Source organism: Bidens hawaiensis, unplaced genomic scaffold (genome assembly GCF_021521415.1).
Source record: "Bidens hawaiensis isolate Kalapana, Puna unplaced genomic scaffold, B.hawaiensis_p1.1 tig00007857_1, whole genome shotgun sequence".
Classification (NCBI taxonomy): Eukaryota; Viridiplantae; Streptophyta; class Magnoliopsida; order Asterales; family Asteraceae; genus Bidens; species Bidens hawaiensis.
The window spans coordinates 374,705-446,793 of record NW_027491544.1 but is presented as its reverse complement, the minus strand read 5'-3'; the positions used below and the strand labels follow the sequence as shown (position 1 = coordinate 446,793).

The 72,089-nt window shown below is 36.8% G+C and overlaps 4 protein-coding genes across 4 annotated transcripts in view; 2 read left to right on the top strand and 2 right to left on the bottom strand.

Moving 5' to 3' along the window:
- LOC143636275 (uncharacterized) overlaps window positions 1-1,803 on the top strand; it is a 2,010-nt gene extending 207 nt beyond the window's left edge. The window contains exons 2-7 of the mRNA XM_077103915.1: window positions 1-23; window positions 121-215; window positions 309-397; window positions 471-504; window positions 585-698; window positions 1,222-1,803. The exon at window positions 1-23 is cut by the window's left edge and continues 103 nt beyond it. Coding sequence (XP_076960030.1) covers window positions 1-23; window positions 121-215; window positions 309-397; window positions 471-504; window positions 585-698; window positions 1,222-1,803 — 937 coding nt within the window. The remainder of the gene's footprint in view (window positions 24-120; window positions 216-308; window positions 398-470; window positions 505-584; window positions 699-1,221) is intronic.
- Window positions 1,804-11,127: 9,324 nt separating this feature from the next.
- On the top strand, window positions 11,128-12,027 carry LOC143636273 (uncharacterized). The gene is made up of 2 exons (XM_077103914.1): window positions 11,128-11,705; window positions 11,868-12,027. Exons 1-2 carry the CDS (start codon window positions 11,128-11,130, stop codon window positions 12,025-12,027), a joined length of 738 nt encoding a protein of 245 aa, XP_076960029.1.
- A 31,747-nt stretch (window positions 12,028-43,774) lies between these two features.
- Window positions 43,775-48,809, bottom strand: LOC143636260 (protein high chlorophyll fluorescent 107-like). The gene is made up of 8 exons (XM_077103906.1): window positions 48,279-48,809; window positions 46,946-47,089; window positions 46,554-46,859; window positions 45,880-45,939; window positions 45,560-45,805; window positions 45,369-45,479; window positions 44,245-44,421; window positions 43,775-44,173 (listed from the first exon to the last, which is right to left on the bottom strand). Exons 1-8 carry the CDS (start codon window positions 48,807-48,809, stop codon window positions 43,859-43,861), a joined length of 1,890 nt encoding a protein of 629 aa, XP_076960021.1. The 3' UTR covers window positions 43,775-43,858.
- Window positions 48,810-64,363: 15,554 nt separating this feature from the next.
- LOC143636271 (uncharacterized) lies at window positions 64,364-64,883 on the bottom strand. Its single transcript, XM_077103913.1, has 2 exons — window positions 64,524-64,883; window positions 64,364-64,420 (listed from the first exon to the last, which is right to left on the bottom strand). Exons 1-2 carry the CDS (start codon window positions 64,881-64,883, stop codon window positions 64,364-64,366), a joined length of 417 nt encoding a protein of 138 aa, XP_076960028.1.
- Window positions 64,884-72,089: the final 7,206 nt, after the last annotated feature.

Below are 72,089 nucleotides of genomic sequence, written 5' to 3'. Positions count from 1 at the left end.
TCACCCACCTCAAAAACCACCCAGTCAGTCAGTCACTCTTTATATTTATTATTTTTATGTATTTGTTTCTTAATAATGTGTATTATTATTATTTTCTGATATTGATATTATTGCTTACAGGTGGTTCTCTGTTTCTTTTTAACAAAAGGGTTCTTCGTTTTTTCCTTAAAGATGGCCATACCTGGCACACCAAGAATGTCGGTGAACGTCTAAAGGTTCGCTTTTTTCGTTCCGCTTTTGGTGAAAATTTATATAATAATATTAATAATAATAATGCAGTGATCTTATGAGAAAGGATATGTGGGTAGGTTGGAAATGTTGAAGCTTTAAATTGTTACTATGCACATGGTGAGGACAATCCGAATTTCCAGAGGCGCACTTACTGGACGTTAGATTCGTAAGTACGTTTTTTTATTGGAATGTCTTATTACAGCTGACAGATCATTAATCAGTTGATTTGTTGGTGGCAGGGCTATGGAGCATATTGTTCTTGTTCATTACAGAGTATGTATGTCTTGCTATTATATATGCTAAATCAAACTTATTATTATTTCAAATATGTATGTAAGTAATTCTTTAAACAGGAAGTGCAGCCGGAACGAGAGCACCATTCTGCATCCACATTGTTTGATCAAGAGCAGAAGTTTAGTATTCGGGAAATATCACCTCGCTGGGGCTATACAACTAAGCCTACAAAGGTAAATAAATCTAGGGGTGTGCATGGTTCGGTTTGGTTAATAGCCTCAACCAAATTATCCAATCGATTTTTGTTAATCTGTTCGGTTTATTCAGTTCGGTTCGGTTAATAACCAAAATCAAATTTGGGCTAAAATTATTTACTTGAAATACATGAAATAGATGCCTAAATACATGAAATCAATGTATAAAATACATGAAATCGAGATATAAATACATGAAATGATGATATAAACATATAAAAATGGTGATATATATATATATATATGTATATGTATATATGTATATATAAAATGGTGGTATAAAACATGAAATACATAAAAAGGTGAGATAAAATCCAAAAATATGTGAAAATATCAATGGACGGTTCGGTTAACCGAGGATAGAAAAAATAATCGAGAACAGCTTTTCGGTTAATTCGGTTCGTCGGTTTTCGGTTCGGTTAATGCTCACCACTAAATAAATCCATTCACTTCACTTGTTTTATATAATAATTACTGTGTTGAATATTGGTAATTATTGCAGGTACTGATAATTGGGACATTTACATGCGATCCGTCAAATAGCGAATGGATTTGCAAGTTCGGAGACACTCAAGTCCCTGTTGAGATCATTCAAGAGGGAGTAATCTGCTGCTACGCGCCACCTCATCCATCCGGAAACGTTACTCTTTCTATCACATCCAGCAGCCGACAGGCTTGTAGTCAGTTTGAGTTTCATGACAAACCACCCGATGGTGAGTTATCAAAATCAGAAAAAGATAGTGAAGAAGAACGGTTAAGGATAGTGGAAGAAGAGCTTAAGAAAGTGAGAAGGCAGAATGTAATAACACACTACCTTCTTTCGTTCCTGATCGTTCTGACCGCCACTTGGCAGATATCAGAGGTTTCAATCATTTTAAAACTGAAAGATGGTGTCACTCACCCATTTCGATCCATCGGTGGCCTGCTTAAGAGTGTGATAAGACGCCCCCGTTTACCAAATGGTAATGATTTTAATGATGAAATGAATACAATAACTGGTAACCTCATTGAGTCCTCACCCGTTCACAATCTCAAAATTCCAAAACTTCAGCTGCCCAATTTCGACTTGGGTTTAGGCGATTAACTCACCCGATGGCCAAATGCTTCTTCATGTTTCGGATGAAATTGTTAATAAGTAGTTTAAAAGACCCTTGTCCTGTTTGCTCCGTTTAAATTCAAACAGTTTCAACGGTTTGTCGATCGTTGAAGCTGCTTTTTTTGGTTCGGTCCGGTTAGTAAGTTGAAGCTGGTCCTGTAACTTATGTTATTTGTATTTCTTTTTTATTTTTTTATTGTTGAATATCTAGTTAAGTATTGTAATAATGAATCATCTATCATTTTAAAGATTTTCAAACTAGTGGTTTAAAATGATAGAAAATTCAGGTTAAACTATCATCCCTCACACTGAAAGAAAGCGAACTTCAGGAAAATTGACGAAAAACACAAAAGAAGTAGCCTCGATCGATCATACAGTGAGGAAGCAGCTTGTTTGCTGATTACTGTCTATGAAGACACGCTAATGGTGTTCGTCAATGATCGTCGATGCTTGTATGTATTCCGATTAATCAGCTTTGTTTGCTGATGTGAGAGTGGAGCCAAGGATTTGGCTTTCATACCAACTCAATGCACAACAGAATGCTTGAATGTGATTGTATTAATCGTATATTGAATAGGTTTTACAAAGGGTATATATAAACGTAGATATTTACATAAGCTACCCTGTATTATGGCTAAATTTTTAATATGATATAATATTCAGAAAGCTCGTGGCTCGTTCAAAATTGGCTAGTTTATAAATGACTTGAGTCAAGGTGGCTCCTTTTGTAAACAAGCTGAGCTCAATCACAGGCAAGCTTGGCTTTGTGCGCTCATTAAACATCCCTAACATTTACCCACATATAGCTATCATAATTCTTTATGGGCGGAGTGACACATACACCACTAATATACAAGTCATACTAGTCGTATGACTTTTTCACTACACCATACGAACGTTATGACCCTATGCTGCTTGTATAATATGGCGAAAATGTTCATATTGACCCATATAAGATAGGGGAATGCATTAAACTGAAAAAACCAAACGAAACAAAAACCAACGGTATGGTTTTATGTTTTTGTAAAAACCGAATAAAGTCAACCGACTTTATAGATTTTTATTTTTTTTAATTCTAAATATTTTATAAGAATTTAATAAATACATAACTCGTAAATTTTGTCTAAATATATAAGAACCAATTATTTATTAACTAATAAAATAAATGATTTTGATGACAATTATTTTTCGACCTAAAATTTTAAGCTTAAATGACAAAATTGAAATAAAACTGAACCAAACCAAAAACCAGAAAATGAATGGTTTTCAAAAGTTAACCAAAGCTTCGTTTTTGGTTCGGTTTTAGCCAATGATCAACCCAAGCCAAACTGAAAAGTTATGCGGACACTATAACCTTATCAGGCATGTGAAGAGTTTAAGATTTTGAGGTCAAATGTCTGCAGTATACGGATCACATCTGTAGAAGAATATGTGGACCAAATGCCTGTAGTATGTAATAAGAAGCCTGATTGTTCTTTAAGTTCTACAGAATGCTAAAATAAATTAAAATTTAAATAAACCAATTTTTTTAAACTTAAAAGAGTTTTTCGACATTGAAATTTAAATAATAGTTATACAACACTGAAATAATAACCACAAACAATTATGCACAAAGTTTTGGAAAAGACAATGAAACTATTTTCAATGATGTAGCCTTTGCTTCGATGTCCCTAAACCCGAAGTAAAAAAAATGGTATAAGTTTTTGTTTATATGTAGATGCTACAAAAAATTAGCAAATAAAAAATTCGAAGGCTGTAAATTTCACTTACAGTCAACGTTGAAGTTTGGAAGAGACGGTAGGCGGCGGCGGAGAGCAGCGGAGATGAGAGGTAGTGAAGCAAGGTACAATAGGTTTATGCATCGAGTGTTGGATTTCGATCAGTGAAGTAGGGGCACTGGAGGGGTGACAGCCGGTGGAGGAGCGATTGGTGGTGGTTAAGGTTGAGAGTCTGTGAAGGATCACGATAGTTTATGGGGTTAGAGAGATGTTAAAATAGGTAAAAAGATTATGAGATGTTGGTAATTTCCATCTTATTAGGCCCGTCACGTGTAGGTGGCCGGGTTAGACCTATTGGGCCTATGGAATTCATTAATGATGTAATGAGTTTATGGGTTTACAATTGGGCTTTTATATTTCGGCTTTACTTGTTGGACAAATTAGGTTATCCCTATAAATACATAGCCATGTTAGGGTTATTGTATGGTGAGAGGGATTATTGTATTCGAGTTTTGAGCTAGTTTCTTGAGTATAATAATACGTAAGGTTTAACCTAAATATTGTATGCTCGTTTATGTTTCCATTATCAATTCTGAATTGGTATCAGAGCCATCTATCAATAAGATCGAGATCGGAATACGGTGATTGTGTGAAGGAGTGCCGTTGGATCAATCAAGAAGACCGATTAAGAAGATTGTGATTGGTTTGTTAAGGTAAAAAAATCGTGGAGTGAGCTTATCGGACCGTCACTGTTCACCAATTAAAAGACATCTCTTTCCAACATCGAATTAATATTAATTTGAGTTCTAAAGTTTCAAACCTTTATCATCGGTCAAAGGTTTGGAAGCTTTCTTTCAAATTTATTATTATATTAAACAATTGGGGTGCAATTGTTGCTGTGCAACTATATAATTATTCCAACAAGATTAAATCTTGAATAAGCCAAACAAGTTTGTGTAGGAAACCGTTCGCGTATAAAAATAAAACGTTTTTAATAAAATGATTACAATAAAAGGAATCAAACTTATCTAGGAAAGCAAGTAAATTACAATACGAATTACACCGGAAAAATCAAAATTACAATACAATTGAAATAAAATAATGCAAGAAAGGTGTAGAAGAAGAATGGTGTCGTGGTCTTTGTGGCCGAGGATCGTGTTTTACACGGGGCCCTTAAAACAAATTCCGGGTCTCTCCCCGTTTTGTTTCCCAGGGTATAACGGCCGAAGCAATATGTACTGCCGGGGAGGGCTCTAGCACCCGAATAGTACCTTAAAGAAAATGATGAAGATGATCAAGAATGTTGAAATTCTTTAGGGAGAAAGTTGGAGAAAACACAAAAGAGAATGTGTTATTTGGTGTGTCTTCAACCAAGGAGCTCCCTTGGTATTTATACTAGTAGAAACTTGAAACCATTCAACCATCATTAAAGGAAAAAGTGAAACACTCCAATCAATATTAACCAATGCATTTAAGTTTTGACCAAAACTAAATGGCATGTTGAATGGTCTTGACTAAATCAAAGGTGTTTCAACTAATCATATAAAATAAAAGAATTCACAATTAAAATATATTTTATTTACACAAAATTTTCCAACAATCTCCCACATGTGAAAATAAAACTCATTCATTTCCACACATTTCCCAACAATCCCCCACATGTGAAAACAAAACTCATTCATTTTCACATTGAGATCAATCCATACATGCAAGTTTCTTAGATTCAATTCAGCGGTTGAGCATTGCAGGATAGGTAGGTGTTACCCTTTGAACCTTCCTTTGTGAAGCATACTTAGTCTCCTAGCGGTGTGTAGACATGATGTCTTTGAACATACCCCCATTTATGTAGACGACAATACACTTCACACAACACTCTCCCTGGTCTGGTCAACCCCTCACTGTCATGTCCTATTATGGTCCTGGAACACTAGCCTGGTTCTGCAAGAGCTCTAGGATTTTTTCCCCAAAATCCATTCGAACCGACCCTAGTTCTCTCTCACATAGGTGATTCTCGCTCGAATCATTAAAAGCAATAGGTTTGTTGATTTCCACAAATAATTAACCTTTATTATGCTTATCCTAAAAATTGTCACTACTTATCATAGGAATAGACTAGGACATATTTAAACACCCTTATAGTTTAAGGGGTATATATTATAAAATATACTAGCATATATATCAGCTTGCCCCCATAGTGACCACCCTTAGATATATAAATTAGTTGTCCTGTTGAACCTAGATCTTGGGATCTCCAGTCAACTAGGTTAGGTTACCTCCATATATCTTTTTTCATTGGCTTTAGTCTCATTCCACAACTTGATCTCTCATCAACCCTTGGGTTGCTGGATCCATAGACATTATCTTTGACTTCGTAAAGTCAACAACGATAATTTGTAATTGAGATAAGTTGTTTTAACGTGTTATTGACTCACAAGTCATTCTTGCCATTTATCATTCCTAAGACTATAACTCATAATCTCCACCTGGATCTAGTTACATCGTTTAGTCTTTAGAATTACATGAAACGCTCTTCAAGGCTCAACACGTTTCCATCATGCCTTTGGTAAACTATATCAGAAATCTACCAAGATTCTGAATGTTACCAATTGGCATCCAAGTCTAATATTCTAGATAGACTTGTTACGACCTTGTCTACTCCACTTGGTCACATGTTTGCAATCTTTAATTGGATTACCAACATCCTTATTGCCAAACATTCCACATTCTTATCAAATTGCATGTTACCCCCACATTTAGGTCTTATTGGATAAACTTATCCAATCACTAAGAGGGGTAATGAAAGGTTCTCCCTTTCACGCGAGGATTAAGAAAGCATTCTCAAAGACCATTTCAACATACCATAATGAGTTGTTTCTTAAATGGCTCATCCCCTGCATTGCTTTCACTTTGATCCAGTTTAGGCAAATATGCCTTAGTGTGAGCTTCCCACATTTACTAGCGTATGAGTTCTCCTCATGATCTAGTTATCCCGTTTTGACTTAATGAAGTTATACTAATGGTTTAGCCCATATAAGAATTCCTTCTTGTGTGTACCCATATTATGAATGCTTTCTAAGTTAATTTAATCTCCACGGAGCATATAAATTAACAAGTACTAGTCTAGCATGCTTTAGACTACAATACATTAGCATGAGAATAGAAGATGCATCATTCTGATTCTTCACAGCCTCAAGAGATACCGCACTATCTCTCGTCAACATTCATATCTTGGTTTAGACAAATTAATGAGACTTTATTCATCATCCCAACACCTTGGTATTAGGAAAGTCTCAAAAGTTAAAGTACGTTACGCAAACATACTTAACTTCATTAGTCAAATTAAAATATATACTTTTGTTCTCCAAAAGCTTTACCATTTACTCATAAGAACTTCAAACATGAGTCTTAAAACGAGTTAGTTTGGTGAACACATTCAACATAATGAATGTTACTCGTATAAGATCACTAAAGTTTGAAATATAGTCAAGTATATTGACTATCAAACAAGACAATTGCATGTGCCTAAAGTGATGTATACATTTCCATTGTTTGTTTCGTTGAAACCATGCATTGGGATACTCTCCCAAAGTGCAGGATAAATCCTCCACATAGTTCAAACAAAATTGATGGTGGTAGACGCAACTACAAATCCATCGTTATTGTAAGTCTCCTATAATAAATCACACACGGTTTATTAAAGTCATTTACAATAATAACATATATTTCTTTCATATGGTATAATTCGCAAATGTGAATCTTCATAATGTTGATACTCTAAACATATCTTGTATCCATGCTAATACACTCATCATATGGTGTGTGATGTTTCATCCTTGACATTTAATCATGGTGACAACTCACAAATTGTCTTTGTGCAAATATCTTCTTTCACTATTCGTTATACTATAAACATTTAATTAATTTCTATGTATGGGCTATCCGAAGATATTGAACCCAAACAATATTTGAAAGTAAATCAATAAACTGCTATAGTTCAACGAGTATCCATCTCTAGTAAGCTTACTAGAAAATATTATACCCTTTTGAGACGTTTGGGAACATATAAATTAACTCTCAAAATTAGGATACTTAATATAGATAACCCAGTTCTACATTTTCCTATTGATGTCCAACGACCATCAATAAGTATCATGCTTGTCTTAGCAGGAAGATAGTTCTTAATTTTGAATCATTTGTCATAACAGAATATATGTTTCAAATGATAAGAACTATCCACGAACACCCAATGTCCACATGATTTCGTGCATCTCCGGAATCGTTCCCATTATGTCTTCAAGTGATGCAATTAGGCTCCCCCGTACAAGAGCTCTACGCAATCACAATATCGCTCATTTGAGGTTCTCCCTCAGTGTTACTCCCACATTGAACAACTATTAACTACACGCACGTAGTGACATTTGAACAATTTAATTTGTTCACAACAACATCAAGTTGTTTAAAACCGTTCTAACACCTTTGGGTTAATAAAAATTATTATGTAACGCGCTCGTTATAATATTTATGCAACTTCTAATCTACTCGTTAGAATATTAACCGATTTGACAAAACCATTTTTTAAGACCCTTTGGTTTATACAATAAACCGCGTCTAACACGCTCGTTAGAAAATTAAACGATTTAAACAAAACGTATTGAAGCCTTTAAATCGTTTCTAACACGCTCATTAAAAAAAAAATAAACGTTCATACAAAACGTTTTTATAATTTTGGTTTTACAAAATCAAACCCTTCTAACATGCTCGTTAGAATATTAACCGATTTCTTATACAAATATAATTGTTTCTAACACGCTCGTTAGAGAATATAAATGCTTAGACAAAACGATTTTCAAGGCCTTTGGTTTATCAAATAAACTGTTTCTAACACGGTCGTTAGAAAATAAGATGTCTTGTACAAATATAATCGTTTCCAACACGCTCGTTAGAAAATATAATATATTTAGACAAAACCATTTCTAGGCGTTCGATTTATAAAATAAACCACCTCTAACCCACTCGTTAGAAAGTTAAACGCTTAGATAAAACGTTTCTAAACTTTGGTTAATTAGCCATTTCTAATATGCTCATTAGAAAATTAACGTTTAGATATCAACGTTTTAAAACTTTAGTTTATAATAAACTGTTTCTAACATGCTCGTTAGAAAAGTTAAATATTTAGACAAATATTTTAAGGCTTCGATTTATAAAATAATACGTGTTGGGACCAGGATCTTTGATCCTCGAAAATCAAGTATCGTTGGCAACTGTTAGCAGGACTAAGGATCCTCAACAGTCAATTTCAGTTATATTCTAATCTATTTCTTGTAGATAAAACACGTGCTTACTGGAAATTCTTATTGTTGCGGACGAGATATTTTACCTGGTCTTCCCCTCTCGTCCAAGCTCTTGAACGGTCAAGTTGAAGAAGTAAACGAACGTGGCCGAACTTATAGCTTAGTTAGTTACTAGCCGTTATACTTACTTGTATATATACATTGGGTGATATCTGATTAACACAACACTTTTTGCAATGAGAAGTTCATAGCAAACACTTGTATTCACAATCAGCTATCATTCCACCATTTGTAATCTCTTCAAGTTCAATATAATTGGTAGTGATAGTTTTCACTACCCGAGGTTTTTGTGCCGGCGGGATACTAGTTACAAAGGGCTTTTCCTCGTATAAATCTCTGTGTTCATCGTTTATAACTGTTATTTTGATAGCATTAATTCACACTAGCACCAATCCTCACATACGAATTTGGTTCATTGATCCTTAGCCCGATTTTTAACCAAAACAATTTGGTGCCCACCGTGGGGCTGTTGGTGCTTTAATCACAAAAAATCCTTACCTTTATTCAAACCCTAATACCAATCACTAAATGGCCTGTCAAGGAAACGCTGTTCCCACAACTGCTGCTTCAAGTGTCCCGGCTCAAGTGACTTTGCCACCGCTACTTGGCTCTACAAAGCTACAAAAGCCTATAATTATTGCTTAGAAGAAGGAGACTGCTGTTTTCTCCGGACCAAAATCCACCACTGTCTCCCAAACGGTAACTGCTAACAATGACTTTTCTGTTTTGTGTTCACAGATGAAGAGTTATATGGAGCAGCAAAACAAGACCAACCAGAGGATCCTCAATGAGATCGAGGAAATTAGGAGAACTAAGAAGACTTCTGAAGATGCAAGCTCCATCATGCCAAAAATGCTTGACTTTGGCACTCTGGATTTCCCGGGACAAAGGTATCCAGCATCCTCTTACCCTCAACAAGGATCCTCGGACCTCTTCCAGAAGAAATACTCTGACCAATACTCACAAGGATCATCTATCCTTAAACAAGGATCATTAGGTCAACCCTTGAGATCCTCCAATCACCATTTGTGAGGATCCTCGGCCTTCCAATCTGGACCCTCAGGATTTTACCAAGGATCCTCCACCCACCAACTTCAAGGATCCTCAATCTTTCAACCAGGATCCTTGGGCTTCCAAACAGAATCCATCATCCATCAGCATCCAGAATCCTACTATCCTTATGGAAATGAACCTCTGAAGGAACCCCGATCCAGGCCATCGGAGATCCATGAAGGCGACTTCATACCCATGCAAACTACTACTCCTGCCGGACCAACTATTGATGCTGAAACGACGTACCCCCGGCGCAGCTATGGAGCGAGATCTTTTGTTCACACAAGAGGTAACATTTATGATAATCTATCTTTTGGCACTAATCATAGTGGTATGCAGGATACCGGGATCAACCAAACCGTAGCCCGTGAGCTACAAAAGCTCAAGGATATGATTTCAAGTGTACATGGAGTCATCAAACCTATTCCCGAATTACCAGCAGGAAGCCACAACATATCCAGGTTCGCTCTACCAATTTGTGATGCTGAGATACCAAAGTGCTTCACTGCCCCTAGTATGAAACTATATGATGGATCCACGGATCCTGAGGAACACGTGGCCTTATATCGAGAAAGAATGGAAATTAATCCAATCCCAGATATATTAAGAGAAGCTTGCTTCTGTAAAGGCTTTGGCTCAACCCTCACTGGATCCGCCCTTAAATGGCTGCTAAGTCTTCCTCCTTACTCTATTACTTCCTTTTTCTCATTTAATCAATCTATTTAATAGTCAATTTTCATGCAGTAGATCTTTCAAAAAATTAACTAGTGATTTGTATAAAGTTGTCCAACCTTGTGGGGAACCTCTTAGGCGGTTGCTTACTAGGTTTGGAAGGGAGGTTTTTGAAATTCCAAACTTGGATGTCCCGATAGCTGTTGAGGCATTTAAGATGGGGTTACAAAAAGACTCCCCGTTTAATCAAGATCTTGTGATGACGCCCTATAGGAATTTAGATGGAGTCCAAAAACAGAGCCATAAGATTTATCAGATTGGAAGTGGATCAAAGAATGCAAGATCAACTGAGCACTTCAGTAAAAAATGAGTCTCAAGACAAGAAGCAAGGATCCTACTTCAGGAACAACAACTCTAAGCCATACAATAAACCAAATGGCCAGAAGATCAATGCTGTAGAAGAGGAGGAGGACGATGAAGATTGTCCAAGAATATCTGATTATTGCTTCTCCGTAGATATGGGAGGAGTAATGCTTGCTGTTAGGAACTTGGGCGACAAAGCAAGATGGACAAGAAAAATTGAGAAGGCACCACCCCCCAAAGACAAATCGAAATGGTGTGCCTTTCATGAAGACTTCGGCCATATAACAGAGGATTGCATAGCCTTGAGAAAGGAGATAAGCTACCTCCTCAGCAAGGGTCACCTTAAGGAGCTGTTCGGAAGAAAAAAGCCCAGGAAACAGGATCCTGAACCAGTTCCGGAAAGGGCTGCTCCACCTCCCCCAGATGCTCAAGTTATCAACATGATCTTTGGAGGGTCCGATATATGCGGAACTTCCTATTCGTCTGCAAAGAAGTACACCAAAGAATGTAAACTAGAGAATGGTGAAAGGCCAATCAAGACTTCTACAACAGCCGAGCAAAGAATTATCTCCTTCGATGAGGATGATCGAGTCAATGTACAGGATCCTCATCATGGCGGTTTAGTCACTACTTTGTTTATTTCTAACCATTATGTACGCAGGATACTCATTGATGGAGGAAGTTCAGTTAACATCATCCAACTAGAAGTACTTCGAAGGATGAATATCCCAGAGTCGGAAATTATCTCACGATCCTTGGTTCTTGTAGGATTCAGTGGGGAAACGAAGAATACATTGGGGGACATCAAACTACCCATATATATAAAGGGAGTAAATTCTATTCAAAAATTTTGTGTTATTGATTCTTTGTCTTGCTGTAATGTTATTCTTGGCAGGCCATGGATACACGAAATGAAGGCAGTCCCCTCCACTTACCATCAATGCGTAAAGCTACCTACCCCGTGGGGAATAGCGAATATTGAAAGTGATCAGCAAGACGCTAAGGATTGCTACACTTCCTCAATGAAGTCTACAAAAAAGTTTAGGGAAGCATAGGAATTACATAAAATGAGAAGAAATGTCATGGAGACTAGGGAACAAGACTCTAAGGAAGTGGTCTTGCACCCAGAGGATCCTGACGGCAAAGTCCTAATAGGTGTTGAAATACAAGAGTCCATTGAGAAGGATCTAGTATCCTTCTTACAACGAAGAAAGTCAACCTTCGCGTGGAAGCATGAAGATATGACAGGTATTTCTAAAGATGTTATAACCCATAAACTTAGAATTGATTCTTCTTTCAGGCCCATTCACCAGAAAAGAAGGAAATTTGCCCCAGAAAGAAATGCGATCTTCCAAGAGGAGGTACAGAAACTACTAAAGGCAGGTATGACTAGAGAAGTAAAATATCAAAAATGGTTAGCCAATGTGGTTGTAGTTCAAAAGAAAAACGGAAAGTAGAGGGTATGTGTCGATTTTACTGACTTAAATGAGGCATGTCCCAAGGATCCTTTCCCTCTTCCCCACATTGACTCCATGGTGGATGCTACTGCAGGGCATGAAATGTTGACCTTTATGGATGCTTCCTCAGGATTTCAACAAATCCAGATGGAACCATCTGATCAAGAGGATACAGCGTTTATAACCCCTACGGGCATATATTGTTATATTGCTATGCCGTTTGGTCTTAGAAATGCAGGTGCTACATATCAAAGATTAGTCAATATGATGTTCGAGGAACAGTTGGGAGATACCATGGAAGTCTACATCTATGACATGGTGGTGAAATCAAAGAAGGCGGAGGATCACCATAAGGATCTAGAAGTAGCATTTGACTTCCTCGACAAATACAACATGAAGCTAAACCCTGCTAAATGTGTATTTGGTGTCAAAGTCGGAAAATTCCTAGGATATTTGGTAACCAAAATGGCGATAGAGGCGAGTCCAGAGCAAATCCAAGCCATCTTAAACCTCAAGTCTCCAACAAACGTCAAAGAGGTACAAAGATTAACAGGAAGGGTGGCAGCACTTAACAGGTTCATATCGAAATCCACAGAAAGATGTAAAGATTTTTATGACATCCTGAGGAAAAACAAGAAATTCAAGTGGACGGAGAAACATGAAGCTGCTCTCGCCGCTCTGAAGGACTACTTATCCTCAGCCCCCGCTTTGATGAAGCCCGTAGATGGAGAATCATTGATCCTCTATCTAGCCGTCTCCCTCACTGCCTTAAGTGCGGTCTTGGTGAAAAATCACGAAGGTAATCAACATCCCTTTTACTATGTAAGTAAAAGTATCCTCGATGCCGAGTCCAGGTACCCTCACCTAGAAAAACTTATTCTTGCTCTAATTATGGCTTCAACTAAGTTAAGACATTATTTTGAAACTCTTACTATTATTGTAAAAACTAATTATCCCATAAAGAATGTCCTTAGAAAACCGGAAATGTCGGGTAGAATGGCCAAATGGGCTGTAAAATTAAGTGCATATGATATTCAATATGAGCCTAGAAATGCGATTAAGTCACAGGCACTAGCAGACTTTGTGGCTGATTTCAATAGTGATATAGAGGAACAAGCCAATCTCGAAGTTCAACAGCTTGAAGAAACCAGGGATCCTTGGACACTTTTCACTGATGGAGCTTCAAATGTTAAAGGAACAGGATTAAGAATACTACTAAAATCGCCACAGGGGGACATAATACCCCATTCCATAGCTTGTGAATTCCAGGCCACTAACAATGAAGAAGAATACGTGGTACTTATTGCAATTATACAACTAGCCAGATGTATGAGAATCAGGTATCTTCAGATTTTTGCAGATTCATTATTAATTGCTAATCACTTTAATGGCTCATATGCAGTCAAAGGTGAGAAATTAATTAAATATTTAGATATAGTAAAGGATCTCGCAAGATCCTTCGATTATTTTACAATTACGCAAGTACCAAGGGAAGAAAATGCTAGGGCTGATTCCTTAGCAAACCTGGCTTCAGTTTTGAAGCTCCCAGAGAACATAAAAATCCCTATCATCCACGTTCTATCTCCTGCAATTGAGGAATGCCAAGCAATGGAAATAGATGGGAGTCAACACACTGATCCTAAGGATCATTCTCTTAATCATTCATCCTGGATCCTTCTGATAATTAAGTATATTCAAGATGGAGAAACCCCGAAAGAAGAGAACCCCAAAGCTTTTAAGGCCAAGGTATCACAATATACTATTGTACATAATATGCTATATAAGAGATCCTTTCCAGGTCCATATTTAAGTTGCATTGAAGGATTCGAGATCCAAGAAGTGCTGAAGGATTTTCATGAAGGAGATTGTGGCAACCATACAGGGGGCAGAGCATTATTCTCCAGGATTCTAAGAACCGGATACTTCTGGCCTACTATTAAAAAGGATGCTATGGGAATACTCCAGGAAGTGTGATGCTTGTTAGAGGCATAGCAACATTCTACACCAACCGGTAGAACCCTTATATCCTATTGTATCTTCGTGGCCATTCATGAAATGGGGAATGGACATAGTAGGTAAACTCCCTACAACTCCAGGAGGAAAATTCTTCATGTTAGCAATGACAGACTATTTCTCTAAATGGATCGAAGCTGAGGCTTTCCCTCAAGTTAGGGAAAAGAAAGTTGCCATGTTCTCTAAATCATCAACAATCTGAAGAAAAAGCTTGGAACGAAGAAAGGAAAATGGGCTGAAGAACTACCCTATGTGCTTTGGGCAGATAGGACTACTCCAAAGAACGCCACAGGACAGACGCCATTCTCACTAGTCTTTGGAGCTTAGGCAGTGATCCCCACAGAAATGGTGTATCCAACAGCCAGAACAAGCATCCGTGATCCTCAGAGAAATGACGAGAATCTTGCCTAAGATCTAGATACTGTGGAAGAGCTTAGAGATCAAGCGAGATTCAGGATGGCCTCCTACCAACAAAAGATGGCTGGAGCATACAACAAGAATATCAGAATTAGAAGATTTGAAGTTGGAGATTTAGTTCTTGAAAGGCGTTCCAAAATACAACTAATCCCGCTGACGGGAAGTTAGCACCCAAATGGGAGGGTCCTTATTTAATTGAAGCCGAAGCTGGAAAGGGGGCATATCGTTTGATAAATATGGAAGGTGACATGCTCCCAAGGGCTTGGAATGCAATTCATCTAAAAAGTATTTTTATTTATCAGGATCCTGGATCCTAGTCAATTACTTCGGCCCGATGCTTGATAAAATTTTACTTTATGTTTATATCTATAAATTATGTTAGATTCTTGTTTTGTCAATTATGTCAAGTTGCAAAAGTGTCGAGCAATAGGGCCCTCAAGTGGAAAAAACGGGTTGGCCAACTCTCTCCTAAGTTTAATCGGCCTTGTCGCCAGGTTTATAAGGTCTTCACCTTATCTCCCAAATTAGGGTTTCCACACCCTCGCCTAGAGCGCACAATTATTCGGGTATAATTGGAGGCTGTGGGACCAGTGCACTATACGTGGCTGACAATTTCATGGCTAAAAATTATATCTTGGATCCTATGAATTAAATGGTAGACGTACCATATACACAAGTTAAGGTCAACGCCGGGTTAGGCTCGTTACCGCGTTCAATTGGACCAACTCCAAGGATCGGCTCGTCGCTCGCATTTAATTGGGCTTGTCCCCACGTTTAATTGGGTTTGTCCCCACGTTTCATTGGGCTTGTCCCCACGTTTAATTGGGCTTGTCCCCACGTTTAATTGGGCTAGTCCCCAAGATAGTTGTATTTAAATCCAACTTTTCTAACTACTACGTTTTCTTTTGCTTATTTGTTCTATCAGGTAAACAATACAGGAAGAAAGTCCCAAGTATAAAGGATCCTCTATCCTAGTAACACAGATGATAAAGCAAAAGCCAAAACCGTTATATTATTATATGCAAGATAAAAAGGTGATCCGGGCTTCACCAGCAAAACATGGACCATCCACCCGGATCAAACTACATCAAAGTTCATGCAAAAATTTAAAAGACAAAGGCAGTTAAGGCTTCATCCCCATAAAGCAAAGGATCCCTCCACCCTAACCACCTTTGATAATTGTCTTAAGGATCACAGATCCTAAGGATTACCACTACCGTTGTCCATACAAACCATCAACAAAAACCATTTAAATTTCATAAAAAATGGGCTCCGGCCTTGTCTTCATATCCATCATCGCCCATTACGCCAGCTACTCCTTAGCACCATCACCATCACCTTCACCAGCCTCCTTGACCTCCAATGCATCATCCTTGACCCCGCTCGTCCCAGCATCCTCTATCCTCTTCTCGGCTCCTGCTTCCTCGCTCTCTTCACCGAAGCCAGCCAATGCCTTCTCCCACATAGCCACATTCCAATTGGACCTGTCGAAGTTACGATCCTCAGCCTCTGCAACCATCTTGATCCTGGCTGTGAGCACCACCTTACCAGCCCACACCTTGGCTTGCTCCATGACCTCAATCACTTGCTCTTGAGCTCAGATATCCGCGAGAGCCAGCTTGTTCTCCAAAGCCTCCTTCTCTGCCTGAAGTGCTGCATTGAGCTTGTCTTTCAGGTTGATGCCAGCACGGTATTTGGCCAATTCCTTTTCCATGTTGGCCACATTTTCATCATACAAGCTCTTGAAGCTGGCCACGGCCTAAAGAAAGAAAGCGAATTAATAAAATAGTCAAAGCGTTTGTGCTGGTGGACAAAGGATCCTTACCTCCGAAAGTTAATCGAACACATCCTGGGCACTGTGGACTTCCACGTCAGGGTCCCTTTTTCTCTTCATGTTGGCCTTGGAGCGGGTAATCATAGTTTTTGGAGGTGCAAGGCTGGAACTTTTCATGGGTTTCTTTTCAGAGGAGCGAGAAGAGATGAGGCTGTCAACATCTTTCAACTGAAATTGACCCAACAAGTTCTTGGACGGTTGGATGATGATTTCTGTGCACTTGCCCAAAAAAAAAGATAAGTTTCTTATAGTCTAACGCTTTTCTTTATTTTTATCAATAATCAATGAATCTATTCTAACTTACTTGAAATTTTTTCTGAGGAGCTGGCGGTCTTCTCGTCCAAATCGTTACCTCTTCAACAATGGCTTTAAATGTCCTATCAAAAGGATCCAAAGACAGGAACACCTTCGCCTTTTCAACACCGTCCGGGTCAGTGGCAAGATCTGAGAAGTTGGATACTGCACAAGAAACAACAAACCCACAGTTAGCCAATTAATAATATTAGGATCCTCTATCCTCATGATCCACTATCCTACCCTTCAGGATCCAGCGAGTTGGTAATAAATTCCCGTTTGGAATATGTAAGGCCCCGTCACCGGTAACCCTACTTTCGTGTTGGATTTACTCATAAACACAGTTCTAAATATCAGAGTTAATTAAAAACTTTACGCGGAATATAAAACTTTCATAAAACATTACATATCAAATCATAATCATGTCTTAAAACATTCCTCTTGTCTTTCAAAATCAAAACATAACTTATAAAACATATCAGATCTTCAGATGCCAGGCTTTAGTCTTCTGCCATGTGTCCTCCACTCAAGCCAGCTGTCTCATCCTACTCACCTGCGTGCATACTAAAAGTCAGCTACGCTGAGTGAGTTCTAGTTAATCATACAATACCATACAATACCTTATTACATACATACGTACTTAACCTCATAACTTTCTTTCATACACACATAAGTACTCATACCTTCATTCTTACTTACATACTTTCTTTCTTACTTACATACCTTCTTTACATTCATAATCATACGTTTTAAAGAGCCTTTCGCCCTATAACCTCACAGATATTATAAGGGTCTGGTCCCTAACATCACAGATATTATAAGGGTCTGGTCCCTAACATCACAGATATTATGAGGGTCTGGTCCCTATCCTCACAGATATTGTAAGGGTCTGGTCCCTAACATCACAGATATTATAAGGGTCTGGTCCCTAACATCATAGATATTATAAGGGTCTGGTCCCTTGTTTTCGAATATTAGTAGGGTTCGATTCCCTCTTCGTTACCATACAACCATACATCATACCTCGAGTATTATTAGGGCTCGGTACCCTTTTCGTAACCATACAACCATACAACCGTCATTTCCTTCTTTTATTAACTTTATTACGTTCATACACATAAACATACATATCATACTTACCATATTTATAACGTTACAACCTGACAGTACGTGCAATATCCGAAGATCGTTCACGTACCATCAAGCAATCATTCATACATATCACATATATCACATATGGCATACACTTATCACTTAGGATAAATGTATTAACAACACATCAAGTATGCACACAGCCCCGAAAACATAACAAGGAATGGGGCTAGAAACTCACCTGGATCCTGTTACGCTCGCCGTTGATCGTAATTCCTTTCTTTAACTGGGCTCGGCTAACTGTATAATATTTACACATATCAATTAACTACTACTACTCGTTTTGTATTTCTATCTATATATGACCCACAACGAACGGGGGTCCGGGGGCAGCGCCCCTGACAGCGGGGTTCTAGGGGCGGCAGCCCCTAGCGGGGTCCAAGGGGCAGAGCCCCTGGCTGGGGTTAAGCTGCCAGGTCAGCTTGGAAAAATTTCATTTTCGATAACTGCCTTAACACATTTTCCATTAGGTTTTTAATTTATTTTATAAACGAACTTCACTTCAGGCGAAGTTAAACCTTAGGCGAACTTGGCTTCAGGCGAAGTTAAACCTTAGGCGAACTTGGCTTCAGGCGAAGTTAAACCTTAGGCGAACTTGGCTTCAGGCGAAGTTAAACCTTAGGCGAACTTGGCTTCAGGCGAAGTTAAACCTTAGGCGAACTTGGCTTCAGGCGAAGTTAAACCTTAGGCGAACTTGGCTTCAGGCGAAGTTATCCTTAGGCGAAGTTACGCTTGAAGGCGAAGTTACGCTTGAAGGCGAAGTTCATCAGGCGAACTTAATCTTACAGGCGAAGTTATCGCGCTGCAGATCTGTTTGCCCATAACTCCTTCGTTTCTTAGCCAAATAACTCGATTTTGGTACCCACGGAATCGTATGATCGGCGCCTACAAATCCCAACCATCAAATCGGCCTAAAATCGACGTTTTAGGGGTCCGATTTGGGCAGTTTGGGTTTCGGGTCCGGTTAACCCATCCAATCCTAACCATTTACAGTAATAATAGCTTTGTTGGATTGTTCTTACCTTACCAACTCAGATCTATCAACAAAATCTCGGGTTTCGGCTTCGAATCTCGATCGGTTAGTATGTGTGTGTTTTGAGGAGTGTGTGGAGTGTGTGTGGAGTTTGGTGAGAAATGAGATATTTTGGGATTTTGGGGGTATTTATATCCCTGAAATCCCATTCTCATTTATCCTATCTCAATTAATCCAAGTCCATGACCCGCTCCTACTCGATATTAATAATTAAAAACGCGAAATCACTAACATAACTTTCTTTATTCAACATTATAAATTTTAGGATGTTACAGAATACTATCTCTTAAAACGAAAAAGAACTGGTTCTTCTAGCTTTGATCATTGTGGGTAGTCTTGTTGATCGGTAGAGTCTGAAAGGGTTTGCTTTTGAAGAGAAATCTACTGGAGCCATGGGTTACGAGGCTGTACAGGTAAGAAAGGGCCGGAAGATTGAAATCGAGATCATGTTCTGCAATCAATCTCTCAAGGGTATGCAAAGTCCTCCACATCATCGGCATGGCTCGGATATAACTAAGACCGGTGAAGGAAAAGAAAGTAAATGCAAGTTCGGGAAACGGATATGAGAATCCAAAAAGGAATGAGAGTGCCGGAAAGCAGACCCAATCGGAAGAGACACAATCGTTCTTTAATCGGGAGTCATATGCTCTAAATACTGTTCCTACAAGGAAACAGTCAGAGATGCGTTGGATTTCTTCATTGGTGAATTTGCAAATCTTGGAAACCAGATCTTTAAGAAGATGTTGGCTTTGAAGTCCGGGACCAATGTCTTTAAGGCTCGAACTAAAGGAAGCTTTCTGGTTTATTCTAGGCATTGTGATAGATGGATGAGAAAGATAAAGGAGATAATAGAAAAAGAAAGAAGGATACCTAATGGTTATGCCGGAATTACGCTTATAATCCGATGAGGAAGGAAGATATAAGGGTTTGAGTGTAATAAGTAGGCGCAGTTATTTGGTGGCAAGCGACGGTCACATCCACTCTTAATTGACGGTTACGGTACACCTTTCTACCGATATACATGACAGTTGTTCCCCCGTCACACCTATCATGTTTGGGGGAAATTGTAGGGACCAGGATCTTTGATCCTCGAAAATCAAGTATCGTTGGCAACTGTTAGCAGGACTAAGGATCCTTAGTGGTTCAAGGATCCTCAACAGTCAATTTCAGTTATATTCTAATCTATTTTTTGTAGTTAAAACACGTGCTTACTGAAATTCCTATTCTTGCGGACGAGATATTTTACCTGGTCTTCCCCTCTCGTCCAAGCTCTTGAACGGTAAAGTTGAAGAAGTAAACGAACGTGGCCGAACTTATAGCTTAGTTAGTTACTAGCCGTTATACTTACTTCTATATATACATTGGGTGATAGCTGATTAACACAACACTTTTAGAACTGAGAAGGTCATAGCAAACACTTGTATTCACAATCAGCTATCATTCCACCATTTGTAATCTCTTCAAGTTCAATATAATTGGTAGTGATAGTTATCACTACCCGAGGTTTTTGTGTCGGTGGAATACTAGTTACCAAGGGCTTTTACTCGTATAAATCTCTGTGTTCAACGTTTATAACTGTTACTTTGATCGCATTAATTCACACTAGCACCAATCCTCACATACGAATTTGGTTCATTGATCCTTAGCCCGATTTTTAACCAAAACAATACATATTTAACACTCATGTTAAAACCGTTGACGTTTACACATAACGTTCATTTATTTTATAACATTAATCTGTTTCCAACGCGCATGTTAGAATGTCAAACGTTTACAAAACATTTTAACCAATGTGGGTTAAGAAAATACACAATTTTTAACACGCTCATTAGAAAGTAAAAGTGTATAAGCCTTTATTATTTAAAAGTAATGATATTTTCTAAATGTTGGTTAAAACTAAACGTACGCAAACGCTTTATGGTTTAAAAATTATCTTTTCTAAGACGCACATTTGAAAATACATGTTCCAAAACATTTGAAACCAATATTATTTAGTAAATAATAATTTCTAACACGCTCGTTAGAAAGATAAAACGTTGACAAATGTTTTATTATATGGGTTTTTCAAAAAAATACATTTTTCTAACATACTTATTAAAAAAAACCAAGTGAATCAAAATGCATTTTGAAACTTTATATATTTTTATATATGATTCAACTTAACGAAATATAACAAAAACCCATAAACTCGAATGTGTTTAATCAACACATTCATTTTCGGATTATATATTGTACTCCAATAGTTAATCCGATATATTTTTAACCATTACGATAATCCAAGATCCTCATATTGTTATTACTTGAAAATAATAGATTGTTCTAAGAATTCAAGATCCTCATATTCTTAAAATAACGTTACTCGATTACAATGATGTCATTATTTTTTTTTTCTGAAAAATAAACTATGCTAAGTTAGTTTTCAGAAATGTTAAATAGTGGTCGCTCCCACTAAATTAAAGTTACATAAAACTTTTTAATCCGAACTCTCGATTTAACCCACCGAAGGTGTTCTAAGTCCAACTTTGAATGGACCAAATAATGGATTTTTCCAACAGTTTAGGGTTAAAAAAATCCAAATTGTAACCGGTTTCTGTTTCTACAAAGTCGCACCTTTGAATAGAAACGAAAAAAAAAAAAATTTTAAAACACAACCGCGTGAAACAAAACTAGTTTGAGTTACACAAGAATGTTTTGAATAAACGAACGATGATTTTTTTTAAAATTTGTTTTAAGATTGTAGGAAACCGTTCGCGTATAAAAATAAAACACTTTTAATAAAATGATTACAATACAAGGAATCAAACCTATCTAGGAAAGCAAGTAAAATACAATACGAATTACACCGGAAAAATCAAAATTACAATACAATTGAAATAAAATAATGCAAGAAAGGTGTAGAAGAAGAATGGTGTCGTGGTCTTTGTGGCCGAGGATTGTGTTTTACACGGGGCCCTTAAAACAAATTCTGGGTCTCTCCCCGTTTTGTTTCCCAGGGTACAACAGCGTGAGCAATATGTACTGTCGGGGAGGGCTCTAGCACCCGAATAGTACCTTAAAGAAAATGATGAAGATGATCAAGAATGTTGGAATTCTTTAGGGAGAAAGTTAATGAAAAAACACAAGAGAGAATGTGTTATTTGGTGTGTCTTCAAACAAGAAGCTCCCTTGGTATTTATACTAGTAGAAAGTTGAAACCATTCAACCATCATTAAAGGAAAAAGTGAAACTCTCCAATCAACATTAACCAATGCATTTAAGTTTTGACCAAAACTAAATGGCATGTTGAATGGTCTTAACTAAATCAAAGGTGTTTCAACTAATCGTATAAAATAAAAGAATTCACAATTAAAATACATTTTATTTACACAAAATTTTCCAACAGTTTGTTTGTCGTTTTTTGGGATTTGATTCAAGCAACGGTTTGAAGAACGATGGGTGATAAAGAAACAATGAAGACGAGCGGGAGGGGGAACTCGAATGCGTTTCAAAGTCCCATGCTTACGTCTACCAATTACACGGTATGGGCTATTCGAATTAAGGTACTCTTGAACGTGCATAAGTTTTAGGAAACCATTGATCCGGGTGCAACCGATGATGATAAAAACAACATTGCGATTGTGTTGATTCATCAATCAATCACGGAAGCAACAATCATGCAAGTGGGTAATCTTGAGTCGGCCAAGGAGATTTGGAACGCGATTAAGACGCGTCATCTAGGGGCTGATCGAGTTTGAGGAGGCAAGATTGCAAACTCTCATGAACGAGTTTGATGGTATGAGGATGAAAGAGACGGAGGCCATCGATGAGTTTGTGGCGAAACTCTCGTGTACGGCGTCGAAGGCGGCGAGCTTAGGAGAGATGATCGAGGAAACTAAGATGATTAAGAAGTTCCTTTCAAGTCTACCATGAAGAAAGTTTATTCAAATTGTTGCCTCTCTTGAACAAACTTTGGATCTCAAAACTATTGGGTTTGAAGACGTGGTGGGACGTTTAAAAGCATACGAGGAGCAGATTCGGGAAGAAGACATGCATTCCCAAACCCAACGTAAGCTTATGTTTCAAAGGTCTGAATCCTCAAGTAGTCGGTACAATGATCGTGAGTCCACTCGTGGAGGTCGTGGACGTAGAGGAGGGCGAGGACGAGGTGGTTGCGGGTTGGGTAAAAATCGCGATCATCAAGATAACGCCATGAACCGGGAAAACTGTGAACATAAGAGCAAAACCCGGGACCTCTCAAATGTTCAATGTTATCGATGTAATGAGTTTGGACACTTTTTCCGTAAGTGTCCCAACCGAAACAGAAAGTTCAAGGTGAAGCAAAGTTAGCCAAAGTATTCGAGACAAGGGATCCTGTTTTGTTTATGATGAAAAGTTTTCAGGAAACGGTGTTCTTGAATGAAAAGAAGGTTATACCCGAAAACTACAAGTCCAAAGATGGTGATGTATTGTACCTAGACAACGGTGCGAGTAACCACATGACGGGTAACAAGTCTTTCTTTTCTGAACTTAATAATCGTGTCACGGGAAAGGTTAAGTTTGGTGATGACTATTATGTTGATATAAACAGTAAGGGGTCGATTTTATTTGAGGCTTAAATTGGTGAGCATCGTTTGCTTATGAATGTTTATTTTATACCGAGTCTTCGAAGTAATATTATTAGTCTCGGTCAAGCCTCGGAACATGGGTGTGATATTCATATAAAAGATAACTACCTTACGATGCATGATGGGCAAGGTAGGTTATTGATGAAGGTGAATCGTTCCCCTAATAGGCTATACCGGATATAATTAAAGATCGGTAAACTGGTTTTTTTACTTAGCCGAATTGAAGAAACAAATTGGTTGTGGCATGCTGGGCTTGGTCACTTGAACTTTGAGTCGATAAAGCTAATGGCTCAAAGGGAGATGGTTGAAGGAATGCGTGGCGTTACCCATGAAAACAAATTGTGTGAATCTTGCTTGGTCAGGAAGCAAACGAGGCAATCCTTTCCTAATTTGGCGGAGTTTAGGGCGACTCAAGCCCTAGAACTTGTGCACGGTGATTTTTGTGGACCGATTACCCCTTCAACAATAGCGGGTAACAGGTACGTGTTTATTTTAATCGATGATTACTCACGATTTGTTTGGACGTATTTGTTGAAAGCCAAAGATGAGGTGTTTAAAGCTTTCAAGAAGTTTAAGGAATTGGTTGAAAGTTATGTCGAGAAAAAGATCAAGACGTTTCGTACGGACCGAGGTGGTGAGTTTACCTCACATGAGTTTAACCAGTTTTCTGACATGGAAGGCATTCGAAGACATCTAATGGCACCATACACACCTCAACAAAACGGGGTGGTTAAAAGACAGAACCGAACCTTATTGGAGATGACACGGAGTATGTTAAAAGCAATGGGTGTTCTGAATTACTTATGGGGTGAGGCAATCCGACATGCAACATACATCGAGAATCGGATTCCTACTCGTGCCTTAAAGAAGAAAACGCCATACGAGATGCTAAAACAAAAGAAATCAAATATTTCTCATCTTAAAGTATTTGGTTGTGTGGCGTATGCAAAGATAGTGGGCACTCATTTGAAGAAGCTCGACGATCGTTCAAGGAGTTTAGTGCATATCGGAGTTGAGACCAGGTCCAAAGCTTACCAGTTGTTCGATCTGAATACCCAGAAGGTTGTGATAGCTTGTCATATGGTTTTTGACGAGAAGAAGATGTGGGTTTGGTCTAATTCGGGTCAACCCAATGAAGAAACGGAGCTAGAACCGGGTTTATTTTGGGTTGATTAGAATGGGGTTATTGATACCGTAGTTGGGCAAGTTGTAACCGAGCCTAGAGGAAGCAACAACATTAGCGATGAAAATTCAGCTTCGTCGCCAGATTCAGAAATAGAATCAGCGACAGCTTCTGTCGCTAATTCCATTAACTCAGCAACCTCTTTAGCGACACCAGCAGCAACTGGTTTAGCGACAACAGCACTTGATGAACCAGAAATTAACCTACGAAGATCTACACGTGTTCCGATCGCACCGGTTAAGTTCAATGATTATGTCCTATGTTCGGAAGGGGAGGACATTGAACTTCTTTTGTTAGAAGAAGGTGAACCAAGGAATTTTGGTGAAGCAAAATCTAAACCGGAGTGGATAAAGGCTATGCAAACGGAACTCGAATCCATTAAAAAGAAACGACACATGGAAGTTGACCGAGTTACCGAGAGGGGCTAAAGCTATCGGATTGAAGTGGGTTTTCAAGGTGAAAAGAAATGCGGATGGTTCGATTAATAAATATAAAGCAAGACTCGTGGCAAAGGGTTGTGTGCAACAACCCGAAGTAGATTTTGACGAGGTCTTTGCTCCGGTGGTGAGACTTGAAACCGTACGTATGCTCATTGCCATTGCAGCTACTGAAGGATGGCAATTACATCATGTGGATGTAAAGTTGGCATTGTTAGTGGTGGAGCACATTAGTGGCAAGGAACAACGAGCTGACATTCTTACAAAAGCACTTGCGAGAATCAAGTTTGACGAGATGAGAATATTGCCCGGCGTTGAAGATCTCCTAGTTTTGAGTAGGAAATTAGGGGGTGATTGTTGGTAATTTCCGTCTTATTAAGCCCGTCACGTGTAGGTGTAAGTCCCGAATCTGGATCACTACAATTATGATATCAACAATCTAGGTGTTGGTGCGGAATTCCAACACTAGATGATTCAAGAACACAAGTAAACACAAACACGTACAGAACACACGAATGGCTTCAAAACACACGTATTATTATACGTCAGGTGCTTAAGCACTATTAATACAAAACTCGTCTAGAACAACCCCTAGACGGCCAAGACACCAGTGAATGAACGAACCCCTAACCCTATACAATGCATTCTATATATATATAGGGAACTAACCACTCAAGCCCAATACTAACCAAAAGCCCACCGAGATCCAAATGGATCTCGGTTTACATAAGCAACCCAAGTTAAACAAACAGACTAAGTACAAACCACATAAATGGGCCCAACAATCTCCCCCTTGGTTTGTAGCTTGGTTCTCAATCATGCTCCATATAATCAATGTCAGCGTCTTTCAAAGCACCTGCCCAAAATTTGCACCTGATAATAGAGACCACCACGCTTGTATATTCTTTTGCGGCCGATTCAAAAATCGGGTTGGCAATTATCTGAAATGTACTGAGTGTCTTGATGTCTTTCTCTCCAAACTTTAGCAGATCTCGTGGGTCAACAAATCTATACTCCCCTTTGCCCTTCTGCAGACGTACAACCACGGTAGCAAGTTCACTGTCATATATCCAGAATCTGATATTATCCAGAATACCATCTGGAATAGCTTTAGGCACAGGAATACGAGTGACTTTCTTTGTAGCAGGCCACATGACATTGACCATTGTCTTTCCTGTCTTTGGATCCACGACCCCCTTTGCTTTCTTCAAGAACGATTCTGTAGTTGACATCTTTGGAAAGCCTTGATCAACTTGATTTCTCAGAAAGTTCCAGAAATCCCTTCCACGTTTATCATTTGTTGGATTGTGGAATAGGGAGTTTATCAAATCACTGAGATCCACCTTAATCCAAGAACCAAAGTCTTTCATCTTATTATAGTACTGAGTGGTACCGGACTTCTGTTTAACCCACCACATGTTCTTTTCAACATCAAAACCCCATGACACAATTCCAGAACGATCTCCATATTTATCAGAAAAACCTTTTTGAAAGGTGACAACAAACCTGTCTGGGTGATCGGATGATTCAACATTTTGATAGGAGTTTTTCATTACCAGTAGCTTCCTCTAAACTCTGTCTGACTTTTCTTTGGTGACTGGAGGTGCAGACATTTACTGCTTCAACGTCTCTGATTCATCTATGTTTTCAAATGAACGAACAGTAGAGCTACCACCTTGATCAACGTTTAGCATCTTTGAAGTCACAACACTACTGCTTTTGAATTCATCTCCAAACTTCTGAACGAGTTTTTGATGGAGGTCTAGATAAACAGCAGTTAATTCTCCCATGTTGAACTGAAGCTCTTTGATCTTGGAGTCTTTATCAGAGTTACTGGCTTCCAGCTCTTGAATACGCACATCTTTCACGACAGAATCTTGTTCAAGTTCAAAGACTCTACGTTGAAGAGCTTGCACATCAACGGGAGCATCATCAATCACCATTCCCTTGCCTTTATCTTGCAAATATCTTTCTTGCATGGCCAGAATCTAAGAAACCTTTTCGGAAACACTTGAGCTTAACTGACCCAGATTGGACGGGCCAGAAGATCCAGAAGCAACATCAGTGAATGGTATAGTAGCCTCATCAGTGGATGGAATATCTGACTCAAAATCAAATTCACGAGCAATGTCATCAAGCATTTGATCTTGAGTCAGTGGCTCTGCAGTGGATGAACATGGTTCAACTTGAGTCTCTGGAGCTTGTGACTCAGGTTGTGATTGTTGCTGTAGGCTAGTGGTTGTGATTGTTGCTGGTGTTGTGGTTGTTGTTTCAGTTTCACGAACCAGCACGCCCGATCTCGGATCTTTCTTTCTGCGCTTTCGTGGAATGAGATCAACGGCTGGTTCCTCAAGGATATCAACTTCTTCATTTACAACAACTGCCTGAGGAGGCTTCAAAGCGGTTAACTGTAATAATTCTTTAAAGGCTTCAAAATCTCTTAATTGCTCATCAGTCAGAGCAGTATCCTTTTCACGGTGTTCTGTCTCTTCTTCTTCATCTGAACTGATCTCGAATGCAGCAGACTGCCTTTGAACAGGTGTCACATGTTCATCGACAATTTGAGCTGTAACTGGTACAGCTTCAGTCTCAGCAAATTTACCAAACCTTCCCAGAGCATTGAGGCCCTGATAGACAATCTTGGAGCCTTTCCTGGACTGCTTCATTAACCCAAAGGTGTTGGGTCCCATTGACTTCATATCTAATGCATCAACAGATTTGACAAGGTCGGTGTAGTGAGAGTCAAAAATCATTTGCAGAAATCTGGGATACATGAGGAACATCTCTTTCTTCTTCCCTTTCAGATTGCTCATCATTTCATTAAAAACGAACTTGGAATAGTTGTAATTCCAATCCATGATCAGAGCAACAATAGCAGACATCTGAGTATGACTGATCTTGTCAGATCCCCCCTTTCTTCCTGACACGCATGTGAAGAACGTGTGTATCAAAAACCTCCAGTATGGGTGAAATAGTTTCTTGATTGCTGGAGGATAAGCACCCTCAAAACCCATCCTGGTAATAATCTCAGAGACGGCAGTAGCAGAGTATTCTGTCGAGTGATCAGGTTGATCACCAAACAAAAGCACATCCCTTATAATAGTCTCTGTGATGACGACCGGCTTATTCTGCACTTTGGAGTCTATCGACACAACTCCATTTGCTCCTCGTGGATTGATTGAGGCATTATTCCAAAAATCAGTGATCATCTTTCTGCAAATGACAGAGTTTTCTCGTAATGCATGAGAAATCCTGCAAGTGTTGAGGCCGACAATCATAGACTTGAATTCCTTGTAGGCCAGTGGTGGATCAAACAAATGTCCAACTATGTTATGTGTGTCCAAAAACTTTAACGGAGCCTGATCAGCCATTACTGCACCAAACGAATCAAGTTAGTAAATACAAACTTGACTCTAGTTATATTTTAAAACAAATTGGTCATTTTTTAAGACATGAGGAGCCAATGATGACAAGATCACATTTGGTGGGCCAATAGGAAAATATAATAATAGTGTCACAATTGATCTCGGCCACAATCAGTTTTTTGTCAACAAGAGATTTCGGTCAAATAAAGTTTTCTGTCAAAAACAAGTGTTTTCTGTCCAGATTGACCAAGAACATGACTTCTCGGTTAATTCCAGCGTTTTCGGTCAACGAAAGTCAACCGAGAACATGAGTTCTCGGTCAAGGCTGGGAGATCTCGGTCAACGAAAGTCAACCGAGAACTCCTTGACAGCTGGGGACAGAGAACCCTTTGGGTTTCTTCTTGGAATGTGTGTCGTCTTCTCCAATTCACCGAAATCTCCATTAATCCTACAACGAAACCCCTTTAACTTCCAACAATTAACCTGAAAACAATCCAATACCTGTAACACGATCAAAAGAACACCAAATACAATGGAGTGTGATTAGCTTATGTTTGTGAGATTTTCGGCTGAATGGTTTGAGATATGATATTGTTTTTGAATGAATGAGGACAAAATCTGGGATAAATATCATTTATACCCAAAAGAGATGGGCCGAGAACCCACAAACAAGCCCAACTTTTTGTTTCAACCCAAATACTTTTAATCTCATACCTGACAATCCAGTCTAAAGCCCAAAGAAATACAAACGCATTGAAAACGACCCAGTTAAATCACATGTTTCGAGGAGAGTGATTTCGAAATAAAACAAAAAAATAAAGAAAACAAGAATAGTAAAAATATAAAAATACAAGAATAATCTTTTTGAGATTTTTACAGATTTGGGATCAAATTTCAGTTTTGTAAAATCGCCGTCTTTTACGAAAAGATCCGAACATGAAATCATATTTTTTAAGATGCTGTCACAGGATTCATGTTCATCGTTATTATGACATAAAGAGACAGGTTGATAGCAGGTAAAACAAACTTAGCATGACTTTCATTGCATCAGTGATATGAATTAGGTTCAGTTCAGCATAAAGCTTAGATGGACATCACTCATGGATTTGTGACGCCTCCTATCTCTTCTCAAAACGTATTTGGCTTTCCCAGATCACCCCAATTTGACTTCAACCCCCTAGTACTTGATCACAAGGTTTTTATTTGAAAATTAAACAAAAATTTGAGCTTTAAGGTTGAACGTTGGACTTACAAGCCATCCGGACTTACAGGCCTTTCATTCTAGACATGACAGGATTTACTTTTATGCCCCCATCTCTGTAGTTCTAGTTTGACCCTTTAAGCTTTTGAAAAACGATTTTTTTTAAGTACCACAATAATCAAAATAATCAATATATATATATATATATATATATATATATATATATATTTTGAATAACTTAGAAACATAACATTTTAGGTGATCAAGACACTAACGGGCTCGTGTATGTCTGGGTAATTGCTTTTCTGTCTATCATTTGGAGAGATGTATATGGAGACATGCACATTTCTTCAAAATGACTCTCCACAGTAAGTTTAGCAAATTTAGTTTATATCACTTCAAATTTTACGCATCATGGAAAGCTACCATACAGATCAATGAATTTTCTAGAGCCTTTTAAGCTTAATAACTTCACCCTTTAGGCACACAGAAACAATATATCTATCATTTTCCAAAGGTTGGATCAATTTTTGTTTGAAAATATTTGAAGCTTCCCAAAAGCTGTTAACTGAATAGTAATATCATTTCCCAAAAGACAGTTTGAGACTCGATCACCCCGGTCACTCTTAGGTTTCAGGTAAATGGCTACCCCGTATGTCCACAAGTGGTTAACAGGACCAAACACATATGAAGATACATGTCCTTCCAACTTAGAGTTACCGACATAATTTTAAGTGAAAGAATTCAAAACACAAAACATATCACAATCGCCCCAGATGCTTTCAGTCTTTAGACAAATGGCTATCCTCTGTAACTCTACAAGTAGATCACCGGACCAAACATATACAAGTATATGTTCTTCAAACTTAAGCAACCGACATAATTTTAAGCGGAAATGAAACTTACACAAATTTTATTTTTTTTTTGGCTTTTTGATTTTTCTCCCCCTAAAATTGTACAAATTAAAAAGATATGTACAAGTTTACACTCAAAAAGACTCAATCCTCGAAACGAAGCATTTTAAGAAAACTCACAAGCACATTAAATTTGGCTGTTCCGACCGGTTTGTAAATAAGTCCGCCACATTATTATCAGTGTGAACTTGTTCAAGGTGAATCAATTTTCGGTCATAACAGTCACGAATAAAATGAATTTTAATATCGATGTGCTTGGTTTTAGATTGTTGAACTGGATTCTTAACAATTGCAATGGCAGCATCATTATCACAAAAGATGGGAGTATCAAGAAATTCCAAACCGTAATCCAGCAGTTGATTTTGCATCCAGATAACCTGAGAGCAGCAGGCTGATGCAGCAACATACTCCGCTTCGGCAGTTGAGGTGGACACCGTCTGTTGTTTCTTACACTGCCATGAAATGGGACGATCTCCTAAGAACTGTCATCCGGCAGATGTAGATTTCCTGTCAATGTCATCTCCACCATAATTGCTATCAGCAAAAGCATAGAGATCAAACTCTGATTGTTTGGGATACCAAAGACCTAACTTCGGTTGTCCCTTCAGATATCTAAAAATACGTTTGACAGCAATTAAATGAGAGAGTTTAGGATTAGCCTGGAAACGAGCACATTGACAGACTGCAGATATGGGGTCGGCTGGCGGTGAGGTACATTAGAGACCCGATCATTGATCGATAGTATGTTTGATCTACGGGACTTCCTTCCGGATCAGATGACAGTAAAGGCCTTTCCGCCATGGGACTGTTAGCACTCTTGGAGTCTTGAAACTCAAACTTTGCGAGCATATCCTCAACACACTTCCCTTGATGCAGTAAAATTCTTGCCGAGCTTTGGCGAACCTGTAATCCCAGAAATGTTGTCATTTCACCCAACGAACTCATCTCAGATCATTTCTTCATTACTTGCCACATATATCTCTTCCTTGACCTCGCCATACAGAAATGCAGTCTTAACGTCCATTTGATACACTGTGAACCCCATAAATGAAGTGTAGGCCAAAAAAATTCTGATGGCTTCAAGTCTAGCCACTGGAGCATAAAACTCAGTGTAATCCAACCCTTCAACTTGACGAAACCCATTAACTACCAATCGAGCCTTGTTTCGAACAATAACCCCGGTGCCATCTTGCTTGTTTCAGAACACCCATCTCGTATCAAGTGCTTTCTTTCCCTCCGGTAACTCAACCAATCTCCAAACTTTCAACTTATCAAACTGATTTAACTCTTCATGCATAGCGTCTACCCAACTGGGTTCCTGGAGGGCTATGTCAACAGTATTTGGCTCTATCTGAGATATGAAACAGGAAAACAAACAACTGTTTATATTTCCAGTCTGACTTCTGGTGGACACACCCATTTCAAGAGGACCTATGACGTTCTCAATTGGATGATCTTTCTGAATTCTTGAAGGAAGTAATTGATCGGAAACATCACTGGTGGAATTCAAGTTTGACAAATTCACGTCAATGTCAGCAAGGGGGTTCTTCCATCCGGAGGTCGCTGTACTATGTGAGTACGAAGTGCTTGCGACATATTCATTTGGAATGACATCGGGAAATAGTGTGCTCCCGAAAATCTGATGAATAGGACTCTCCCCCTCAACTGTCATGGTATCTTCAGACGGACTTTTCGAATATTCATTTTCTGGAACTGCTTTCGGCTGAGAGACGGATGTGGGTTTGTCGTCATTAACTGGTTCTGGGACATCATCATCCAGAAGTGGAGAGATGTGAGATACTGCATGTGAGTCATCTTTCTCAGCATCTACTGTGTGCTGCCTGAAGGTTCTGTGTTAATGACCAAAAGCACATTGAACGATTTAAAGAGTTCATTATAATCGAATAACCAGTCCGGACCAACACGAGCATCAGTCTCGTTTTCTTCCAACCAACGAACATCATAAGATTCTAGAATCCGTTTGGTAGACTTGTTGTAGACCCTGTAAGCAGTATGGCCCGCATAACCAACAAAGTAGCAATCATCAGCTTTGGCCCCAAATTTCGGAGTAGACTCAAGGTTCAGTAGAGTGCATGGGCAACCAAAAGCCTTGAAGTGCGCGACAGTAGGCTTATGCCCATAGACAATCTCATAAGGAGTCTTCATTTGTGATTTGTTGATTATCACCCGATTCTGAACATAACAGGCCGTATTAATAGCTTCTACCCAGAAAAATAATGGCAGCTTAGAATCACACAACATCGTCCTTGCCGCTTCAATAAGAGTTCAGTTTCTTCTTTCAGCCACACCATTTTGTTGTGGTGTCCGTGCTGAACTATATTGATGAAGCACTTCTCTCTCTGAGCAGAAATAATTTAATGATGCATTCTTGAATTCTGTACCATTATCACAGCGTATTCCCTTCAGCTTCAAGTTCAGTTGGTTCTCCATGAGCACTATAAACCTTTTGATCAAATCTGCAGTTTCACTCTTATTTAACAAGAAAAACACCCAAGTAAAACGTGAGTAGTCATCAGTAATAACAAGACAATAAGAGCTACGTGAAAGACTCAAAACATGCACTGGACCAAAGAGATCCATATGTAGCAATTGAAAAACTGATGAGATAGTGTTAATCAATTTTGGTTTATGAGTTTTTCGATGATGTTTACCCAAGGCACAAGCCACGCATTTTTCAATAGTAACAAAATCTTTAATGGGTAAGCCACGGACCAAATCATTTTTAGCAAGACGATTTAAATTTTTTGTATTAGCATGACCAAGACGACGATGCCAAAGAAAAGCATTGTGCTCCGACACTTTTGAAAACAAACATGTTATTTCATCAGGAACATTTTTGTTCATGTCGATCACATAAGCATTATCCTTTCGTTGTGATCGAACAAGAATCCAGTCTTCTGGTATAATGATACCAGGTTTCAAAATCAAACATTCTTTCTTAGTAAAGTGAGTTAAAAACTCTTTGTCACAGATTTGTGACACGCTCAGCAAACTGTGCTTTAATTCAGGAATGAAATTAACATTTTCAAATTTTAAAACACCGTTACTTACAGTACCCTTCTGTGTGACTTTTCCCTTTTTTCCTCCCGCTAAGGACACATATCCACCGTTAAAAGTTTGAATGTCGTGTAGTTGGGAAATGTCTCCTGTCATGTGCCTGGAACAGCCACTATCAACATACCAAGGTCTGATGATATTCCTCCATAGCTGTCCCTGCACAAAGCACAAGATTAGTTAGATATTGGTACCCAGTCCATAGTTACACTGGGTGACCCTGATGCATTTAAAGTTGTCACGGGTTGCCATGACATGTCCCTTTTATCATCAAATGTGGATTTTTCAGATTCCTGTGCCGGAGATTTAGGCAACCATTTGTGTCTACCATTGTATGATTTGGCATTATATGTACGAATGGTTGTCGTAACCTCCGGTGTTTTGGGGTTGGAAGAAGACGAGGTTGCCTTTTCCACCCTTTTTGGCTTAGAATTTTTGTTCGCTTTTGAAACCGAAGCACTTTTTCTAACCTTTTTTCGAAACATGTTAGGCTTGGTCTGATGAGAACTAAACCTGCCAGATTTGTTTCGGTTCCAATCATCGTCAGAGGAATTAACCTGACTATGCATGAATCTTTGCCTGTACGAATTATGATGCATATAGGGCATATTCCTCTGATAATATCCATAATAAGGAACATATGGACGATGTGGACAATTTCTGGCAATATGACCAGGAGTGCTACAATTAAAACAAGTCTGACGTTTTATGTAGAAATCATTTTGGGCAACTCCTCGTCTGGACTGGTTGTGAGGACCAGTTTGCTGAAAATTGCGATGGCCCCTTTTTACATTATTCACATTATTCAGCTTATCACCATGTTTGTCATTAGAGCATCCCTCTTTAACAAATTTAGGTGGTAAATATTTGTTGGATTTTGAATTTTTAATTTTATTTGAAACCACATTGTCAGAATTCAAAATATTAGCCGAATCAATCATACAAAAATCCTTGCTCTTTGAAACAGAGCCCACACAAACAGTCGGAATAACAGAATTTAAAACAAGCAGTTTTAAAGGAACATCAGAAATAATGTCATTATTAAATTCAAAACAAGGGTCGTCGTCCTCATCAGTCCATTCCCTCACAGTTACTTTTTCTACACATGAAGCAAACACGTTAGAATCGTTCATTCTTGAAGTGGACGCACTTGCATTCACGGAATTAGCTTCATCATTTGTATCTAGTTTGCCGTACTGCAAGCCTTTTACCTTTTCTTCCTGTTCTTTGGTAACAGGAGTACTAACATAATTGTGATGATAAGGTGGTGGAACATTACTACAACCTATGCCTTCACCTTTTTTTTTCTTTCCACCACAATTGATTTTCAATCATTGAGTCAACTATTTTACTGGAACCCTCGAATTTTTTAAAATCTAGTTCAGCTCTTTCAAATTTACTAGTTAGATTCAAAATTTCCAATTTAGAGGCTTCCAGCTTAGCAGTTAATTCAACAATTTCCTGTTTGGCATCTAGGTAATGACAGCATTTTAGACTAAATTCAGACTTCAGCTTAGAAAAATCCTTTTTATTTGCTTCTATTTAATCTAGAAAACCTTTTTCGTTTTTCTTGAGTTTAAAGTTTTCAGATTTAACTCTTTCCATGTCTCTTTTTAAGTTATCATTGTGGAGCCTATATAATTCTATCTTATCAACACAATCTTGAGAACATGGTTGAAAACTTACCTCAGATGAGTCGGGAGAAGTGAACGCCATATATGCAAACTGAAGTTCCTTGATTTGCTCCTCAGCGACGTTTTCCTCTTCAATGTCTTCAACATTTGCAAAATTTGCGGTCTGATTTCCAATGTTGAGAGCAGCCATCTGATCCTCCCAAGAAAACTGTTGAGCAACCAATCCCCTTTCACCATTTCCCGAACTATCACCAACATTTCCCCTAGCATTACCCACTGGAACCAGCGCCCTTCTATGTTTCCTTCCTTCGCTGGGTTAGTACATTCACGAGTAAATGACCCGGCTCGTGACAGTTATAGCATCTCAGAGTGTTCTTGTTAAAACCCACCTTCTGATTATTAGGCATGTTCCAATTATTTCTACCAGTCCTCTTAGTGAATTTTCTGGCACGAAATATTGCCATGGCGATTTGCCAAGAGATATCCATTTCTTCAACATCATCAGGGTGAATCTGATCGAGTTCAGCAGTCACAACAGGTTGAACCAAATCTCCAGCTAGGAAAGCATTATAGCAGTTCATGAATCCTGCCATTAAAGCTATGTTCTCCTGAGTCTCTTTCGGAATGGAGGGAATCTGGCTTGAGTTCTGACCTTGAGCAGCACCAGCAGATGAAGGTTGAGCTGATGAAGATTGAGCAGACTTAGTGAAGAAAACTGGAGCTGGTTGAGGCGGAGTAGAGGATGACTGGCCTTGAGTGTACTTAAACATCTGAAAGTTTCCATGGGTTGGAGGTTGCTGAGTGGCCTTGAACATAGAGAAACTATCTTGAGAAATAAGAGCATTGTTGGAGGCAACGTTGTAACCAGCTGCACTGTAAGAATTCGCATGGTTTATTTCACGGTGCTTTTCGTCCATATCACATGCCTTGATAGTAGCCATCATCTCAAAGATAGACATTCTGTTGAGATCTTTAGTCTTCTTGATAACAGCAACATTCATATCCCAATTTTTTGGCAATGAGTTTACCAGTTTGTTGTTTATCTCTAAAGTTGCTAGATAAATACTCGCAGATCTCATTTCAGTCACTAAAGATATGAACCTTTGGAGTTGAGTTTCCAACGACTCCCCCAGAACATGGTTAAACATGTTGAACTTTTGTCGCGGCAAGTTTTGGCGACTCCTTTTCATGTCTTCATTTCCCTCATACACTTCGATTAATGCCTCCCATAGTTCCTTAGCAGATTGAAGTTCTCTAAAACCAAGGGCAATCTCAGGTAAAAGTGCCATGGTTAGAGTTGAAAGTGCCTTTTCATCTTCCTCAATTTTATCAAAATCATCATCATCATACAAGGCAACAGGCTTCACAAGAATTTCAGTCGAGTTTTCACGTTGATAGGTAATTCTTTGAGGCCCCCTAAGAATACTTCTCCAAACTTTGGGATCCTTCATCTTAACGTACTTTTCAAAACGAAATTTCCATTCACTAAACCCCTCGTGAGACAAGAGACGGGGTATTCGAGTGGTGGTCCCCATTATGGAGTCAAGTTCTTGATGAAGTGAAGTGTTGGTTGAAACATTGCTGTTTGTTAACTGATCCATTAGTTTAAGATTAATTCAAGTACCGAAAGTTTTAAAATCCAAGAACCAGGCCCAAAAGAGAACAGAGAACACCAATGTTGACTGAGAACAATATTGACCGAGAACAATATTGACCGAGCACTACTGGCAGCCAAGAGAATATGCCGAGAACTACAAAAGTTGACCGAAAACCCAAAGTCAACCGAGAACAACCTGTGGCCGAGGACAAGGATTCTTGAACAGATTGTGGCCGAGAACAAGTTTTCTCACCAAAGGTGAATCTGTAGCGTAACAAACTTCCGAGAAAGTTGGGATTTTGAGTTGTTTCCAAACTAAAACCAATCTTTTCCCAAAATTGAATCTCCTTCTTCTCCAATCAGCTGTTCACCGAAAATACAAGCAAACCACCAATAAATCAAGATCTTGAATCCTTGATATTACAATAACGAGCGTGAATAGGTCTAAAGCTCTGATACCAATTGTAAGTCTCGAATCTGGATCACTACAATTATGATATCAACAATCTAGGTGTTGGTGCAGAATTCCAACACTAGATGATTCAAGAACACAAGTAAACACAAACACGTAGAACACACGAATGGCTTCAAAACACACGTATTATTATACGTCGAGTGCTTAAGCACTCTTAATACAAAACTCGTCTAGAACAACCCCTAGACGGCCAAGACACCATTGAATGAACGAACCCCTAACCCTATACAATGCATTCTATATATATAGGGAACTAACCACTCAAGCCCAATACTAACCAAAAGCCCACCGAGATCCAAATGGATCTCGGTTTACATAAGCAACCCAAGTTAAACAAACAGACTAAGTACAAACCACATAAATGGGCCCAACAGTAGGTGACCAGGTTAGACCTATTGGGCTTATGGAATTCATTAGTGATGTAATGGGTTTATGGGGTTACAATTGGGCTTTATATTTGGGCTTTACTTGTTGGACAAGTTAGGGTCTCCCTATAAATACATAGCCATGTTAAGGTTATGGTATTGTGAGAGGGTTTATTGTATTCAAGTTTTGTGCTAGTTTCTTGAGTATAATAATACGTGAGGTTTACCCTAAACATCGTGTGCTCGCTTGTGTTTCCGTTATCAATTCGTTCTTAAATTAAGCTATGCCTTTGAACCCAGTTACCCTTTTTGTTTGAATAAATATGTTGGGGAAACCAGTAACTTGATTATGTTCGGTCACAAGCCCGCTTCTTGGCCTTTGAACTAATAGTTGAAGAGGTCGGGAACGGAGAGGCGATTCTAGAACCCAATTGTGATTCTCGACAATCGATTTTGGTACTCAATTATGATTCTCAAAAATCGATTATGCTCTCTTGAACATTACACTTCTCACGTCTAATGCCTCAAGTGTCCTGCCTTGATTATCGAATGACAGAAAGGAATTGACAACCATTAATATTTTCTCATCAATCGCAGGACTTCAATTTCGATTTTGTTTGTTATGGTTCATATTTTTCTATTTTCTTGCATCATTCAAGCATTCTGATTTATATTATTTACAACAAAGTAAAGAAAAGAAATACAAAATCAACTCAGCCCATCCAACTCGCTTGACCTTATTTTTGCACATAGATAATGCCAACTAAGCTAAATAGCCTCCTCCAAAAACACCATCAGAGCTTGCAAGTACACGTAAAATTTTTCCTATGAAAATGAAGAAAAATTGATTTTTAATAATCAAAACTATTAACTATTGACCACCAATAATCCCAACTAACAATGTGACGGATAACAATCCCAACTTTCATTGTTGTTACTAACAACAATCCTAGTCTATCAAATCAATAACTTTGTTAGTTACTCTCTTTTAAACTAGTATTAAATTATCGAAATACCCTTACCAACAAATATATATTTTGAGCTAATAAAAAACCTAAAAATAATAATTGATATTCTAAACAGTGAGACCGTATATCAATTTTAATTTAGGAACAACACCCCTAGATCAATGGCATTTGGCGATGTCTTTACCGGCCACCACCACTCTTCTTCTCCGACGAGTGAAGGTACGAGTACCACCACCATAATAAACACAAGCACCCTTATGTTTCTATCCTCTCTCGGCGGCTGTGTTCGAGCTTTACATCTCACCACCACAAAGGTTTGTTGGGTTTAGAAACAGACGGTCGCCAACAATTTACTTTACGCCATTGCTAAGATCTCTCTGTCTCTACATCATGCTTTGTGTTGCTTCCTAGATTCTTTCCGGAAAGACGAGGCAGGCATGGGCGCTGTGGTTTGATGGGGCGGGGATGGTGGTTCAAGGGAAAGGGGTGGAGTAGGAGATCGGAAGTGAGGGGAATCATCGCTCAATGTGGCCGTCAAAGTGCGGCTCTGCTGTGGCCGGAAAAATGAGGGGCGGTGGTGACTATCTTCCGTGGTAATGGAGGATGTGTGCGGTGTTCATACATTTGATATGGTGTTTGTGATTCGAATTTTAGATTGGCGGGGCAGCATTCAGATTTGTCGTCGGCGGTTGAAGGTGGCCGGAAAAGCCTTAACTCAATCATGGTTTTCCATAGTTAATATTGGTCTTTTGAACATCATCATTTAGTAACACTCACATAGTTACGGACTTACGGCCCCCACTTCTCGTTTATGATATCTCTCATGAGTCGAGTCTTGATTCTTGAACGACGAACATCAATCGACAATCATCAATGTTTTCTCACCAATCACAAGACTTCAACTTTGATTTTTTCAATGGTATCGTTTATATTTTCCTCTTTTCTTGCTTCATGCAACTAATATGATTAATATTATTTACAACAAATGCAAAATCGACCCAACCCATCCATGTCATCTTACCTTATCTTTGTGTGTAGATGCACTCTATAAACATCCTAGTCTTTAAAAATTTCTAAATACCAACAGGGTTAAAAATTTCTAAGTAAACGAAAAGTTCTCCAATAAAAAAAAGTAAAATAAAAAATGATTCAGGATCAAACTATATATGCTTCTTAACATAAAAACACTGAAAACCAATTTACTATTATTATTAAGTTTGTTTCTATACGTGTTTGTAGTTATTTTTTGTTCGTGTTTACTATTTTTTTATTATGAGATGCTATAAGTATTTGTTGATTTACATTTTGTTATTATTATTATTTAATTTTCTCTTTGATGTTATTATTTTGTTATAATAAAATTTGATAATATTACTATTACTAATATATATAAAAGAGAAGTTTGGCGACGCTGGACTATGATTGGTCCATTTGGCAAGATTCCATTGGACCAAGTTTTGTTTTGTTTCGATTTTTTTTTTTTTTCGGGGTTTGTCTTTTGTTTTAAACTTTGATAATTATATTTCTAATTATCTTTGTTATGTTTGTTTTTTATTAGTTTAGTTCCAATACCAATATACCATAACGGATGTGATAAAAACTGACATAATTTGCTTAGACTTAGCGCATTTTGTTTTAGTTATAGTACCGTAACGAAACTGACCGAATGACAATTCTTTTTTTTTTTTGAAGAACGATGTGTGATAAAGAAACTGACCGAAATTGACGAGGTCTTTGCTCTGGTGGTGAGACTTGAAACCGTACGTATGCTCATTGCCATTGCAGCTACTGAAGAATGGCAATTACATCATTTAGATGTAAAGTTGGCATTTTTACATGGGGAGCTACAAGAAGAGGTCTTTGTTTCTCATCCAGATGGGTTTGTTAAACCCGGGGAGGAAAACAAGGTCTACAAGCTAACTAAGGCTTTATACGGTTTGAGACAAGCACCGAGGGCATGGAATACCAAGCTTGATGGTATTTTAACTGGTTTAAAATTTGTGAGGTGCTCGAAAGAACAAGTGGTGTATCGGAGATTGATTGGAACCGATATTATTATTGTCGGTGTGTATGTCGATGATTTGGTCATTACAGGCTCGAACAACAATCATATTAATCAGTTCAAACTTGCGATATCCAAGAAGTTTGAAATGTTTGATTTGGGAATGCTCACTTACTATCTCAGAATCGAAGTCTCACAGTTGGAGAATGAGACTCAAATCCATCAAAATGCTTATGCTCGACGGTTATTGAAAGAAGCCGGGATGGAGGATTGTTATCCTAAAAGTGTACCCATGGATCCTAATGTGAAATTTTCTAAAGTCGAGGATGATGTTGATGCAGATGCAACGGAGTACCGAAAGTTGGTTGGGTGTCTTCGTTACTTGGTAAACACTCGACCTGATTTGGCGTTTTTCGGTTGGCATGGTTAGCAGATATATGCAAACTTCAAATAAGTCTCACTTAGCAGTAATTAAACAAATTCTTCAGTTTATTCAAGGAACTGTTGGATAGGGGATCAGGTATAAATGAGATGGATCAAAAGAGTTGATCGGGTACATCGATAGTAGCCATAACATTGATGAAGATGATGGAAGAAGCACTACCGGTCATGTGTTTTATTATGGGGGAACCCCGATTTCTTGGTGCTCACAAAAGCAATGCACCGTAGCACTTTCATCATGTGAGGCAGAGTACATGGCACTTTCATCATGTGGGACAAGCCGAATGGTTAGGTGAACTATTGGCAGAATTGACCAGAAGGAAATTGTAAAAAGTGGTGTTAATGATTAATAACACATCGGCGATTGCCTTGGTTAAAAATCATGTTTTTCATAGTCGAAGCAAGCACATAAAGTCCCGATTTCACTATATACGGGAGTGTGTGGAGCGGAATGAGTTAGCGGCGGAGCACATTAGTGGCAAGGAACAACGAGCTGGCATTCTTACGAAAGCACTTGCGAGAATCAAGTTTGACGAGATGAGAAGATTGCTCGGCGTTGAAAATGTCTTAGTTTCGAGTCAGTAATTAGGGGGTGATTGTTGGTAATTTCCATCTTATTAGGCCCGTCACGTGTAGGTGACCGGGTTAGACCTATTGGGCCTATGGAATTCATTAATGATGTAATGGGTTTATGGGGTTACAATTGAGCTTTTATATTTTGGCTTTACTTGTTGGACAAGTTAGGGCTCCCTATAAATATATAGTCATGTTAGGATTATTGTATGGTGAGAGAGATTATTGTATTCAAGTTTCGTTCTTGATGAGCCAGACTGTATCAAGAAAAGCCCATACATATGTTTTTAATGTCACGTCTGCAAGAAAGCAAACACTCTGCAGAAGTACACGGTGCAAAAAAAAAAGAGCTTCCACAAAGTTTTTTTTTTAAACAAATAGTCAATCACCACCTAAGTTGTCTTGTTCCACCCTACAAGAGTCACTCCTTGTGGGCTGCCTTCCGGGTCGAGTTATATTATCGGGTTGGGTGTTTCCGTATCAGGACTATTGATATCTCGTATAAAAAAGACTCATTTGATTATCGAAGGTAAATTTGAAAAAAAAAAAATGAAAAGTTCAAATAAAGAGAAGTATGAGTTATTAGTAAACTATTGACTTTCATTAAATGATTCTAGGATTGTGGAAACAGGCCCAATACTGTTGGATTGTCGGTGGACATTTGGGCGACTGCTGGTTAGATTTAAGTAGGAATTTACTACACATATTATTAACTCTCATCCTCCTCTGCGCCGCCGACACTACTTCGCTGCTCAGTGATGCATCTTAAACTTGGTATGTTCTGTTGTAAACTCTAAGTAGCAATAGTATTTTAAGTGAAATTTGGTATAATAATATCAACAATTGATTTAACCCCTGTGAAATTTATCATGTGAATCAGGTCTAACAAATTAATGGTGATTTTCCACACGATTATGCATTAATCTGCTTTTAAAAAAATATATATGCATTAATCTTTACAGAACAATAAATAGCATGACTTCAAGAGCACATCTTAGTTAATTGTTGCTTATTGAGCCTATTTTGGAAACTAATATAGCAGGTAGCCAAAATTTTGTTTGATTCGAATGTATGATTTTCTGATATTGAAAATGAAACTTAGAACATCTTTCTGTTTTTTGCGTGGTAGTCGGGTTGAATATGTGGTCGAAATTAGGTCAAAATGTAATGGAACTACGGAAGGAACAAGCTGGGACGAATGTGGGAATTCTAGGATTATGCAGATTCTAATTTCACATCAAGAAGGGTTGATCAATTCGATCCAATTTGTATATGTAACACGCCAGAATGAAGTTAAGCATACAAAAGTCTATGGAGAACCAAATGGCTTGAAATTTGATGTAGTAAGTATTATGATTTACTAGATATATTTGTTTTATGCGAGAGGCGGTCATTTTTTCACATAAAAATTTGCAGGTGACCTTTAATTACCCATTAGAGTTTTTAACTTCAGTTGGTGGTGAGTTTGGTGACAATGGATTAGCTTCTATATCATTTACTACCAACAAACGCGAGTTTGGACCTTTTGGAGGAACCGGCAGTACCAACAGATCTCTTACCGAACCTGTTTACAAAAAGTTCAACTATAACTTTGGACATAGAGAATGTTTTCTAGAATTTCATGGAACCGTCAAAGACTCACATGTGCATGCCATGGGGATTCATGTCTACCCAACCTCCAGCCATATCGATTTTAAAACCCCTAAATGATGATCAAAGCATTCAGTATGATTACGATGAACAATCATGCATTATATGACTGTGAGCACCTTGTGTTTTGATTTGCTTTCAATGTATTAATTACTACCTACATGTTGAGACCAAATAATATGACACGCTGATTAATGGTTGTTTATACCGACGCTGTTTTCTTACTTGGTCGCCAAATCTTTCTAGGCGACGTGCGCACCAAATCACTAGATTTTGATACTAAATCAATATCTAGTTTTGACGCATCAAGAGATAGTTTCTCACTGATAAAACCATCTAAATCAAACCCGGTTCCACTTTCTGCATTACTTTCATCAACACGATCCAATCCCTCTTCATTTGTTGAATCGCGTGGATTTTGATTAATGTTTAGTAGTTTCTTAAGGCTATCAATGGCGGGATCTATCATGTCAAACACTCCTGTCACCCATGAACCGTCATCAACGACTTCTGTACGCTGTTGCAGCCAATCAATAATTGTAATTATTACAAGTTATATATATATATATATATTAAATTGTGAAATACCTGTTGAAAATATAGGTTTCTGATTTCTTCTGAGCGTATGGAGTTACCTTCATCTTCCTCAAGATTTGCCCATGTCATCCATGTTACATAGCTTTGGGAGTTTATGTTGAGTGATGATCTGAATAGTCTTCTAGCAGCTGATAAATTACCCAACCTTTGTTCCAAAACACCCCAAGCCTAAATGTATTTAAACACATTTTACATTAAAAACAGAGTTAATACCGTGAAAAACTAATATATTTTCTTAAATTTTCTTTTTAAAAAATGCCTCAACCTAGATTTAGTATATTAAAGTCACTCCACTTAGTGATTTTTGAATTAAAGCCCCTAAATTTGTATACATTAACTATTTGAAAATTTAAACTTGTTAGCCGGTCAAAATGTAAGGAAGTGACATTGTAACATTTTTGAAAAAAAGAATTATACCATCTCATTTCTTACTAATATAAAAAAAATTAGTTTAGTGATTTTTTTTTCCATGTACTTTTTACAAGTTGAGAGGCCATTAATATACCAAAACTAGGTTGAGAAAACTTTTAATGTAAAATAAGAATTTATCCAATCATTGTTCCAAAACACCCCAAGCCCAAATACATTAGATATATCTAAATGCATTTTTATATTAAAAATTTGAGAGGCCATTAATATACCAAAACTAGGTTGAGAAAACTTTTAATGTAAAATAAGAATTTATCCAATCATTGTTCCAAAACACCCCAAGCCCAAATACATTAGATATATCTAAATGCATTTTTATATTAAAAATAGGGTAAATAATACCATGAAAAAACAATACACTTTTTTTATAAAGGTATCTTGCCAATTTTGGTATATTAAAGTTCCTCAACTTGTGAAAGATACACAAAAAAAGTCATTTAAGCTAATTTTTGTATATTAAAATCCCTAAACCTGTCTAAAATGCACATATTATGTGATTTTAAAGAATGTTTAACTCTTAGATTGGTCAAAACCTGATGCAAAAAAACATTTGTACGATATTATTTTGACCAAAAGTTCGTTTAAAAAGAGAAAGTTTGGAAACTTTAATTTACAGTAAAAAGTTTACGGAATATTCGTATATTGTTTTCTATTACATATATATATATATGAAAAATAAGTGAAACCTGAAGACATCTAGCAGCACTTTCACTTGTTGAATTGATTGACAATGCTTTTTGGTAGAGTTCTCTAGCTGCTTTTATGTTTCCTTCCTTCCACTCCATCCAACCCCAAGCCTAAATTAATAAATAAACCACTTAATTAAAATAACCTTTGTTTTTTTTCAAAAAAGAAGTATGAAAAATGATATTCTTACAATCCAGACGGGTTGGTGCCTCGGGTCTAATTCTGAAGCTCTTCTGAACAATGCTCGGGCCAAATTGGCTGCTGAATGTTTGTATTCCAACAAACCGAGTGACTGAAGTAAAACGGGATCTCTAGGGTTTAACGCATGACCAATTTTTAACAGTTTTCTTCCTTTATCAACATTTCCAACATTAGCTTCAAAAACTCCCCATACATGCCATGCAAATCTATTCTTTGGACTAGCTTGCACAGCTTTCTGATTCGGCAAAACAAAGATTATGTGATTTGTTTAAAGCAACATTTTAAGAGAAAAAAAAAAGCATGTTTTACCTCAAAAAGTTGTCTAGCTTCGCGGTAATTTTCTTGTTGTACCTCAAGCTGAGCCCATGCCTGCACGAGTGAAATACAATGAATTTACTACAATTACTTCTTTATATCATGTATTTATGTGAGCATATTATGCCTGCAAATGAAACAAATGAACACGAATGGGGCATGCTAATTTGTGTTTGCTTGCTTACTTTAACCATACAAAGTATCAAACACGAACAATTAAATACACAGAGCTTTCTTGTTCATGTTCGTTCGTTAAGAAAATGAACTTGTTCATGTTCGTTAATAACATAAAAAAATGGTTAGCCAACGTTAATGAACGAATATAATTGAGCATAGATGAACGAACATAACTGAGCAATACCAATTAAAAGTTAACGTGAATCGGTGAATATTAGTATGCTGGGCCTAAAAACGTAATAAAACCACACTAAATTGAAATGGTGATTTTTTTGATTTAATAAAACCAGACAAAACATGTAATGGGCCTAACAATAAATGAATACATAAATAAGCGAACAAACTACAAACATAAACGAACGTTCACAAACATATATAAACGAACAAGACATGCCTTCAAGTTCATTCCTTTAACTAAACGAACAAGACATGCCTTTAAGTTCATTCCTTTAACTAAATGAATTACAGATGTTAGGGATTTGATAACTTACAAGCCAACTCGCACAGCTTTTCGGATTACATTTAGTAGCCTGCCTAAACAAGTATCGTGCTTGCTCGTTTCGGTTTGCTTTAGCTTCAAGCATTGCAAGTGTTTGGTATATATATTCATTTCCACCACAGTTTTTTATTCCTTTACTAAGAAGATATCTAGCTTTCTTTACATTCCCAACTTTTAGTTCCAAAACTGCCCATCCATGCCATGCTGCAATGTGTTTCTTGTCAGCAACTGTTGCAGCATCAAATAGTTGCCTAGCCTTCCTTATATTTCCCATTTTGTTTTCCAGAACAGCCCAACACTGATCATTTCATATAACATATATAAGTATTTAAACAATTAAAATTGTAATTTTTATTTTAAAAAAAGACATACAGGAAGACAGACCTGCCAAATGTAGGCATTTTCACCTTGTGTTGCTTGGCATCCCTTCTCATACACTGCTCTTGCTTCATTTGTTTTTGATTGTTTACCCATTATTTTTCCTAATGCTACATAAGATCTTCCATCCTCAGGCCAAATAGATATGCACTATACACCAAAGAATTTAATTTATTAATAAAACATTCTATAAATACAAGTATAGGTAAAGAAGCTTTTTAAAACAGAGATGGAAATGGATCAAGAGCAATGACAGTAGCATTTTGTCATGTTCAAGCAAATTAAGAGGTAATAACTTGAACCTCATGCAAATTGTGTATTCATAGATTTAAACTTAAAACAAATTTGGAGGTAATAATAAAACCTAAATCAAAGCAAAGAAACCTTCATGGATTGGATTTTACATACATTTCTTTACAAATCAAACCTTGATGTGCATACGATATAATTATTATCAACAATTCTACAGTCAGTTTCATAACACTCTATTGACAGGTTAACTAAGTACTCTTATAGCGTATTTAGATTCAATAATCCGTACAATTATCAAAAATAATCTAAGCGTCTCATTCAAATCAAAGTCAACTTACTGCAACTGTTAACCACATCAATAGTGCATCAGCACGCTGATCAAATATAAATAATTACTCTTAACAAATCAAACCTTCATGCGCATACAATAGTGTTATTATTATTATTTTATTATTATTATTATTAATTATCAAAAATAATCTAAGCATCTCATTCAAATAAAAGTCAATTTACTGCAACTATTCACCACATAATGCTGGACGTCATTTCGGACTCCAAGTCACAAGTAGGTGAACTTGAGGGACCAATAATGACAAGTTGGTTATGTTTCTTAGGGTTCGGATCAAATACAAATTAAATTAACATGCTAATTGTGAGAATAAGTAGAATAATTATATATACGAGTAGAGTAATTATGTGATACACCGTAGAGTAATTACATAATTACTCTACTTGATTCTCACCATTAGCATGTTAGTTTAATTTGTACATTAACTTTTCCCATATTTCCTAATTACTATATGTTTCCTAATTGTATTGTAATTAGGGCTAATCTATATCAACTAAGTTGTGGTTAGAAATTATAGAATGTAAGATGCAACCGAGTCATTGTTCATCTAGAACACACCGAGTTAGGGTTCATCTAGAAACACACAAGATGCAACCGAGTTAGGTTTCATCTAGAGAAACACGAGTTATGTGTTTTTGAGTCATATTTCCTCTATATGATACTCATAGTTATTCAATATTAATCATTGCGTGTTTACATTTTGGTGGCATACATACAAACTAATCAATCAATTTATACCTTCTGAAGAACCTCCTCGGCTTCGTTATACCGAAAACTCCTGGCCAACACTTTGGCTCTATACAAGGCTAGATCCAGGTTAACACCTAGCGGCTTCTCACCGGAACTCGAAGCAGCATCGATCCTCATCGGCTCAAATATCGGCATCTTCTTCGCAAACCTAGACAGTTCCTCATCCACCACCGATGACGTCACAGACGCACTTCCGTCCACTTCCACGTCATCATCATCATCACCTTCTCCTTCTCCTTCTTCACCGTTATCCTCCTTCACCGGGCGCCGTACAACGAGCAAATCCTCCAACGCTCGTTTGTCATCGAATTCGTCGGAAACGGCGTCTTCACGGAGCGCCGGCAGCGGAAAGGACGCGGAGGAATCGAGAGCATGTAGCGATGGAAAGTGGACGTGAAGATGTGAGGGTTTGATGAAGGTGATAGTGAAGTGTAAGCTTGTTGTGGTGGTGGTGGTGGTGGTGGCATTAGAGAACAGAGGAAAGTGTTGTGAGGAAGAAGAAGAAGATAATAGCTTCATTGTTATTTGCTACTCACTCACTCACTCACACCACAAACGTGTTGGCGGGATTTTGAGTGAGCTGGGTGAAGTGTGAAAAGACGAGAGTGCCCTTTGGGTTGGGAATGGAAGGGGTGTTCGATGAGGGTATTTTCGTAATTTGGTGCTGAGAGTGGTTGGTTTGAGACCGTCCAAGTTATCAAGGGAAGTTTAGTTGGATGACAAGAGATTTTCTTTTACGCGTGGAGGGTTTTTATTGGAAGGGAAGTAGTGGATAACTTGATCCTTTAATTTTTTAGTTACGGAATTACGGTAAGTCTTGTCAAATTTTATTATAACAAAAAAAATATTAGCAAAGAGAAAACCAAATAATAACAAAATATAATTAGTAAATACTTATAACATCTCATAACCAAAAAGCAGTAAATACTGATAAAAAATAACTTCAAACACATATAAAAACAAACTTAACAATAATAGTAAATTGGGTTTCAGTGTTTTCATGTTGAGAAGTATATATATTTAATCCTGAATTATTTATTTCTTTTTTGATTGAAGAACTTTTCGTTTACTTAGAAATTTTTAGCCTAGTTGGTATTCGTAGAAATTTTTAAAGACTGGGATGTTTATAGAGTCCATCTACACACAGGGATAAGGTAAGATGAAATGGACGGGTCTGGTCAATTATGTATTTGTTGTAAATAATATTAATCATATTAGTTGCATGAAGCAAAAAGAAATAGGAAAATATAAACGATACCATTAAAAAATTCATAAGTTAGAAGTCTTGTGATGGGTGAGAAAATATTGACGATTGTCGATTGATGTTAGTCGTTCGAGAATCAAGACTCGCTTCATGAGATATATCATAAACGAGAAGTGGGGCCGTAACTATGTGAGTGTTACTAAATGATGATGTTCAAAAGACCAATATTAACTATGGAAAACCATGATTGAGTTATAAAATCTGACTGAAGATGGAGAGAGAGAGAGAGAGAGATTAACTAAAAAAGGTACTAGAGTTGCGTAATTGAACAAATCTATAATATATATAAACGAAACCCCTAAAATCCTACGTGTCACGATGTGGTCGCTCCCTATTTTATGAAAGCCACCAGATTGCTTGATTTTTAAGTAGATGCCTCTCATAGAATTTACCCAAATTCATGGGTATGGGTAGGGATAAGATCAGTACCGTACCGGCACCGACGGGTCACGGTCCCGAAAATCGCAAATTTTTGGTACCGGTACCGCTACCGAAATCTTCGGTTCAGTACCGGTACCGAGACGGTACCGGTACCAAAGGTAAAAAATTCGGGAAATACCGGTACTGGTACCAAAGGTAAAAAATTCGGGAAATACCGGTACCGGTCCCGGTCCCGATACCGAAACTCAAACTTTGGCACCGATTTGGTACCAACCGGTACCGGTACCAAATTTCACCATCCCTAGGTATGGGTCTTACCAAAACCAGATAGATCTTAAATGGGTTATAACATTTCATTAAATTAAAAATTAATCTTACCAATTATTTGATATAAAAATCCTATAAAATAGGGTTATACTAAAATTTAATATCCAGTTAAAAAAAAGATATTATCTATAATTAATAAACAATTTTATAGTAAAAAACATTAGCGGGTCATGGGTCATCAAATCCAGATAGCTTTTAAACGGGTTATAACATATCATTTATTTATGAAACCCTTTCATCATCAAACCCTAAGTATATTATTAACTTTCTTACAATAAAGAAAATTAAAATCCAAAAAATAAATATCAAAAAACGAAAAATGTAAAACAATCATTCTCTCAACCCATCAGATTACTTTATTTGTAAATGAAGGTTTCTCACGTATTTGACCCGAATTCACGGGTAAAGGTCTCACCAAACTCAGATAGCTCTTAAACGGGTTATAACATCTCAATATATTAAAATTAATCTCATAAAATATTTGATATGAAAATCCTATAAAATAGGAATATACTAAAAATTAATATCCTGCTTTATTAAAAAAAGATATTATTTATAATTAAGAAACAATTTTATAGTAAAGAAAATAAATGGGTAATTTGTATCACCAAACCCAGATAGTTTTTAAACCGGGTTATAACATATCATTTATTTGTGAAACCATTTTATCATCAAACCTCAAGTATATTAATTATTAACTTTCTTACAACAAATAAAATTAAAATCCAAATATACATATATAAATATTAAAAACGAATAATGTAAAACAACCCTCATAATACGGGGGATAACATCTAGGTGCTGTTTGTTTTTGCAGACATAAACTGTCTGCAAGCTGATTTCATCTGTTTTCATGTCTGCAACTGAAGATGTGGTCTGAAGATCTGCAAGCTGAAAATATAAGACTGTTTGTTTTTATAAGCTGATACTGTCTGCATAACTGTCAAACTTATCTCACAAGATAGAAGTCATTTATTCAAGTTACATAGAAAATATAATAATAAAATTGTGGCGGCGGACGGTGGGTAGTGGCGATGGATGGTGGTGGTGGACAGTGGGTGGTGGTAATGGACGGTTTTGGTGGGTGGTGGACGGTGGTAGTTGACGGTGATGGCGTCCGACAGTGGGTGGTGGTGGTGATGAACGGTTGTGGTGGGTGGTGGACGGTGGTGATTGGTGGTGGCTGTGATGGATGGTGGTGGTGGTGGTGGATGCTGGTAGTGGCGGTGGATGGTGGTGGACGGTGGCAGTGGGGGATGGTGGTGGTGGCGTACGGTGGGTGGTGGTGGCGGACGGTGGTGGGAGGAGTGGATGAGAGGGTGGCTTCAAAGGGATAAGAGTATGATTTTTTTGCGAAGATGTTTTATGCAAGATTTCTTTGCTTTTCTTTTAAGATGAAAGAAGATAACTTAAGATCTGTTTTAAGAAAAAAAACAAACAGTCTTCAAGGGTAATGTCTGCGCGCGTGCAGACATTAGCTCCCTTGAAGATGTTTGAAGAAAAAACAAACACCCCCCTAGTCACAGCTATGAATTGGCACTCAAGTCAAAAGATAAAATAAATCAAATAAATGAAATTACCAATTTACCTCTGACTTAACGAACAAAAGAGACTGGGTTAGAAAAAAGTACTGAGATAACATGTTTTTGAAATGGCACGTATCCAGTTTCAATGAATTCATAAATGGTACTAAAGTTGCGTAATTGAGTAAACCACAACCATAAAGTTGGCACGTAACTCTTTGCATATTATGATATATTGACATTTATATGCTAGTGATTTTATTATCATGTTGATGAGTTTAGTATAGTTGGGTTTACCAAAACCATATGAAAAAACATTGATGTGAGTTCCATGGAGTACACCATCACTCAATTCTATTATTAGTTCATGAGCTAGCAAAGTTGGAAGTTTAATGGGCATATGAAAATAACAAAGAAAAAAAACATTGGTGTGACTTACGTGCGGTACACCAACATTTAATATTATTCTTATTTCGTTATCAATGGGCATGGCCCCTCCCTTTTGGAGGGTGTTTGGGGGCAACTGCCCATGCCAACACTCATATGATTTTTCTTTTTTATGTTGGAATGCTGTTAGAGAGTGCTTAAGATCCCATTACATCATTGTTGGAAATTGTACGGGAACTGATAACCAATCGTAACTAATCTGTTAACTTGGTCTGTTAGTGGCTAACGTCATTAGTACTAACCAAATAGGCAAATATCAGTGGTATTTATGTCTCAATGATATATGAGTGTCAACAACAAAGGGGGTTGGAGTTTTCTGATGACCAATAATATTGTTGTGTAAATGTCGATGGCTATAATCGCCAATTGATACGTTATGATGATGATTCATCTCCAATGTAGCAAAGTTTTTGGTCTGATTTTGACAAATTATGCACACGATCCACAAGAGATATTTAGATTATGCAAATCCCTAAACCTCCATGCTCCAAACTACCTACATTATGTAATCATAAGTTCCAATACCTCCAACTACCTACATTATGTGACCACACATCATACTCTTCTTATATACTGAATGCTCCTTGTTATAATCCCACAAAAAAAAATAGAAAAGAGAGGAGAGAGAGAGAAAAAAAATATCACAAATCATGCTCATAAGAGTCAATTTAGGTCATCTAAAAGTCACTAAAAATTAGTACCGTAAACAAACCGAATAAACACGAACAAAGCTTTATTCATGTTCGTTTGTTAAAGAAGTAATGTGTCCACGAAAAGTTCAAAATTAGTACTGTAAACAAACCGAACAAACACGAACAAAGCTTTATTCATGTTCGTTTGTTAAAGAAGTAATGTGTCAACGAAAAGTTCACGGACACTTACGGAATTAGATTTATGTTTGTGCTCATTTATTAAGGAAATGAATATGTTAACAACACAAACGAACACAAATAAACTGGGCAGGGTTTAGAGTCTGAGACTGATATAATCATCAATAATGAAAGGTTGTAAACGAATCGAACGAACACGAACAAAGGCATGTTCGTGTTCGTTCATTTAACTTTAAACGAATACGAACACTTAATCGAACAAATATTCATGTTCATGATCTTTTAATTAAAAAGGAACATCTGTGTTCGTTTATGTTCATTTGTTTAAAATCTAAACGAACATAACTGAACAAAGATAAATTAACACATATGAACAAATGTAAATGAACACAAACAAACATAAGCGAACATAAATGAAAACATTTAAATGAACACAAATTAAGAAATATAAAGCATTTAAGTAAGTGACTCGTCCAGATAACACTTAATTATTTTCTATTAATACATAAACGAAAATAAATAAATTGATATAGTCGAAGATAAACAAACGAACATAAACGAATGTTCATGAACATAAAAGAACGAACAGAACATATGTTCATGTACGTTCGTTTAATAAAACGAACACAAATTTTTGTTCATGTTCGTTCGTTTATTAATTAAACGAACATAAACAAACTTCCCGCTGAATAGTTCCCAAACAGTTCATCAAACGTTTGATTCATTTACAAGCCTACTAAAAATAATCGAAGTCGCGCGAACACTTAATATACTTATACTTAATCACATATATATATATATATATATATATAAACATCACCCCTTTTGTTATATGCCACACTTTAAAGTTCACCTACAAAACAAAATCTCCAAATTGGCAGTGCGATCTTACCAACTCCCGACTTACTCAGGTACCATAAACACATCCAATTCGTTTCGATCAGTATTTTCGAGTGACTTTACGGTTCGAATTTGTCTATTTAGTTGGTCCTTCGTCATCTGAATCAAATTGATTTCATCATGGATCGGATTCTTCAATTGACGTCACGAATCGGATCACTGATTTGGTCGAAATTATAAATATTATTATATAAATATTTTCTAAACTTTGAGTTAGTTTATACAAAATATTACTCGTGCATGGTTTATATTATAAAAGTTTAAAGATTTTAAGAGATAAAGAGTTAAAATAGTGTATCTTTACTAAACGTAAACCTGAGACCGAAGAGTTATACTTAAACAAGTTTTATCAAGCATTTGTTTTTTTTTTGGGAACGACTAACTAAGTAAAGCCGAGTACTCCGTACGCGGCCCCCATTGGCTAAAGGTAGCCCGAGCCGGCCACGAGTCCGGACGGACGGAGCCCTTAGCGGTCCACCTATTAAGGGATTCCCCGGATAAAACCCAACCCCCACGCCCGCCAAACGGCACGACAGTAAGGAGCCGGTAAAACCGGATGAGATCAGGACTCGAACCCTGGCAAGCCAGGGTCATCCCTCATATCTCCCATATAAATTGGGAGTAGTGAGGTTTGATCCTCCTACCTCTCACTTATAAAGTGAGTGCTCTACCATTGAGCCAGATCCAATTTACATCAAGCATTTGTTTTTAACTTAAGCTATGATGAGTGGCTAAAAGTTACTTTTAATTCAATATAGTGGCATTTGAAATTGATCATTTAAATATGCAGTGACCAAAATCGAACTCAAGACTGACGTGGGTCAGCGTATTAAAGGGCATCAAATTCAGCTATGAGAAAACAATTAATGTTGGTGGTTTTGGATTATTGGAAACAAAGGAAACGTAAGAGGCAAATAATATTTTTTAGAGCATTCCTAACCCATTTCTTATCCGATATTTATATATACATATAATTATATTAAAAATAACTGTTTTTTTTCTATCATGTTTAATTAAATAATATTTTTTATACCTTTATTATTATCTTTTCTCTTTTCTCCACTCACAACCACTTTTAAAAAATATTAAAAAATTATACAATATGAACAGTGAAACCCCAAATTTAACTTTCCTTTATAACATTTTCTCTCTACTCTACTCACAACCACTCAGAGCATTCTCAGCCCATTCCATATATTTTTGTGAGAGGGATTTGTAAATTATATGATATGGTTATGAGTGATTGTGAGTAAAGGAGAGAGAAAATGTTATAGAGGAAAGTTAAATTTGGGGATTCACTGTTCATACCGTATAATTTTTTAATATTTTCTAAAAGTGGTTGTGAGTAGAGGAAAGAGAAAAGATAATGATAAAGGTATAAAAAATATTATTTAATTAAACAGGAGAAAAAAAACAATAATTTTTAGTGTAATTATATGATATATGTGAATATAGGATAGGGAATGGGTTGGGAATGCTCTCGTAACCATACCATATAATTTACAAATCCTCATCACATATTTTAAGGGAGTGGGCTGAGAATGCTCTTAGATGTCTCAGTTAACAAAAATTAATTATGTTTGGAAATTTGGAGATTAAGGAATAGTCAAGCGCAAGGCTTTAGAGAAAAATTATTTCGAGGTGCCATCACTGTTCATCGAGGGAAGAGAAGGAGCAATTTTTGGTTCGTTAACCATTCGGCTTTGATCGTTAATTGTGTTTTCTTTTCTTATTTATTTATTTATTTATTTTTATTTATTTTTTTATTGTGCACTTAGGCATCTTTTACCTAAAAATATATAACTAAAGCTCGTATAAAAATTGGACATTTGCGGGGCGCCACCACTCTTTATTTATTTTCATAAAATGGAGTGGCGTGCTAATTTTAAAGTGCATTTAATTTTCACCACCTTAGGGTAATCAGCTTATGGTAATACTCTCTATGGCTTATCGAATTTCAGCTTCACTGTCCCCCTAGGATGAGAACCCATAAAATCTAAGATTTAATTAGGTTTATTAAGAATATGCAATGGGAAATCTTTAGACTAGTTGGACCTACCGACACATCCCAAGCTTAGTACGCTTTCTTTTATATTATCTCTTATTATTAGTAGTTTAAAATCCGATTCCCGATAAATATCCTCATCTCCCATTTAAATGTAAAAAGAAACAAAATCAAGGGACATTTTTCAAAACTTCTTTTTTTAAATAAAATTTAACTATGACTCAAATGTTCTATCCTCGCACTTAAATTTAGCATTGTCCTCAATGCAAGGATAAGGACTAAAAATAAAAATAAATTCGGAATACAAAAAACTAAAAAAACTTAAAAAATAAAAAAATAAAAATAAATAAGCAAGATAAATAATGGAAAAGACTTAGCTGGTAATATGCGTATGGCGATATGATGCCAAGGTCTTCTTCCATGAATGCCCTTAAACTCCGAACGTACTCAGCAAACGATATCTCCTTCTCTCACAACAAACAATATCTAAAAATATCTTATCAATTTGATAGATGTTAAGCACTTAAGTATTTTACCAGACCAACCAATCCACCCAATGAATATATATAAATATGAATAAATAGCAGCAAATAATAAAAAGTATACAGTTCGGCTGCTCTATGCCCACATTTGAATGTTGCATTTAAACTTTATGGGGGTCATTTTTCTAACTCTCTCAATCCTGCAAATGTAACATTTCGGATTTTTCAAACCCATATTCGTTTATATAAAATCCAATCCGGATGCATTTTCGGATCTTTGATAGTAATCAAATTAAACAAATTTAAGTAATAAAGATTTATATTTACAATTAATACCCTTTAAGTTCTTTAAGTTGTTTGTGTTTTGCTTAAACTTTAAAATAAACAAGAAATGGATTTTATACAAAATACAGGGACTAATAATGTCAAAAACCCAAACATGCCCTCCCTTGGCCGGAGCGCCGTGCGTTGGGCGGCCTAGGCCCACTGCGCGCCACCGTGGATGTACTGTACAGATTTCAATCTCCGAACTTCCTTCCTAGTTCGTTTCTAGCCCGAAATCGCTTATTTTAGGACATAATCAAGTGTTTTAAGACCTAAGAAGACTAATATAGCTTCGATACATGTCCATACTCATTAACCCTTGATCAATAACGAAATTTACTGGTTATAATGTTGATTTAATCATTTAAGGCCTATCTGGTTCTAAAACAAGTAAGTTACCATATTTAGTTTGTTTCACTGAATCCTATATACACATATCATATATTCTCTACCACAAATCATCCCTAAACCCTAAGTCACCTACTCCAGCCGTCCTCAATCTGTTCATCACTAATCTTCTTCAGTTTTTGCTTATTGGTTGAAGATACGTTCATAACCGGTTGACTTTGCATACGTATGGACCTTTGACTCATCGTATCTGTTGATCTTTTCACTTTCCAGTTTCAGGTTCTGATCATTAATCTTGTTCGATGCATAGTGGACGACTCACTTAATCTTTAGTTCGTTTATCTTAATTATTAATCACTTGCCTTTAATCGAAGGTGAGTTTTACCATTCCCCTATTTTATAAGTTTTCTAACCATTTTGGGGACATATGCGTACCTATTCGTATTTCATACTATATATATATATATTCAAACAAATGCATACGTTTAGTTGTGAGTGACTTAATCAAACATACGTGCTACTTGCTTACTTGTGTTAATATTCATTCATTAGAATATTGGGATTACTATTCATTCATTCGTATAGTGGGTGTTCCTGCTAGTGACCAATGTCCGATTCGCTTGGCAACAGTCTACATACTTGTTTATGGTTTGATTATATTTACTGCACTTATCACGTTATGCTTATTTATATTGTTGTGTCAAAACTGGTGATTGTGACATTTGTCAATTTCGGGTTATTTTATACTTGTATTCTTAATGTAAACCCGACCCGTTTTGTATCCGAACCTTTCGATATTATCAAAATGATGAATTGTATGTTAAATATTTGTTTTATAGTTGTTGGATAAAAAAAACACCCTTTTCGGTTCTTAAAATTCCCCGAAAACGCTCAAAACGAACTCCAGGGACTAAAACTACCAAAATGGAGACTTGAAGGACCCATTTGTAGTTTGTGCTTTCTTGGGTCTATAACCAACCCATTTTCATGAAACACCCTTTATGAAAGACCCATTCAACTTACCCTATATATACACACCCATCTTCTTCATTTGTGCTTTCTCATTTCTTCATTTCTCTCTCAAATTCTTGAATTGTAAGGTTGTTCTTCATAAGCTAATCTTTCATTTTAACTAACTTCTCAATACTTAAAGCTTGATGTTACAACATATATATAATATACACTCCTTGTTTACCTTCGGTCTTTCATTTCTCCGGTCTCGGCCGGTTGAAATGTCGGGCTAGTAAGGCAAGGTTACATGGAGGACTTTGTAGTCCTTGTTTATATATTTAACAAATCTAACCATATAACTTGTTATACTTGCTTAACTTCTACATATTTTAATTTATTGTTCATATTTGTCAAGTTCCATGGTATTGGGTATGTGGTGACTAGCCTCGGTTTCATCCCGAGTTGAGAACCGAACCAAAAACCGAACTTTTGTTTAAAAGCATTATTGTTAACTTTTTGAATGTAAAACTTGAGTATTATTATTTATAAATTATTTTACAAGTTCCATGGTAATTGGGTATGTGGTAACCATCCTCGGTCTTATTCCGAGTCAAGGACCGAACCAAAAACCGAACTTTTGTTTAAAAGCTTTATTGTTAACTTTTTGAATGTAAAACTTGAGTATTATTATTTATTAATTATATTACAAGTTCCATGGTAATTGGGTATGTGGTAACCATCCTTGGTCTTATTCCGAGTCAAGGACCGAACCAAAAACCGAACTAAACCGAGTTCACTCGCTTAAGACACACAAGTGTGTTTTTTGCCACCAAAACTCATATTTTTCTTCAAGATTATATTTTAAATCAATTTTAGTTAATTTCTAAACATACTTGGCATGTCGGTAACCAACTTGATCTTATAACAAGTGCGAACCAATAAGGTCGTATACTCACTTAACGAACGTTAAGGTTCTTCACAGTAGAACTACATACTTGATTAAGTCTATTTTGATTTTATTGAGTTATCTCATAACATTTATTATTTTGGGAAGTTAACTGTGAGCTTGGTCAATTATCAAGTCTCGAACCAACAAACCCGAACACTCGTTTAAACCTCGTTTTGGTATTCTTATAACCAAGGGTTTTGCAATATCGCATTTTAACCCACATTATTACTTAACATAGGTTGAGTAAAAAAAGAAAAAAACTAATGAATAGAATACCGAGGCCCGGTTGCGAGTAAATTTATTTTACAAAACTCGTTTCTTTAATTTCTCAAATAGTTACATTTTAAATCCTAAACTTTATTTATTTACTTTATTTGTCATGTATTTTATTTTAAACCCTTCCAAGACTACCTACTAACACAAGACCCGTTTAATATAGGTCTTGCTCGTTAAACCGATCTCTCCGATTATTCACGACACTATCTTTTAAGTTACTTATTAATGTGAGTACTTTTTCATCCCCCGTTTTCCATCTTTCGTTTTGGGGGTGGCATTGCATACTTATTCAAATTCAAATGATTTATACTTGAGTTTTAAACCACAACACGTATTGTATATGTTTACTTAAATAAATGCTTGATTTGGTGTTATATGCTTTACATGATTATGTGCAAATTCTTGAATGCTAAGGCGGGTAGCCTCTTGAATGCTAAGGCGGGTAGCCTCATCAAAGTATGATCATACGTTAATTCCGAGTATATATGGTATCCCCATATAGAAAGGTGTCGTCAATGTATTCTTATTGACGATTTCATTATAGTCGTCAATGTATTCTTATTGACGGTTTTATTATCTAAATTGTTGCTATTATTTATTATTTTCATATACTAGTTGTGGATTTCATACTATATACTTATTGTCCAAAACTATGAAAATTGCTCACCAACCTTCGTGTTGACAAACTCTATTTATGCAATGTTACAGGTTTGATGTTAGCTTGATTGGATTACATGAAGAAACTTATTATCTTGGCTTTAGGATATTAGAAAATAAAAGAACAAGTTATTTGTTTATCTATCTATTTGGCATTTTGTATGAACAATTGTTATGTTATTTATGATGATATGGATTTAAATGAGTTGTTTAAATATTGTAACTTTATAGTGTCATTGTGCAATGAGCAATCATGTCGCGCCTCGACGTTTTCGCCTTCATTGGTCGGGGTGTGACAGTGATATTCTCACTCAACTTTATGTTGACACAACTCCATTTTCTACGCATATGCAGGTTGCTTGTATTGAAGATTGAAGTTTGGACACGTAGACAAGAGCTTAGGATATAATCAAGATAAATATTATTTGAGCTTATATTCATATTTGTAAATTGCTTGTTATAATTGGATAATGTGTGTATTATTTGAATAAAATAATTAATTAGATATTGTCACATTTTATATATGATAGCATCTTCAAGCTGTAAGCAATCAGATCACGCCTCGACATTTCCGCCCAGGTTGGGGTGTGACAGATTGGTATCAGAGCCGAAGGTTATAAGTTAGGTCGTTAGAAATTGTCCTAGACATATGCATAGGACCCTATACGTGCTTATTTGAACTGCCTTATGTGCTATTTAATAAATTGTTTACAGCTTGCTTATATTAATTATTTTGTTATACTTATGTTATTTATTTATTGCACACATACACAAATTCCGAGGCTATGCCTCACATTCAAAATATTTTTCTAAATCTTTTATTTTGATAGATTATCTTTTATTGTGGGAAATTCCTTAAGAATCCCCGTGTTTTGTTTTGTTTATTCACCTTGAAGCATGGGGGTATGACAAATTTCGTACAACCTTAACTTTAAGTGGTACCTGTAATCGGCTAAACGGTTGCGTGGAAAACATAACCGGCTAAATGGTAAATTATTTAAAATGTTTAGTTGGGTGAAAAATCCATGGAAATCCATGGGCACTTCAACTATCCATTTCTTAAACCATTTTCGATTTGATTTTTGGGTTGGAACGTATCGTCCGGGGTGGTTCCCGAGGTACACCGGCTACTTATATTTGATTCGTTGATTCGATATTTAGTTGGGTCGGTTAAATGCCATGTAACGCTCATGGTCCGACCAACTCCATTGAGTTGATAACTGTTAAACGCCATGTAAACGCTCATGGGCTGACCAACTCAATTGTTTATTACTCGTTATTTGAATTGGGCCAACAAATTGCCATGGAACGCTCATGGGAGGCCAATTCACAAACTTTATGTTGCTTTATTTAGTTGATCTATTCAAATTGCCATGGAAAGCTCATGGGAGGTCAACTAGTTGGATATACTTGATTATTTTATTCTTGAAAAACTTTATAAACATTATTCATTCACTTAAATGCTTCAAACCTTATACATATTATTTTAAATCCCGACTCATCCTCGAGTCTTCACTAGCACTAATTCATATACATACATATACATACATACGCATCCCTATTATTTCACATCAACTCATTCCCACAACTTACCTATCATCTCATTAAAATTTCATCCTTGGTCCTCGTAGAATGTCTTCCCTAGTAAATCATCATCATAATCAACGTCGTTCACCTATTTCTTGTGATTGCCGTTCGACTACTAGATTCGCCAAGGAGTTTGCAGTTGTATGGCGTTAACTGAACAACCACCAATCTTGACATAACCAAATTGCCCCGAACAAGAAATCGTATACTAACTCATATCCATTAAAATATTATTTAAATCATATTTTCTAATTTATTTTCAAACTATAAATTACCAAGTGCATTTAAATTCTTACCCTCAATTTTAACTATAAATATTTGATTTCTTCCTGTATTTCCTTAACTTCATGTTAGTTTTCACAACTTACTTTCCATTTTATAAATATTTATTATTAAAATTCAATTATTGTAAATTTAATCATTATTAAACTAAATTTTTCATCCACTAAATTTAATTTTCATTTTTAAATTAAAAATCATCCATTAATTCATTTAACTTTATCATTAAATTGACTTTTTTATTAAATCCCCAAAGAAATCCATTTAGTGATTAACTTTCGTTTTTTAGTTGAAATTAAACGATGGTTCATAAATACTTCAACCCTCTACTTTGATTTTTGATAAACCTTGAGAATCTTGAACGTTTTAAATGATAAATTCGTAGTTGTTATAATAGTCATGGTGGTTCATGCATTTCTAGCCTCGCATTTATCTTATTTTATTTTGCTTCACTTTAATTTAAAATTTGTTATTTACTTAAATTTTCATTATCGATAATTCAATTTGCTTATTTCCAAATATTTATAATGATTTTGTAAAAAAAATCAACGAATTCTCAATTTAATCTAATTTAATATCTTCAATTATCCACATTATGTTTTATCTAATTTTAAAGATTTAATTGGAATATGACTATCTCGGTGATTCGGGAATATCCGCTTCCCAGTTTAATCTATTAACAATTTAATTCAAGTATGTATATTATCGCATTATTATTAATATTAAAATTATTAATTACTAACTATTGTACTATTTTAGAATATCTTAATCGAATTAATCTAATCTCAAAATCATCAACTTGAAAAGCTATGACTTTACATTAACTTCTCTTTAGACTCATAAGTACTCAAATTAACCAAACTCGATTCATCAAAATTTTCGTTAACTATGTTTAAACTTATACTCTCGATCTTAAGAACTTCATTCCTAAAGAATACGATCTTTAAGGAGTCCGCATGCTATTAACTATTTTAAGATTTGTTATAAATTAAACCTTTGCGTAATTCATCCCTTGAATAAAATTCCTTCCATCAAAGTAGACTATTTAGAATCTTATACCTATACCTCAATTTCCTTAGTCTTGATTATCACGATTCATAAATAACACTTATTTCACGAAATTTGTTTCCTTAATAAGCAAAAGATATTTTAGAATTTATCTTATTTTATTATTCAAACACGAATATTTATTAATTATTATCTTCTGAATTCACACTTAAATAATCAAAATGTTTGTTTCCTTCAAAATGATGGTTTTAAATGCTTTATAACCCACATGATGAAACGAATTATGCTGACCACCCGACGATAAGAGTAATTATGGTCGCGAACATAATTATCCGAGTCCTCATATGGAAATCATAATACGTAAAATTATGTGTCATGATTTAGAACCTAAGATAGCTTTGGTAACGGTACGACTGATGAGATGATAAGGACATGGTGGATACGCCGCTGGTACATCCTATATATAAGCGCCTTTATCGGATTGTCATTTGAAGCGTTGTTTCGGTTATATGAAGTTATATGTTATGATATTTTCCTTAAAAAGTTTATTTTCTTTTTCAAAACGATGATGTTTTGGTTTTCCTTAATTTCGGGACAAAATTCCCTAAAGTAGGGGAGACTGTAACATTTCGGGTTTTTCGAACCCATATTCGTTTATTTAAAATCCGATCTGGATGCATTTTCGGATCTTTGATAGTAATCAAATTAAAAAAATTTAGGTAATAAAGATTTATATTTACAATTAATACCCTTTAAGTTCTTTAAGTTGTTTGTGTTTTACTTAAATTTTAAAATAAACAAGAAATGGATTTTATACAAAATACAGGGACTAATAATGTCAAAAACCCAAACATGCCTTCCCTTGGCACGAGCGCCGCGCGTTGGGTGGCCTAAGAGCTTAGGATATAATCAAGATAAACATTTTTTGAGCTTATATTCATATTTGTAAATTGCTTGTTATAATTGGATAATGTATGTATTATTTGAATAAAATATTAATTAGATATTGTCACATTTTATATATGATAGTATCTTCGAGCTGTGAGCAATCAGATCACGCCCCAATATTTCCTCCTTAGGTTGGGGTGTGACAACAAAAACTTAAAAACAAAAACAAAGAAGAACTATAAAAATGTACGTTAGGGACTCGACATGACTCTAAAATAAAGACATGACAAATATACAAACTCTACACTTGAGCTTTCACTCAAGACACTCTCCTATGTGAACTACTCGGCTGTCCGAGTGGAGCTTCCTCCACCACGGTAAAACTCCATGGTCCTCCAATAAACTGCATCATGATACGACCATTCATCTTCAATCTTTCCAAACTCCACAAACTTTCGCTTTCCACCACCTTTCTCTCTATCAAACTCCATCGACTCTCGAGAACTCGCGACCTCTCTCTCTTTCTCCATACAAACGTTGACGGAACGGGGGTGCTCAAGACGTGGATCCATGCCCGGGGATAAAAGACTCAATTGCATAAATAGGATGACATGTATCAATGAGACCGTCTTGACCACTCGGGGGTCTCATGGATTTAGCAACATAAGTGACATTATCGTCGCCGGCTTTAAGAGTGATCTTACCTACAAATACATCAACTAGTGCCCTAGCAGTACACAAGAATGGACGACCTAAAATAATAGGAACTCTCTCATCAGCCTCCATATCTAAAACCACAAAATTTACGGGGAAAACCAAATTATCTACTTTCACGAGCAAGTTTTCTATGATTCCCCTAGGGTACTTTACCGAACGGTCAGCTAATGATAACGACATACGGGTGGGTGTAAGTTCTCCTAGGCCTAGCTTCTCAAACAACGAAAATGGCATCAAGTTTATGCTAGCTTCTAGGTCTGCTAACGCATGGCACGAGGTATCCTTACCGAACAAACATGGAACAGTGAAAACACCGGGATCGGGTAACTTTTCGGGTACCTTATTAAGTACATCCGCCGAACACTCTCCGTTCAGTGGAACGGTCAAAAGCTCCTCCAGACTTTCCTTTTGTTTAAGAAGATCTTTCAAAAACTTGGCATATTTCGGCATATGCTAGAGGGCCTCGATAAACGGAAGGTTAATCCTAAGCAGCCTAAACATATCTAAGAAATTCCCGTACTCTCTACTAAATTTCTGATTCATTAAACGGGCTGAATACGAGACACAAGCATGATCTATAAGCGGTGAAGGCCTAATATCCCTCGGTTTCTTCTCTTCACTCCTTCTAACTATGGGCTCACTGATAGGTGCGGTACTTGCTGGGCCTAGCCTAGGTTGTACCCTCCCAGGAGTCTCCATCACTATCTTCTCGTCAACTAACTCATCACTCTCCTCTACTTCAATTTATCTCTCCGGACCTAAAACCCTACTACTACGATTAGAAATGGCATTTAACTGAGTTGCCGGATTTTCCTGAGTGAAACCCGAAAACTGACCTTGTGGTCTCTAATCTAAACGTTAGGCTATATCACCTACGGTTCTCTGAAGATCTAAGAGTGCGGACTGGTGATTCCTCAAAAGCAAATCATGATCGGCAAATTTTTTTTTAGTTTCCTGATCTCTAATTAGTATTTGCTTCACCATCTCCTCTAACCTACCAATACCACTACTCAAATCCTGCCCATTACACCCACCTTGACTACTTTGATCCCCACTAAACGACTGATCCTGCCCCTGGTTAGAATTTAAATTTGATTGGAAACCAGGGGGTGCACCGGAGGAACGCCAATTAGAGTTACAATTATTACTTTTGTAATTGTTCCTATTTGAATTATTATTTCCTTTAAACGCATTAGGAACCCTATTTTGCACCTATGAACTCTACCTGCTCCTGACTCATCAACGGACAATCTAAAGTCCCATGCCCTCCTCTACACAACTCACAATTATCTACCTTAGCCTTAAGTTCTCCAATTTCACGGGTTAGGCTCTCTAAGGCAGCAGCCACACTAGTATCCAGATTAACCTGGTGCACACCTTAGACGGATGAGGGTGTACTAGTGACGGGATTTGAATTCCCGTTAGGTGGCTTTTTAGCAAACTCGGACTGGGCAAAACCTTCAAACAATTCATTACACTCAACTGCATTTTTCTTATCCATTAAGTTACCTCCAGCAGCAGTGTCGAAACGAGCTTGAGTCTCATAAGTCAGCCCATTGTAAAAGTTCTCAACAAAGGCCCATGGAGTAAGACCATGCAGTGAACAACGGGCCAGTAAACTCTGAAAACGCTCCCAAGCTTGATAGTACGGCTCGTACGGCTCCATATGGAAAGAATGAATCTGATCACGGAGACGAGATGCTTTGGCAGGCGGGAAGTATTTCTTCAAGAAAGCGGTATGCAGCGCCTCCAAAGTAGTGAATGCCCCAGCAGGTTGCGAATCAAGCCAAGTGGCGGCACGACCCGTAAGTGAAAACGGGAGCAAATGGAGGAAAATGGCATCTTCATTAGCACATTGTAAATTGAACGTTTTGAGCACAAGGGTGAGACGGTTGATGTGCATTGGTGCGTCTTCATCGTCATGGCCATGGAATAGGTTACTCTGGGTGAGATTGGCTATGACATAAGATGGAATCTGCCAGGATTAGCTTTATCGATTACGAGGGTGATGATGGGCGAGTGGTCTTTGTTGAAACCCTCGAAGGCTTGTTGGTAAACGGTTCGATTGTCGGCCATTTGAATATCGGGAATGTTTATGGGACTCGATGGCGGTGAACTGTGTGGTGATGACTTTGGTGGAGAATCTATGATGACTGGTGATGATGAACTAGCTTCTGATTTTAACGGAGGTGGTCCTTGTGAACGAAGATGTGGCATAAAATTGAAAAGCACACAAGACCAAATCAATAGATTCTATTTAAATGCTAAAATAAAACTAAGAATAAATAAACTAAACTTAAAATTAGACAAAATTAATTTGACTTCTACGACTCAAAAGACAAAACAAAACAAGTAGCACATATATGGCAAGTAAGTCTAATCAAAGCTAATAACGCAATCGCCAAGAGTCCCCGGCAACGGCGCCAAAAACTTGATGTGCTAAAAGTAGTCTAATAAAAACACGCTAATTTAGACACTAAGTAATAAATTCTAGACTTTTAAACTTAACTAAACTACTAACCGGCAAGTGAACTGGTCGACTCTAATACAACTAAGTAAGTCCGGATATCGAACCCACGAGACTCTTTTAATTACGTATACTAGCTAAATTAAACTCAACTACAGACACGACTATTTATTTATTATTTGTGTAAGGGGGTTTTACAAATAAACTAATTTATACTAATTAAGAAAACTAAAGACGACTAAACTTAGAACTTGGACTTAATTCAGATGATGATAAGATAACTACCTAGGCTAGAATCCCCTAAATTTCAGTTGTTAATTAATCGGGAAAATATTTAGTTATAGACTGGGATCGTAAAATAGACACCTAAGAGAAAACCCGAACAGGACCCCTGACCCTTCTCAAGAGACACCTATGGCTTTCTAATAAGTCTTAACGCACACCAGTATTAAAAATCAAGTTTCCTTACGGTCACCTAATTATTTATGACTTAGTTCCTTTATACGAAATCCTACTTTACAACGCGGAAATCAAAGGCAGTTTAATATATTTAATTGATTCAATAGACAATAATTAAATAATCAAACCTAGAAGGACTTCTTTCGAAGAACTAAATCTAGCAAGATCAAATAATAAAGATCTATCAATAACCTAGCACTTTACAGATTTAGGTCAGCAGTACAATTAGGTTTATTTAATTGATAATTATTAATCCTATGATCTAATCATGAATCAATCATAACCTATCATAACAAACAATAATCAAGGCAACTATGGAATAATCTATATTGCATTATAATACAGATAGACACCATCTCATCTCCCTAATTCTCACTCCTTAAGACACCGTTAAATTGAATGCTCTTTAAACCGTCCGGCAGGTTCATCGGCGACCATCCCACCATGGACTCACAATCGCCGCTTGCTATATTCAATGCAGTCATTAAGTCTCCGGCAATACGTTCAATTAGCGGTCGCTGCAGCATCCCAACAGAGGCAATTGAATTTGGCTGTTACGATCCTCCCAATTTAATCCAAAACTAATGCAATCGTTCGTCGTGTTCCTCAAAACCCACCTCTTCCCTAACCATTGAACCCTAAAATCGATCCCACAAATCTTCTTTATTCGTCTTCAATTATCCTCGTAACAGCATTTGTTTCTTCAATTGTGGCTGTTACAATTGTTCCTTAATTATAGGCGATGTTCAACTTCATCTTTGACCCACCCTGGCTCCCTTTTCGCAAGGTAATGTTGATTCTAATGTCTCTAGGTAAGATGTACATGTACCTGTGGCTTATGTGTTGGTTAACCTGCCTCCTAACACGCTTTAGTCTACGGTTTTAGGTCTGATTGTTTTGATTTATTCTTCGGATTCGCATGCTTCTTAATGTTCTTCATTCATGTTCGTTTGTCGAACGGTAATTTCTTTTCTTAGTTTTCTTCGATTCGTTCGGATCGTTTTGTTTTTGTTATGCGGTTCAATTATCAGCTTTTGTGGCAAAAAAAAATTCTGCCCACTGTTTTTTTTAATAACCAATTGTTTATGTTTGCCAATTGAATTTATTCTTATTCAGATCGTTTTGTTGTTGGTTGTGTTATGATAGAAAAACAAAACTAAACTCAAACTCAAACGAAACCAAACTGAATCAACGAATAACAAAAAATTATAGGCAGTATATTATTAATTGCATTTTTTACAAATAGGCCGGTAAGCCTTTCACAGCAGTTTCACAAATAGGCCCGTACCTCTATTGCTTGTAGTTTATCCGCATTTTATTTAGGATCACAAAACCATATTGTTTGGTGTTCAGTTTAATACCGAACCAAAATAATACCGAAACTGAAACTAGAATAAACTGAACTCAAACTGAAACGAAAATAAAAAACCGAAAATGAACCGAAGCCAAAAGCTGAATAAATGCCAAAAATGAAACTAAAAACTCAAAAACCAAAAGCAAATCCATATTGTTTGATGTTCAGTTTAATACCGAAACTGAAACTAGAATAAACTGAACTCAAACTGAAACGAAAATAAGAAATCGAAAATGAACCGAAACTAAAAGCTGAATAAACGCCAGAAATGAAACTAAAAAACCAAAAACGAACCGACACCAAAAGTTGAATAAACTGAAACCAAAGACTGAATAAACTGAACTCAAACTGAAACGAAACCAAAAAAACGAAAACCAACCAAAACCAAAAGCTGAATAAACTGAACCAAACTGAAACAAAAATAAAAAACTCAAACTGAAACGAACCCAAAAAAACGAAAACAAACCAAAACCAAAAGTTGAATAAACTGAACCAAACTGAAACGAAACCAAAAAAACTCAAACTGAAACGAAACCCAAAAAACGAAAACAAACCAAAACCAAAAGCTAAATAAACTGAACCAAACTGAAACGAAACCCAAAAAAACGAAAACAAACCGAAACCAAAAGCTGAATGAACTGAACCATAAATGAAACTAAAAACTACTCAAACTGAAACGAAACCAAATAACAAAAAAGAAACCGAATGAACCAGAAATGAAACTAAACTGAATAATTTGACATTAAACGAAATCCCCAAGCCTCGAATACTGCTGATTGTTCGGTAACCAAAAGCTGAATAAACTGAAAACGAAGTGAATAAACTGAAACTGAAATTGAAACCAAATAATGAATAAACTGAACTTAAACTGCAACGAAACCAAAAAACCAAAACTGAACCGAAACCAAAATCTGAATAAAATGAATCAGAAATGAAACTAAAAACTAAAAAACCGAAAATGAACCGAAACCAAAGGCTAAATAAACTGAAACTGTCACACCCCGACTAGCACAATGCGGAAGCGTAAAACGGGAATGTAACAGGCACCTCTGGTATCAACACATTGTTTATAAAGAAACATTACAAACTAATTTACAATATATTACATTTCATTGTTCTATCAATGTTTTACAGTCTAGGTGATACAAACAAAACTAGTTCGTTAACTATACGATCTTACTACTAACACCCTTGCTTCTATTCACATAGCATCAACCACATACCTTGGGCAAGTAACAGATCACCAAATCATTCCGATTTAGGTACACCTGAAAAGCAGTTAAAACGGGTCAACTACTAGAGTTGGTGAGTTTCACGAGTTTCAAGAAAACAGTTATGAATATTCACAAGTTAACACTTGTAATCAAGATATAAGTATGTATGTAAATGATGTAATTATGCTAAGCTACAGTGAAGCCTTGACTGTTTGTGCTGCATGCATCCATTTCCCACGCCTAATCAACCACTATGGCCCCCTTTCCGCCTACAATATACCCCAAGTAGCTATGTCTAACAATACATAGCGTGTTTGTGTAATTATGGTCCTGTGCAAACGGGATAATGCCTCAGCAAACCGTGCTGGCCCCACCTGGGTTTGTCAAACCAATAGTACTATTCACAAGCCACCGGCTTGAAGTTAATCACTGTGTTAGTGGGGACTTTCATGTGTTAGCACTTAGATAATTCACATCAATACATGTTTTAGGTATGTATATGTAATCAAACATGCTTTTCACCCCAAAAGTTCGTAAAACAGTTCAGAAGTGGGGTCATGAAACTCACTGTTTAGTAGATACTCAGCACTGTGTCAGCTCGTGGTTTGTTCGGTTTGCTATCACTAGTTTCTATAATCAATATTATAATAATATTAATATTTTAATATTATTATAATCTCAATACTAAACTGGGCTGTATAACTAATCTGGGTATAGCTGGAACACCCAAAAAGTGGCAATAGGCTTAGGTTGTGATGTTGTTCAATGTCTAATACTTAAAACCGAACTTGGCTCAGTTTCCCGTTTTCCCAGCTGGGCCAAGTTGTTCGTTTACGCGTTCAGAAAACAGTTATTGGGAAATAAGATTGGGTAAATGTATTGGTTAATAAAATGATTAAGTTATAAAGAAAGATCACATATTGGGGTCCGGGATTAGCTACGGGGCCCGTTTCTGTTTATTCAGTTTGATTTGAGAAGAAACGTGCACAATCTATCCAGATTGTCCAGGTTTCTCATAAAAAGGTTTGTTTTTACTTAATTAATCCAAAAATATGATTTTTGACCACTCTTGGGGTTTTGATATTACCGCAGGTTCGTTAACCGCGAACTTGCCGGTTTTTATAAAAATTGAATTTGTTAATCTTCAAATTAGCATAATTAATTAACCGTTAATCATTAAATTATGAAAATTTAGCCACTTATCAATTAAATTATGTATATTTTTATAAAAAAATTTCTGGAATTATTTACTAATTTATTAATTTATAAAAATTCATTTTATCAGCTATATTTCGACTGAAAATCGCCCGTTTATCCCAAACGATTTCCAAAAATTCCACAAAAATTCCTAAATACTCAAATTATGTCCCAAAAAAACCTGTACCAATTTCAAAATGCAATAAGCTTTTTCAATATTCTTTTCGGCCATATTCGGCTATAAAAATATATACGAACGCATATGAAAAAAACACCCTTAAACTTTTCTAAATGATCCCAAATTTTATATATGATCAAAATATATCAAATCTGAGTTCCCCACAAAATTTCATAATTTTTCAAGAATTTTAACTATTTTTCCCAAATAAACGTCCCAATTCGGTAATAAATTCGCCAAATATTTTCAGATGGTCTAAAAATTACCAAATTTAAACAGGGACTCAATGACATGGTCCATGATGTCCCTGCAAAATTTCAAGACCTAACAATATGAACATCATAACATTAACCTAAACAGCCCGTAAACGAGTGTTTCGGCATTACCTTAGCGGTTTTGGTTCGTTTCCGCCTTTCTAATCAACTTTTCAAGCTCTAGTGCTCCTATGTAGACTAGATACAAGTCATATATCACAAAACAAGCAATTTTCATCAACAAAACAGCCCCTTAACTTAGGGTTTCGGCTAGGGCATAAAAACGGACTTTTGAACCGTAAAAACGCCGTTTAAACCCTCTAATCCGTTTTTATGGCTAAAAAAAACTATAAAACCAGGTTCCTAAATATGTATGATCAAACATGTTTTTGGACCATTTTTAGGATTTTTACATGGTTAGAAATGATTTTTGGCCATTATACTATGTTTATGCGAAATTAATCAAGCTTAAGCATGCTTTAAAATTGATCAATATGTGAAATTACCTTAGATTTATGTTGTTTGAGTGCAAG

Excerpts from the sequence above, each read along its gene's own strand:
- LOC143636273 (XM_077103914.1), top strand. The coding sequence starts at position 11,128 with ATGGGAGGAGTAATGCTTGCTGTTAGGAACTTGGGCGACAAAGCAAGA. Across the intron at positions 11,706-11,867 it reads CGAAGGATGAATATCCCAGA|GCCATGGATACACGAAATGA; the intron begins GTCGGAAATTAT and ends TATTCTTGGCAG.
- LOC143636260 (XM_077103906.1), bottom strand. The coding sequence starts at position 48,809 with ATGAAGCTATTATCTTCTTCTTCTTCCTCACAACACTTTCCTCTGTTC. Across the intron at positions 45,480-45,559 it reads GGCACCAACCCGTCTGGATT|GCTTGGGGTTGGATGGAGTG; the intron begins GTAAGAATATCA and ends TTATTAATTTAG. Across the intron at positions 44,174-44,244 it reads GAAACCTATATTTTCAACAG|CGTACAGAAGTCGTTGATGA; the intron begins GTATTTCACAAT and ends TGGCTGCAACAG.
- LOC143636271 (XM_077103913.1), bottom strand. The coding sequence starts at position 64,883 with ATGCCGAAATATGCCAAGTTTTTGAAAGATCTTCTTAAACAAAAGGAA. Across the intron at positions 64,421-64,523 it reads TAGATAATTTGGTTTTCCCC|GTAAGATCACTCTTAAAGCC; the intron begins GTAAATTTTGTG and ends ATGTATTTGTAG.